We start from the raw sequence: 72,089 nt of genomic DNA on the forward strand, positions 1-72,089 counted from the left end.
TAAAGAGTAATCTTTAAAAACTAAATTATTTATCTCGCTTTCCTTTCTCTACTTGAGTTTAATTAATCTAAGCCTAATTAACCACCGGATTTGCATCTCGCTCCGCTCAAGTATTTGTTGAAAATTCCGTTTTCGGTTTTTGCAACGTCCTAGTAGTGATAACATAAAAGGAACTTGGGCCGCTTGCGACCATTCGTGAACGTCGAAAAAAAGCAACGACGGTCAAAAAAAATTGAGGGGGGGGGGGGGCGTAAGCTATAACCCCTTGACCGTACGAAAGACGAAGGAGAAGAGAGAAAATCTTCACAATAATAAAGTAGTTTCGCTGTCGAAATCTATGACGTTATTCGCGCTACCAATTATCTGATATCTGATTTACCATAATTATTTACTCAGGTCAGGTCAAGCTACAGTAACTGTTGTATGAAAACCAGATGGAAGCACAAGTGTAGTATCCGTTTCTGCTGATAGACGGGGTTAGTTACGAAATAAACCAAATAAATCTATAGATCGATTTAATATTTTTAAGGGGCAAAGACGACTTTAAAGGGGTAATATTCATCCTCGAGGAAACGTGGTGATGGCGTTATTTGTTAGTAGATGGCGCTCTGATAGCAGCATGACGCCATAATTTTGATTTTCAACGATTGGTTGAAAGTTTTAAGTTTTTAGTGGAGAACGGTTTTGTCGAGATTTAAAATACAAAATTATCTTCCCTGATTGGATAGTTTAAAATCGTATTATAGTGCCATCTATGGCGGAGAGTGTTAACTTCTGTTAAAATTAATTGTTAATTTTAATTACAAAAATTATATATTTTTCATAAGAATTTAAAGTACTATAATTTCATAATTAATTAAAACCTTTAAAAAAAGTTTATTTTTCATAAACTTTATAGTGTCGCCATCTACCTCAAACATTATTAAATAGTAAGGTACCTCGGCTGGATTTCGCTCCTTTTTGCATATTTCCCTGTAGGCAATATGTGAATGCGTCTATGGGAGTATCAAACCGCACGTGTTAATTCAGATAACCTGGAAATCACGCCAAATGTTTTTTTTTTTCATTTCGGACCATGGGCGACCGCAGTCATTTATATTATCAATAAAATTCGTTAAAAAATAGGTAAATGTGATAAATTTTATGAAATTCGATAAACCACAAAAAATTGGGTAGACGCAAAAACCTTCGTTAAAAATTGGGTAAATGTGATGAAATTTCGATAAAATTGGATAAAACTGATACAGATCGTAAATAATTGGGTAAATGTGAAAAAAATTGACGAAAAAAGGGAAATCGTTAATATTGAATGAATTTTAGTAAAAGAGACAAAAGCTTCATGTATTGAGTAAAAATGACCATTTGGCCACAGATGGCCGTGACTCACATTATTTTGGCGCAAATTTTAAATTTATAAATTGGCATATTATAGCCCCGTATTTACATTCTTAAGTTAACAAAACGGTACATTCTAGAACTTCTTTAATTATCGTCCAAATATCGGAAATATATTTAAAATATCGCAAAAAGCGTACTTTATAGTACGCGATTAAAATTATAGTTCGGAGAAAATCGAAAGGTTCATCGAACTGTACGATAATAATAACACAATTGGCAACGCTAAACGAAAGTGGAATTTCGCTCAAAGAATATGGCGCCCCAGGAATGGAAGGATTGATATTATTGGCCGCGTGTTTTGGTTGCGTTAGAAACTTCCGGCAAAGCAAATCAGAGTAACCGGAAACGGTTATCGCAACCCGGTCTCTCTTTAAAAATGAGAGGCGCAAAGGTTCCACTAGACGGAGCTACACCTTCCATTCATGGGGCTTTATATTCTTTGTTTCGCTCGACCAAAAAGGGGCTACAGAGAGCGATGCGATATGTCTTTGCAAGGAACTTTGGTCATTCCGAGCGGATTGCCGTCATTATAAAAGAGGGCGAGAAAGGCCAACTCAGCAAAGGAATTGCAAGCTTGGAAACATTTTTTAATATCTTATTACCCCCGACATCAATATAATTCTAAACTTCAACCCAAAATGAAATCGCGTCGGTCGTTTTTTCCTAGGGTTGTTAATTTTCCGGAAAAATAAAATGCGGAAAAATTTCCAGAAAATTTTCCGCAAATCGGAAAAATAAAAAAATTTAAACATAAATTACTTTTCAAGGGTTTTTAATGTTTTAAACTTTTTATCGATTTAAAATGACTAATATCAGTAAACATACTACAAAACATTAATAGTGTTACATTTCAACCAGTTTAAACTAGTCTATAGGTTTAGTTTTAATTTTAGATTAGAAAAAATGAGGTGAAAATGCCGCTTTATTTAAATTTGCAAACAATATATTAGACAAATCATGGAATGAAAACGTTTTTAATATTTTTCGGAAAAATACGGAAAAGTTTCTGGAAAAAAGACCTCGGTAATTTTCCGGAAAATTTTCCGAGCGGGAAATTTTCCGACTTACAACACTATTTTTTCCCAATGAACGAAATTGAATTAATTCCACTGAACCTGATTGTCCATTTCATCTGAGCGCTTGCTGTTGACGGATTGAATATTGTAAGAGTTTCCATTATTGCCAAGTTTTCAGGTAGACGTTCCTTTAGTTGTTGACATAAGCTTATTAGAAACAATTTACATCTTATTTTTATATCGTGTACTATGGAGTTACTAATATTATTAGCATTTTGGTTAAAATCATACCCCAAGTACACTCTGTTTAAAAAGTCTTCGACAGGTGAAATTTTTGCCCTCTTTTTAATTCTGCTAGAAAACTAATAGATAGATCGATGAAACCAATTGCAACTATTATTTATTTTCCAATATCTTTCGTTATTAATCGGTTTCGTCCACCCAAAATTAATAGTTTGGCGGGAACCGTCAAAACTAAATTTTGACAACTTTTTTAATATTGGTTTTACGGCACTGACTCTCGCGGTTTAGAATTAACAGTGGTCGGTTCATATTTAGAAAGTGGAAAAATTATCCCTCTACAACCAACGGTTGAGAAGTTATCACGTTTACAAACATTCGTCGAAACTAGGAAACACCTAAAATGCATCAAGTGATTATTAATAACGCAACTTCGACAGCGATCCAACAACATTGAAAATATATTTAATTAAAGGCTGGTTTATAAAACCAAATTCCTAGGACAACTTGGCAAGTGGTTTTAAGAATATCCTTTTATATACGCCAAAGCTTTTGAAAAGCTATTTGCGTTATAAATTGGTTATTATAATTGTTACCACAATTTTAAACCAGCCTTTAAGTAAATATATGTTGTTGGATCGCTATCGAAGTTGCGTTATTAATAATCGCTTGATGCATTTTAGGTGTTTCCTAGTTTTGACGAAAGTTTGTAAACGCGATAACTTCTCAACCGTTGGTTGTAGAGGGATACTTTTCCTACTTTTTAAAGATGAACCGACCACTGTGGATTCAAAAACGCGAGAGTCAGTGCCGTAGAACCAATATTAAAAAAGTTGTCAAAATTTAGTTTTGACGGTTCCCGCCAAACTATTAATTTTTGGCGGACGAAACCGATAAATAACGAAAGCTATTGGAAAATAAATAATAGTTGCAATTGGTTTCATCGATCTATCTATTATAGTTTTCTAGCAGAATTAAAAAGAGGGCAAAAATTTCACCTGTCGAAGACTTTCTAAACAGAGTGTACATGGCTGAATGAGGTAAAACGTGAGGATGGAAATCAAATTCAATAAGTAATCTTGTACGGGCTACTGAACTAAGTTTTTCTGCATCGGGCTATTATCAGATTTAACAGCCTGGAACGATATTAGATCTTCAAACAATTTGAAAGGGTCGACCTGATCACTTTGATAAATGATGTTAACGCGCTGAATGTCTTCTAAAATCATTTAAAAAAATTTAAATAAAGTGGGTTGGTTTTATCACTCATAAGTTTGTAAATTTCTTGAGAGGTAAAACATCGCTCATCATTTTGAGCCATTTGAAAATGGAGTTTTAGAGCAACCCATTGGTCTAATATTATACATATAGCATTATAACGCGAGAACCATCTAGTAGTTGCTAGTCTTACCAATTTTTTGGGAATTTTATTTTCAAAGGTTTTATAGAGTTCAATATATTTAATTTGCCGTTTTGTGCTATAGCTAAACCAATCATAACACTCTCGAATAATAAACTATAAATACCTAGGTAAAGTTGCGCAAGCTTTTCCGGCCGCTAGATGTAATGAATGGCCAATACATCGAACAGTTACCAAATGAGGAACTTCTTTTTTGAAATGAGTACTTACAAGTTATTTTTTTCCAAATTTAGCTAGATTTAGCCCATCTAAGGAATTTTTTACGCTCTCAAAAATGCTTTAAGTTCTATGATCCTGTAAAACGTTGTTGATACTTGATTACTTGTTTTGCTAAAATAGCGAATCATAAGGCACAATGCCTCGCTAGTTGAAACATCCGTGCTCTCATCTATTATTAGAGAGTAGAAACTATCCCCAACACCAGCTACTACCTCGTTTAGAAGCGACAGTGCAATGCCATTCCTTATAATGGCCGAACAGTTCGTTCTATGTAGTTTAATCGAGGGGCTGATCACTCCGCGTAATCGGAGTTCAGAGCCGTACCTTTGACTGTACTAATGGGATTACGTGTAATCTTTGAAGTCCCTGCCTTTGGCAGTGCTAATCTAAGCGTAATCCGGCGTAATCGATGTACAGACGTTCTAAGAGTAGTTAGCCCCTCGAGTTTAATGTTTTTAAATATCTTCGAGCTTCAGTCTAGTTTTGGTAAAAGCTCACCTAAATGGTCAACGGTCCGAATCGACGAATGCTCACCAATAAATGCAGATTCCTTTAATTCGGCGATTTTATTTTCTGTTGTTTCGAAGTCTTGAAAGGTAAACATTTTAGAACTGTGATCGGTAAGGTTTCTTAAATGAGCTTTCATAGTGCAATTGTAAACGTTACATTTGGCCAAATTAGCTTCCCCAGGAATTGCATGAATCCAATCTGAAACGCGTATTTAAGTTTAATAAGTTATAGAATAGATGTAATGAAATAGATTATTGTTATTGTTATTAGCGAACATTTCCATATTTTTCAAATCGGTCTCCATTTCCCAGGTTTGACGATAATTCTGCTCTACTTTTTCTTCTCTTTAGGCATGTTTATAGTTTAAGTTTGGTAATATTCTAAATATTCAAAATCGTGCGCGCACTACAAGTTAAGTGCACCGCGTTGAAAATAATTTTAATAAATGATTTTATCTAGTATAATTTTAATTACTGATTAATCCAGTAATCATAATAAAATTAAATAAATTTCAAAATACGATGGAAATATCGTTCCGATTAGATAACGGGTTTGTGTGCGCATAAATAGTGCTCAGAATTGTTTATTCATTATACAGAAATTTTCCGATTTATTTAAAAAAACGTAGGTAAAAAGAATATAATTTTAACTTATTTAATTATGTTTTTACGCAACCAAGCATTTATTTGAATAAAAGTGGCATTTATTTAAATAATAGGCTTATTCACTTTCGATTATTTAAATATTTTACATTTTTTATTCAACTATTGGTTATTTAAATAAATATTATTTAAATATCGCCGAGCTTATTTTATTCATGGATAAAAATTAATCGCAATCCGAGCACTATGCATAAATAGTTTTATCTGGTCTACAGAGTTTGATATAAAAGGACGGGTTACACAGTTATTTTACTCGTCAATAGAAGAGTCGGTTTGCGGCCAATTTCGCGCGTCGAAAACTTGTTGGCTGTACATAAAACCTAGTAATTTCAAGGTCATTTCGTTCGAGTTTAAAAATGGCTCCCACTAGAAAGGTGTCGAGTTTTCGAATAGCAAAAACAGAAGATTAATGAGCCGCACGAAGACCATTTTTATTCACAATGGTTAGTTTTTTGTTTTACTTTTGTAGAATCTTGTTTAGCCAACAAGTAACAATAGATGTATCTGCAAACGATAAATCCACATTTTGAAACTAAAAGTATAGAAAAGTATTTTAGAATGTAATGCTTAATTACATTTTAATTAGTACTTCCCATCTAAAGAAAATGTGGGTTTTGTCAAAATGGAAAACCCCTGCTTTTGGTACATGCTAACCTGCACACTTATTTATTACTTCTGGCCATACATGGATTGTGCAGACGACATATTGTTACTTCATCACACTTATTTTGGATAGTTGGATTATATCATGATTATATGTAATAAAAATTTTAATGTAATCCCCCTTCCCCCCATGCACTTATTTATTATTTCGTCTGCAGTGGCGGCGGAAGCTAATTTTTAGGGGGGGGGGGTACAAACAAGCAAAGGCGTCCAACTTGGTAACGTGGGGGGAGGACAAAAGACAGTTACGTAGATGGGCCTTCTGTAGAAATTGGTAGTATTACTGTACTGCAATTTGGGGCGGAATCCTGCGAGTGGGGGAACAGAGTTGCCAGATTAATTTTAAGGACCCCGCACACTCAAAAACACAAAAAATTGGGAAACTAGCCCAAAATCTCGCCGAAACAAAAATTGTTCTCTCTTCGATACTATACAGCCCAATTCCAGTAAGGAAATTGATGTTACGTGATGATTAAAGCAATGAACAACGAAGGCCCTTTAGCCTTTGGTAGTGGCATCAAGGATAATTCGAAAAAATAAAGAAACTTATAGTGCAGTAAGAATATAGCAGTAAGAATATTTATCGTCGTACATAATAGCGTATTATGAAACACGAATTTCACATAATTTTAAAAGGTCACTTATTCCGAGGTTGCAATAATGAAAGCGTCAGTTTTCTTGAGAATTTTCACGCTAAACTGGACCGCGAATAAAAATAGCTCTGTTGCATTCTCTAATCCAACTTCGTCGATGAGCAAGTCTTCGCATTTGTCTTGTAGCTGGTCTTGTGTTACATGCCGGCAATTCGAAACATGTAGCGAGTCGATTCCAGGCTCTGTGCGAAATCTGAAAGGAAAGATTCGATTAACATTCACGGGTTTATAATATTCGTCATTAACCGACCCAAAAAACCCTTGCCTAAAGTCGAATTTTGGATTCCACAAACACACAAAAATAATCGATAACAAATTATTTGCTTACTTATACAACTGCGCATTTTGACGCTTGGAAAGATTTTTATTTACAATTTAGGTGCTAGTTTGTATATGATAATATTTTGCTTCGCGTATAATGTTTATTTTCCTAAAAAATTTATATGTTTGTTTAATCTCCAAGGATAAAGTTCACATTATTAACGTTAATGCATTGTTGAATTAATAATGTATTCTAACACAGTGTAAGTACCCTTTGTACAAAGCTACCGTTAACCGATTGGCAGGCCTAAAACATAAAGGTTAAAAAGTTAACGATAATACATTTTGCTATTGATTAAATTAAGTAGAAGGAAAGTGATGGCGAGACGCCGATCCCGGGATCGGGATCGTCGGGATCGGGGTCCGGGATTTAAGGGGTGAAATGGGGGTAAAATCGTCAAAAAGTCAATGTATTTATGATATTTCTCGCGACGATTTGTTTTTTCGTATATCAACATATTGTGTCCAGGCCAACTTGTTCATTTATCTACGCTTATCTCGAAAGATACTTGAACGTATATCTTATCAAGTTTTATCGTACGGAATAAGTTGAAATGATGTAAAAATTGATAACCTAGGCGACGCGTGCGCAGATTACCCCGGGGGACGCGGTTAATTTGAATTTAAGAGTGTTTTGACGTCATGGAATATTCGTTGTTAAAGTAGAATGGAAATATTTTTAAACTTCATTTTAATATCATTGTAGTATGCTTGACACTTGAACCAATCTCACGAGTATTTCTTAAAACGAATATCTCGATCGCGTTTTATCGTACGAAATAAGTGGAAATTATGTAAGTTGTATGATACTTGATAACCTAGGCGGGAAGATAGCGCGCGCGTGCGCGGTTTACCTGGGAGGCGCGGATTGCCCGGGCGCGCGGTTAATTTGAATTTAAAACATGGATTCTTTCTCCGAAATAATTCATGTACCCAAAATTGGACCGCAAGTTTTTTTTTCTTTTTAGGGGAATCTCTATGGGAGTTTAACATTACAATAAAGCTAATAGGTCCAGTTTGGGGTACTTTTGGTCCGAAATGGGGTACATAGGGCCGAAAATGGTGACTTTGGTCGTTTTTAGGGTACTTTTGGTCTAATTTGGTCCATTTTTGGGTATATCAGAAAAGCAGTTGGAAAAACGAAGAGCCTTATTTTTTTCCACCCATCTCCAAACTCCAAAAATGTATTGCTTTAATTTATTTATCGCTTCCGTAGGTATAAAATAAGATAAAAACCACTTACCTATATTTTAATTACGGTAAATTAAAAATACTTAATTAGTGTACTTCAAAAGTCGCTTGGTGACTTAGGCCTAGGGTGGTGCCTTGGGTATTAGCCGAGCTGATTATTATTATTATTACTAAGTTAGGTTTAAAAGAACCTTTTGTAACAATTCCAATATGTAAATATAGGTAAAAGGATTGAAAAAATACTTAAAGTAAGTGGTTTTACTGATAAACTCTAAAGGAATTTAACTTTGAAGGGTATCTTAGATTATTGTTTTTAATTTTATTCAAGTTTAAACGTATTAAGAGTCCTTCAAAGTACTATAAAAGGATTTTATTTACGAAATAAATTCATATTTTCTTCAAACTTTCAATTCGCTTTTATTACTATTTAAATACGGTAAAATGTAATTCTTATACACAAATATAGTCAGAAAGATACTATAAAACCCTAAAATTAAAATTAAATTAAATTTGTGTGGATAAGATTTGTAAATATCATTTTGAAACTAAGAACTTTCACGTGAGCTCTGTTATTGAGATTGTTATTCCAATAAAGCAATTCTTTGAGTAGTGGGGAGGTTTTCCGGGAATTTTCCCGCATACGAGTGCGTTTACCGCGTATATTTCCGTATAAGGGCGTTTTCCACGTAGTTTTTCCGCGAATGAGCACGTTTTTCGACACACCAGCGCGTTTTCCGCGTAGTTTTCCGAATTTGGGATCTTGTTTCTTGGTATGTTGATGAAAACTGAGAATAATTTGGGATATACTGATAAAATATTACTCTTATTGACGGGAATTCTCGTCACTGCTTTAAGGAAAATAAATTTTTGAGACAAGGCTGCCATCTATAAAAGCGTTTTACAGTTCATTTAAAAATCTATTTTTTTTTAAATCATCATCTCGTTCGTAATTGCCTTTCTATCTCTTCAATTTTAAAAGTATCCTAATTAATTATATATTTTTAACATTAACCAATTTTCCCCAAATATACTAATTTTTAACAGAATTTCCTAAATTATTCTAATTTTACCATAAGCCAACTTAATTTCAAAACTATTGTCTATTTATGAAAATTGAGTTTTGTACGTATTTTGAATCGTTTCATTTTTATCCCTAAAATGGGTGATTTGTAGGAAATTTATATTATTTTTATTGGCTTTACGATATTTCAAGTTAATTTATAAAATTTATAAATGAGTTTAATTAAATTAATAATTAAGTTTCGTTCGTATATTGAATCGGTATTTATTTATAATAATTTTTTCACCTAGATTAATTTTTTATCCCCCACACTCTCGATCCAGCTCCCTACTATACGTGTCCATTTATAATATCAAAATTGAACCGTCATGAATAATCCATATAAACGTAAAAGACGCGGGCGTCTTGAAGTCCAAGTTTCGTTTCCACTGAAATAGAAACAACAAGAGGAAAGGGTCTTTCTGGTGACCTAACTTTTAACATTGCAGGACGTTTTATACTTATTGTGTTCTGTTACTATAGTCATATGGATTTCCATTCATTCGAGGAAGTTAGTGAAATAGTGGAAGAGTATAATAGGACGTGGTTAGACATGCAAGAAATAAAAGAGCATTTGGACGAAATAAAAAAGCATTTAAAAAAGTGGGAATTGAAGTTAGAAGAAGCTTGTCAAAGGGAAATTGTACTGATAAATAAAGTTAAAGATATAAAAACAAATACAATTGGATTGAAAATATTGCAAGATAGTTGGAAGGGAGCAGAGAAGTAAAGGGATAATATTGTATGTCATTGATTGGCTTAAGACCTGTTAAATAAAATATAAAGTAAAATATGAAATAAAGTAAAATATAAAATAAAATATGAAATAAAATAAAATATAAAATAAAATGAAATAAAATAAAATATAAAATAAAATGAAATAAAATAAAATATAAAATAAAATGAAATAAAATATAAAAAATATTAAAATATTAAAATTACTAATTTTTAACAGAATTTCCTAAATTATTCTAATTTTTACCATAAGCCAACTTAATTTTAAAACTATTGTCTTTTTATGAAAATTAAGTTTTGTAGATATTTTGAATCGTTTCATTTTTATCTTTAACATGGGCGATTTGTAATAAATTTATATTATTTTTATCGGCTTTACGATATTTCAAGTTAATTTAAAAAATTTATAAATGAGTTTAATTAAATTAATAATTATTTTATCTGCTTATCTTTATGTCAAGTGTTTTAAATAGCGACATGAAATACACTTTATTTTTTAACTACGTCAGGGAATATTTGACAAATGTCACGAGTGTTTTGATTACCAACGTTTTTTAAATAAATCGGAAAATTTGTGGATAATGAATAAACAATTCCGCAAAAATTTATTGCTATAATTTATTTATCGCTTCCGTAAGTATAAAATAAGATAAAAACCACTTACCTATATTTTAATTACGGTAAATGAAAAATACTTAATTAATGTACTAAGTTACGTTTAAAAGAACCTTTTGTAACAATTCCAATATGTAAATATAGGTAAAAGGATTGAATAAATACTTAAAGTAAGTGGTTTTACTGATAAACTCTAAAGGAATTTAACTTTAAAGGGTATCTTAGATTATTGTTTTTAATTTTATTCAAGTTGAAAACGTATTAAGAGTCCTTCAAAGTACTATAAAAGGATTTTATTTACGAACTAAATTCATATTTTCTTCAAACTTTCAATTCGCTTTTATTACTATTTAAATACGGTAAAATATAATTCTTATACACAAATATAGTCAGAAAGATACTATAAAACACTAAAATTAAAATTAAATTAAATTTGTGTGGATAAGATTTGTAAATATCATTTTGAAACTAATAACTTTCACGCTTTATTTAACTCAAATATTAATTAATTTGGAAATATATTCGATGCTTACTATTTTAAAAATGTTATTAGTTTCGTTTTAAACTTGGTTTACGTTTTAGTTTTACTTTGCTATTCTAGAAAATTCCATAACAAAGAACACGCGAATAATCTAGCTAATAGGCGTTAGAATAAACAGCTTCTGCCTTTCGCTAAGAAGTTTTAATACACACAGTACGAAAAATGGACGTGCAGGTTACTCTTAGGCCTAAAATAGGCGTAAATAGGACTAAAATAGATTAACGTACTTAAAATGAACTGGTAGAAAACAAGAAAGCATCGAATATATTTCCAAATTAATTAATATTTGAGTTAAATAAAGCGTGAAAGTTATTAGTTTCAAAATGATATTTACAAATCTTATCCACACAAATTTAATTTAATTTTAATTTTAGTGTTTTATAGTATCTTTCTGACTATATTTGTGTATAAGAATTATATTTTACCGTATTTAAATAGTAATAAAAGCGAATTGAAAGTTTGAAGAATATATGAATTTAGTTCGTAAATAAAATCCTTTTATAGTACTTTGAAGGACTCTTAATACGTTTTCAACTTGAATAAAATTAAAAACAATAATCTAAGATACCCTTTAAAGTTAAATTCCTTTAGAGTTTATCAGTAAAACCACTTACTTTAAGTATTTATTCAATCCTTTTACCTATATTTACATATTGGAATTGTTACAAAAGGTTCTTTTAAACGTAACTTAGTACATTAATTAAGTATTTTTCATTTACCGTAATTAAAATATAGGTAAGTGGTTTTTATCTTATTTTATACTTACGGAAGCGATAAATAAATTATAGCAATAAGTTTTTGCGGAATTGTTTATTCATTATCCACAAATTTTCCGATTTATTTAAAAAACGTTGGTAATCAAAACACTCGTGACATTTGTCAAATATTCCCTGACGTAGTTAAAAAATAAAGTGTATTTCATGTCGCTATTTAAAACACTTGACATAAAGATAAGAAGAGAAAATAATTATTAATTTAATTAAACTCATTTATAAATTTTATAAATTAACTTGAAATATCGTAAAGCCGATAAAAATAATATAAATTTATTACAAATCGCCCATTTTAGAGATAAAAATGAAACGATTCAAAATATCTACAAAACTTAATTTTCATAAATAGACAATAGTTTTAAAATTAAGTTGGCTTATAGTAAAAATTAGAATAATTTAGGAAATTCTGTTAAAAATTAGTAATTTTAATATTTTAATATTTTTTTTATATTTTATTGCATTTTATTGTATATTTTATTTTATTTTATTTTATATTTTATTTTATTTCATATTTTATTTTATATTTTATTTTATTTCATATTTTATTTTATATTTTATTTTATTTCATATTTTATTTTATATTTTATTTTATTTTATATTTTATTTTATATTTTATTTAACAGGTCTTAAGCCAATCAATGACATACAATATTATCCCTTTACTTCTCTGCTCCCTTCCAACTATCTTGCAATATTTTCAATCCAATTGTATTTGTTTTTATATCTTTAACTTTATTTATCAGTACAATTTCCCTTTGACAAGCTTCTTCTAACTTCAATTCCCACTTTTTTAAATGCTTTTTTATTTCGTCCAAATGCTCTTTTATTTCTTGCATATCTAACCACGTCCTATTATACTCTTCCACTATTTCACTAACTTCCTCGAATGAATGGAAATTCATATGACTATAAGTAACAGAACACAATAAGTATAAAACGTCCAGCAATGTTAAAAGTTAGGTCACCAGAAAGACCCTTTCCTCTTGTTGTTTATATTTCAGTGGAAACGAAACTTGGACTTCAAGACGCCCGCGTCTTTTACGTTTATATGGATTATTCATGACGGTTCAATTTTGATATTATAAATGGACACGTATAGTAGGGAGCTGGATCGAGAGTGTGGGGGATAAAAAATTAATCTAGGTGAAAAAATTATTATAAATAAATACCGATTCAATATACGAACGAAACTTAATTATTAATTTAATTAAACTCATTTATAAATTTTATAAATTAACTTGAAATATCGTAAAGCCAATAAAAATAATATAAATTTCCTACAAATCACCTATTTTAGGGATAAAAATCAAACGATTCAAAATGCGTACAAAACTCAATTTTCATAAATAGACAATAGTTTTGAAATTAAGTTGGCTTATGGTAAAATTAGAATAATTTAGGAAATTCTGTTAAAAATTAGTACAATTGGGGAAAATTGGTTAAAAGTTGGTATAATTTGGAGACTTGTTAATGTTAAAAATATAGAATTAATTAGGATACTTTTAAAATTGAAGAGATAGAAAGGCAATTACGAATGAGATGATGATTTAAAAAAAATAGATTTTTAAATGAACTGTAAAACGCTTCTATAGATGGCAGCCTTGTCTCAAAAAATTATTTTCCTTAAAGCAGTGACGAGAATTCCCGTCAATAAGAGTAATATTTTATCAGTATATCCCAAATTTTTCTCAGTTTTCATCAACATACCAAGAAACAAGATCCCCAATTCGGAAAACTACGCGGAAAACGCGCTGGTGTGTCGAAAAACGTGCTCATTTGCGGAAAAACTACGTGGAAAACGCCCTTATACGGAAATATACGCGGTAAACGCACTCGTATGCGGGAAAATTCCCGGAAAACCTCCCCACTACTCAAAGAATTGCTTTATTGGAATAACAATCTCAATAACAGAGCTCACGTGAAAGTTCTTAGTTTCAAAATGATATTTACAAATCTTATCCACACAAATTTAATTTAATTTTAATTTTAGTGTTTTATAGTATCTTTCTGACTATATTTGTGTATAAGAATTATATTTTACCGTATTTAAATAGTAATAAAAGCGAATTGAAAGTTTGAAGAAAATATGAATTTAGTTCGTAAATAAAATCCTTTTATAGTACTTTGAAGGACTCTTAATACGTTTTCAACTTGAATAAAATTAAAAACAATAATCTAAGATACCCTTCAAAGTTAAATTCCTTTAGAGTTTATCAGTAAAACCACTTACTTTAAGTATTTTTTCAATCCTTTTACCTATATTTACATATTGGAATTGTTACAAAAGGTTCTTTTAAACCTAACTTAGTAATAATAATAATAATCAGCTCGGCTAATACCCAAGGCACCACCCTAGGCCTAAGTCACCAAGCGACTTTTGAAGTACACTAATTAAGTATTTTTAATTTACCGTAATTAAAATATAGGTAAGTGGTTTTTATCTTATTTTATACCTACGGAAGCGATAAATAAATTAAAGCAATACATTTTTGGAGTTTGGAGATGGGTGGAAAAAAATAAGGCTCTTCGTTTTTCCAACTGCTTTTCTGATATACCCAAAAATGGACCAAATTAGACCAAAAGTACCCTAAAAACGACCAAAGTCACCATTTTCGGCCCTATGTACCCCATTTCGGACCAAAAGTACCCCAAACTTGACCTATTAGCTTTATTGTAATGTTAAACTCCCATAGAGATTCCCCTAAAAAGAAAAAAAAACTTGCGGTCCAATTTTGGGTACATGAATTATTTCGGAGAAAGAATCCATGTTTTAAATTCAAATTAACCGCGCGCCCTGGCAATCCACGCCTCCCAGGTAAACCGCGCACGCGCGCGCTATCTTCCCGCCTAGGTTATCAAGTATCATACAACTTACATAATTTCCACTTATTTCGTACGATAAAACGCGATCGAGATATTCGTTTTAAGAAATACTCGTGAGATTGGTTCAAGTGCCAAGCATATTTAAGTACCACTTACGTGATAATGTTATTAAAATGAAGTTTAAAAATATTTCCATTCTACTTTAACAACGAATATTCCATGACGTCAAAACACTCTTAAATTCAAATTAACCGCGTCCCCCGGGGTAATCTGCGCACGCGTCGCCTAGGTTATCAATTTTTACATCATTTCAACTTATTCCGTACGATAAAACTTGATAAGATATACGTTCAAGTATCTTTCGAGATAAGCGATGAACAAGTTGGCCTGGACACAATATACGAAAAAACAAATCGTCGCGAGAAATATCATAAATACATTGACTTTTTGACGATTTTACCCCCATTTCACCCCTTAAATCCCGGATCCCGCCGATCCCGGGATCGGGATCGGCGTCTCGCCATCACTTTCCTAAATTAATTTTGAAAAATAAAATAACTTTTACCCGTTTGCCGAACCCTATGAGGGTGTCAAACATGCTGTCAAAGAAATTGTTCCCCTTTTTTCCTATCCCAACTTCAAAAACATTCCGAAGCCGGGATGGTGTTGAAAATATTTCACCCTTTAAGGTCATAGTTCGAAAATATATTTTCTTTTACTTTACTTGAAATTGTAAAATTTGTGATTTACAAATTGTGTGCCTCTTGTGAATCACAATTTAAAACAAGTTGGCAAGCCAAAATATACCTCTCCTCGGAAGAATTGTCCCTAGTGGTATTAATTTCTCGAGACGACCCTTAAAGATATCTCCGCAATTCCGAGTTATTTACATAAAACGTAATCGCGGTTCAATCCCGCCCGATATAATTTTTTTATTATAATTAAAATAATTGAGACGAAACAACTGAGTTTAATTTATTCAGAATAATAAAAATTAAGTAGTTACAACAGTGAGTTAGACGTACTAAAACAATGCACAATTGAATTTAACCCAATTTAGAGTACAAGTTTATCAGTTAAATATAATACTAAGCAAATTTTAATGAAAGAAATATCTACAGTGGGTATTTGTATTTTTCTCGCTTACGAAATACTTGGTGCATCTTTAACGCTCATTTTATTTCAACACTCGCCCTTGATGAAACACTGTAGAATAGCTATATTCGATATCTGGTAGTGGACGACTCGTAGACTTCCTGTGGACGTTGTGACACATACCGCATGAAAAAGACCAATGCCGTCCAATTTCCAATATCACATAATGACATGCACACCCAGGAAATCAATGACTGCATTAGGAATCGTAGATGTCCAAATATCCACACCAATAAAAAATGTATTAACAAGAAGCGAAAAACTGACCATTCACAAAGCACAGAAAGCCACTTGACTAAGCGATAGCTGGTATATCAATACATGACCGTAGACGGAATAGTTAGGGGTTAGGGCTCTCTATAAATAAAAACCAACAAACCCAATTGATGAACTGCATTAAACATCTTAATCCGTCGAGAAAAAGTTTAAAATAAAGTACGAAGTAATGACGATCCAGTTAAAAACCAGACCAACATAAGTGTAAGAGCACGATGTATTCAACTCGATATTTTCTTCATAAATGAACGTTTGAAAACTAAATACGCTAAACACACAATAGATAAAGATAGACGACTGTAAAAACGAAATAGATTACAAAAAATATATATAATAATAACCCAATCAGACTTCAGAGCAAAAATAATTCATAGAAAAATTTATAATAATAACCCAATCAATCAGACTTCAGAGCAAAAATAACGAATATAAAAATATTTAATATTAACCCAATCGATCAGCCTTCAAAACAAAAATACTTAATAGAAAATATATAATATTAACTCCATCGATCAGGGTTCAAAGAAAAAATAACGGGAAGAAAAATATAACGCAATCAAGCAAGAAATTCCTTCAAGAATTTAGAAACCAAACAATAGAAAAAGAAGTGCGACACCTTACTATTAACAAACAGGAATTTTCGACGTTATTATACTGAAACCGGATAAGCTAAAGAACATGACGTACACACTGGACATTTTCGTGGGAAAAAAATAACATCAAAAAACAAAAGATAACCCAACAAACACAAACAGAACACACCCAACACCCACAACCGTCATAACACAAACTCAACATTCACATCCTACACATAAACATTACAATAACGAAATATCCAATCAAACTGAGTTATAACTGTCGCGACGATGAGCGTTAACGAAATTAATATCCAAACCAAACCCGACCACAAATTAATCCGCTAACGCTCACCATCGCACGGTTGTTTTGCCAACCCTTCGACTTCGTTCCCTAATTCCTAGCATCTGCGAACGCAGCGATTTCGAGAAACTGCGTACGCAATGATTAAGCTTTGCACAGACAGACAGACAGACACGGTGATTGTATAACCCCTCCTAGGAGACATAGTCCCCTCGGAGAGGTAAAAATATAAAATCAATATTCAATAGACGGTAAAATAAATTCCAACGGCTTCCCAGCCTCTGAAGGGTTTTTGAATTTGGGGGTACGAAAAAAGGGGAAACGTTTCGTGACAACATGGCTGCCAGCCTCTCCGCTTCGCGACTTTAATTGTCACTGAAATCATTTCAACCGTTTTTCACGTCATTACGATTGATCTCAGTTAATAATTTGTATTTTAATTTAAAGAATTCAAGTTATAGGTAAATTTACAGTTAAACAACCATTTTGTCTAGCTTTTATTCCCGAAATATAACGGTCAGTTTACTTAGATGGCGCCACGTGCTCTACGAAGAATCACGATTTAGATATTTGTTACTCGGCGAAAGTTAAAAATTGGCCTCTGCGCATGCTCCAATACCAACCAATCCGGTGTTCCCTCCCTGGCTAGTGTCCAGTTTTTAAGTGGCAATGACGGTTTAAAATTCCACCCCCATTTATTTTACCGTCTATTGGTCCCAAGAAAATAGTTTTTTACTGAGGAGGTTTTGAAGGAGGGGTGTGTTTTTCGGTGGTTTTGTGTTGATAACGGTGGCATTTTCGAGTCTCGAACTTAAAGGGCAACACAAGTGGTCATGCAGGGGGGGGGGGGGGAACTATGTTTTCTTCAACAAGCCGTAAGTAGGTTTTCCAAGGAAGATTTTATACAGCGCAATTTCGCTCTCATTCGCGAATTTTTCGAACCCAGGAATTTATTCCTAGCTTAATTTATTTATTATGGAGAAAAGAACTGGGTTAGTTTCCGAGAGTTGGACTTTGACATTTTCGATTTAACAATGTTTTGGAATAAAATTATTTGTGAATTGAATATTTTTAATAATGGAAGTTGAAACATTAGGCCTTGGACGCGGTAATTCTCTGCCGCTAGCCTCACATTATATTAAGAAAATTCAACACCACACACACTCCTATATCCCGTCTCTCTTAACAATTTCCATATCATTATACCCCGACAGAATATTTATCTTTTTTTATTACATTTATTTTGTAGAAGTTTAGGATCCGATTTGTCGGTAAGCACGGAGACTTCACTTTCCTCGGCCATTTTCGCGACTAAAGAATGCATGAATTTTGCGTAAAAACCGCGAGAGGCGCATTTATACAAAATAAATTCGGAAAATATGGTTCTGTTTTTTTACAGATGGAAAGGCTATGGCAGATAGCGCATGCGCAGTCGTTCTTTTTATCTATAAGATAATTTACCCCCTGCATGGTCACTTGCGTTGCCCTTTAAGAAAGGATGGTTATTATTATAACGGCAGTATCAAAACTAAGTCTTTCACTCGGGAAACAATATCATTCTTCTACGTCAATGGCGGCTTGCAGTGACTCGGATGATTCCGAATGGAACAATGTGCTGATTAGCAAAGAGTGCCACGAATTAAGGATTTCGATGACAATAGAACATTTTCTGAATCAGGTTTGCAATCCTGGAGAACAACTGTCGTGCCCGTTGATGCAGTGCTCGAAAAAATGCGGCACCAAATGGATTCTACAAGTCAAGCCTTTTGTTAAATCAGAAATGAATAAAAATGATATTGCATTGTACGTGACACTTGCCGAGAAAGTGGTAAACAACGAAATAGTCAAAGCTACGATGAAATTGTCAATAGTTGCAGAAAGTGCCAAAATAAAAACGTTGACACTCCATATTCCTCAAGATAAACTGACCACGGGGGCCGGGTATGGTTTTTCCTGTTTCATCAAGAGAAGCACCATTGAGAAAAATAAAGAGATTTACTTGCCAAATGGCCACTTGACCATACAGTGCGTGGGTCAAGCCTTCTATAACAAACCAACCGTGTCCTTAAAAATAGGGTATAGCCCTGAACAAGATGATACCATTGATATGACTGGGGTACTCCTTTTTCGGTCTTTGTATCAGGAAGGACTTTGCTCTGACATCCTCCTCAAGTCATCGGGTCAGGAGTTCAAATGCCACAAAGCTATACTAGCAGCGAGTTGCAGTTATTTCAAGGGCATGTTCGAAAGCGACATGGCCGAAAATCGAGAGAACGTCCTGGATTTGTCCAAAGAAATGAACGCGGAGGAACTGCGAGTGTTTCTGGAATATATATACTTGGGCAATTTGGATTTCTCGCTGAGTGTGGAATCAACTCGCAACATGTATCGAATCGCCGACATGTACCGCATGGACCAGCTACAAAAAATATGCGAAGAATTGCTCATCAACGAAGTGGAATTGGAGAATGCAACGGAGCTATTTTTATTCGCCGTCCAACATAGCGCGAAAAAGCTCAAGAAAGCAGCCGCTGCCATCATTGCAACCACGAAATAAGCGAACTTTATATAAAATCACGGTGACTTTTATGCGGTTTTGTGATATTTCATGCACTTAATAGCTTCCTCTAAGCAAAATTGGTAACTAAGTAAGATATTTGTGATTTTATTTATGACGTGTAGTTTATTATATTGATTATAAAAATCTAATTTCTTTGGTATTTAAGGTTTTAATTTTTAAGACAGTGTTCAATTTATTTCTTAATACTTGGTCACATACACATTATAATGTTGAAAGTAAGGCTCCTACGTAGTTCGCACTTGAACTTCGAGGTACTGATGACGCGGAGTTTTGTTCGTCGGTTAATTATAATTAGCGCTTGAGAAAGGCTTAGATAAAATTAAATGGTTGCCATAATGAAAACTGGAGCTTATGTCGGCGATATAATGACAAATTATTAAATCGGAAAATAAAATTGACCTACATTTTGTTTGATCAACATATATACCATTACAATTAAAAGGAATCAAATAAACAATTCCCGCTTCTTTTTTTGGTTTGTTTTTTAACATCATAGAATTAAAATTACCAAATTTATTATTGACTAACCCGATATTATGTTTTTCAACAGACGATTTTTTTTTCACTTATGTCTTTTACATATGGCAAGACCAAAATCTTTTTTTCTTTTTTATCATTATCTGTCAATTTTTATAAGGGTCATCTTTTACAATGTTAGAATAAAAAGTTTATCTTACCATTTTTTAGGTAATCACATTATACAAGATGTTTAAATATTCTTTCTTCATCTGGTATTGGATTGTCACTGATTTGTTCTATTTCAAATTTCAAACCTTTTATTAAACTAATTTTAATGCTACTTGGGTGCGCTGAGTTATAAATTACAAATATTTGGCCCTGTGTAGGTTTTTGGTAATAAGACATTAATCGTTTCTTCATTAACAATAAATCTTAAAATGGCAGGCAATTGTTTTCCCCTTCATACGTAAATATTACATTTTCATCAATTTTATTAATGGATCCCAAGATAAATTTCCTACTTAAATGTTTTTCTTTAAAAATAAGAATAGCATCCATATAACGGTTGTATAATATTAAATAAGTCAAAATTTTATAATTTTCATTTTCTATTGTTTCTAAGTAAATATTAGCCAATCGCTCCTGAGATACAACAACCCAAAGCAAGACCTTTTAACTGTTTATAAAAATTTCGTTGAAAAGGAAATATGTATTACTTAAACCCAAATCTGCAAACTTCTTAATAGTATCAATATTTAAATTAGTACGATCTTTCAAATTTGGATCTTCCGCGGGTCTTTTTTGTAACTCTTCTAAAGCTTTAGTAAGCGGAATGTTAGGGTACATGCTTACCACATCCAGGCTAGCTATCTCATCACCATTATCCACTTTTGTCAAATCTTATTATTAAGTCCAATCAACGGCTTTATAATTTTATATATCACTAGCTTTAATACCCGGCTTCACCCGGGGTCTTTTTGATTTGTATGTAATAAAAGTACGGCACCATAACAAAACCGTCTTCAGAAAACTTAATATTTTTTTTTTCCTTCTGACGATTCATCCTAATAACTTTTGGGAGAGCTAACTTTGAGTTTGTTCTTTAATTAGTCGACTGAAAAGCTAACTAAGATTTAAAAACCCAGCAAAACCCGCTAACTTTCCATACGCGAAAGAATACCGAAAAATAATACGGTAAATAATACTGAAAGAATACCAAAAAATAATACGGTAAAGAATACGGGTGAAAAGCAAAACTCGCTAACTTAAGAATACCGAAAAATAATACGGTAAAGAATACGGGCGAAAAGCAAAACTCGCTAACTTTCAATACGCGAAAGAATACCGAAAAATAATACGGTAAAGAATACGGGCGAAAAGCAAAACTCGCTAACTTTCAATACGCGAAAGAATACCGAAAAATAATACGGTAAAGAATACGGGCGAAAAGCAAAACTCGCTAACTTTCAATACGCGAAAGAATACCGAAAAATAATACGGTAAAGAATACGGGCGAAAAGCAAAACTCGCTAACTTTCAATACGCGAAAGAATACCGAAAAATAATACGGTAAAGAATACGGGCGAAAAGCAAAACTCGCTAACTTTCAATACGCGAAAGAATACCGAAAAATAATACGGCAAAGAATACGGGCGAAAAGCAAAACTCGCTAACTTTCAATACGCGAAAGAATACCGAAAAATAATACGGTAAATAATACTGAAAGAATACCAAAAAATAATACGGTAAAGAATACGGGTGAAAAGCAAAACTCGCTAACTTTCAATACGCGAAAGAATACCGAAAAATAATACGGTAAATAATACTGAAAGAATACCAAAAAATAATACGGTAAAGAATACGGGTGAAAAGCAAAACTCGCTAACTTAAGAATACCGAAAAATAATACGGTAAAGAATACGGGCGAAAAGCAAAACTCGCTAACTTTCAATACGCGAAAGAATAACGAAAAATAATACGGTAAAGAATACGGGCGAAAAGCAAAACTCGCTAACTTAAGAATACCGAAAAATAATACGGTAAAGAATACGGGCGAAAAGCAAAACTCGCTAACTTTCAATACGCGAAAGAATACCGAAAAATAATACGGTAAAGAATACGGGTGAAAAGCAAAACTCGCTAACTTAAGAATACCGAAAAATAATACGGTAAAGAATACGGGCGAAAAGCAAAACTCGCTAACTTTCAATACGCGAAAGAATACCGAAAAATAATACGGTAAATAATACTGAAAGAATACCAAAAAATAATACGGTAAAGAATACGGGTGAAAAGCAAAACTCGCTAACTTAAGAATACCGAAAAATAATACGGTAAAGAATACGGGCGAAAAGCAAAACTCGCTAACTTTCAATACGCGAAAGAATACCGAAAAATAATACGGTAAAGAATACGGGCGAAAAGCAAAACTCGCTAACTTAAGAATACCGAAAAATAATACGGTAAAGAATACGGGCGAAAAGCAAAACTCGCTAACTTTCAATACGCGAAAGAATACCGAAAAATAATACGGTAAAGAATACGGGTGAAAAGCAAAACTCGCTAACTTAAGAATACCGAAAAATAATACGGTAAAGAATACGGGCGAAAAGCAAAACTCGCTAACTTAAGAATACCGAAAAATAATACGGTAAAGAATACGGGCGAAAAGCAAAACTCGCTAACTTAAGAATACCGAAAAATAATACGGTAAAGAATACGGGCGAAAAGCAAAACTCGCTAACTTTCAATACGCGAAAGAATACCGAAAAATAATACGGTAAAGAATACGGGTGAAAAGCAAAACTCGCTAACTTAAGAATACCGAAAAATAATACGGTAAAGAATACGGGCGAAAAGCAAAACTCGCTAACTTAAGAATACCGAAAAATAATACGGTAAAGAATACGGGCGAAAAGCAAAACTCGCTAACTTAAGAATACCGAAAAATAATACGGTAAAGAATACGGGCGAAAAGCAAAACTCGCTAACTTTCAATACGCGAAAGAATACCGAAAAATAATACGGTAAATAATACTGAAAGAATACCAAAAAATAATACGGTAAAGAATACGGGTGAAAAGCAAAACTCGCTAACTTAAGAATACCGAAAAATAATACGGTAAAGAATACGGGCGAAAAGCAAAACTCGCTAACTTTCAATACGCGAAAGAATAACGAAAAATAATACGGTAAAGAATACGGGCGAAAAGCAAAACTCGCTAACTTAAGAATACCGAAAAATAATACGGTAAAGAATACGGGCGAAAAGCAAAACTCGCTAACTTTCAATACGCGAAAGAATACCGAAAAATAATACGGTAAAGAATACGGGTGAAAAGCAAAACTCGCTAACTTAAGAATACCGAAAAATAATACGGTAAAGAATACGGGCGAAAAGCAAAACTCGCTAACTTTCAATACGCGAAAGAATACCGAAAAATAATACGGTAAATAATACTGAAAGAATACCAAAAAATAATACGGTAAAGAATACGGGTGAAAAGCAAAACTCGCTAACTTAAGAATACCGAAAAATAATACGGTAAAGAATACGGGCGAAAAGCAAAACTCGCTAACTTTCAATACGCGAAAGAATACCGAAAAATAATACGGTAAAGAATACGGGCGAAAAGCAAAACTCGCTAACTTAAGAATACCGAAAAATAATACGGTAAAGAATACGGGCGAAAAGCAAAACTCGCTAACTTTCAATACGCGAAAGAATACCGAAAAATAATACGGTAAAGAATACGGGTGAAAAGCAAAACTCGCTAACTTAAGAATACCGAAAAATAATACGGTAAAGAATACGGGCGAAAAGCAAAACTCGCTAACTTAAGAATACCGAAAAATAATACGGTAAAGAATACGGGCGAAAAGCAAAACTCGCTAACTTAAGAATACCGAAAAATAATACGGTAAAGAATACGGGCGAAAAGCAAAACTCGCTAACTTTCAATACGCGAAAGAATACCGAAAAATAATACGGTAAAGAATACGGGTGAAAAGCAAAACTCGCTAACTTAAGAATACCGAAAAATAATACGGTAAAGAATACGGGCGAAAAGCAAAACTCGCTAACTTAAGAATACCGAAAAATAATACGGTAAAGAATACGGGCGAAAAGCAAAACTCGCTAACTTAAGAATACCGAAAAATAATACGGTAAAGAATACGGGTGAAAAGCAAAACTCGCTAACTTAAGAATACCGAAAAATAATACGGTAAAGAATACGGGCGAAAAGCAAAACTCGCTAACTTTCAATACGCGAAAGAATACCGAAAAATAATACGGTAAAGAATACGGGCGAAAAGCAAAACTCGCTAACTTTCAATACGCGAAAGAATACCGAAAAATAATACGGTAAAGAATACGGGCGAAAAGCAAAACTCGCTAACTTTCAATACGCGAAAGAATACCGAAAAATAATACGGTAAAGAATACGGGCGAAAAGCAAAACTCGCTAACTTTCAATACGCGAAAGAATACCGAAAAATAATACGGTAAAGAATACGGGCGAAAAGCAAAACTCGCTAACTTTCAATACGCGAAAGAATACCGAAAAATAATACGGTAAATAATACTGAAAGAATACCAAAAAATAATACGGTAAAGAATACGGGCGAAAAGCAAAACTCGCTAACTTTCAATACGCGAAAGAATACCGAAAAATAATACGGTAAATAATACTGAAAGAATACCAAAAAATAATACGGTAAAGAATACGGGTGAAAAGCAAAACTCGCTAACTTAAGAATACCGAAAAATAATACGGTAAAGAATACGGGCGAAAAGCAAAACTCGCTAACTTTCAATACGCGAAAGAATACCGAAAAATAATACGGTAAAGAATACGGGTGAAAAGCAAAACTCGCTAACTTTCAATACGCGAAAGAATACCGAAAAATAATACGGTAAAGAATACGGGCGAAAAGCAAAACTCGCTAACTTTCAATACGCGAAAGAATACCGAAAAATAATACGGTAAAGAATACGGGCGAAAAGCAAAACTCGCTAACTTAAGAATACCGAAAAATAATACGGTAAAGAATACGGGCGAAAAGCAAAACTCGCTAACTTTCAATACGCGAAAGAATACCGAAAAATAATACGGTAAAGAATACGGGTGAAAAGCAAAACTCGCTAACTTAAGAATACCGAAAAATAATACGGTAAAGAATACGGGCGAAAAGCAAAACTCGCTAACTTAAGAATACCGAAAAATAATACGGTAAAGAATACGGGCGAAAAGCAAAACTCGCTAACTTAAGAATACCGAAAAATAATACGGTAAAGAATACGGGCGAAAAGCAAAACTCGCTAACTTTCAATACGCGAAAGAATACCGAAAAATAATACGGTAAAGAATACGGGTGAAAAGCAAAACTCGCTAACTTAAGAATACCGAAAAATAATACGGTAAAGAATACGGGCGAAAAGCAAAACTCGCTAACTTAAGAATACCGAAAAATAATACGGTAAAGAATACGGGCGAAAAGCAAAACTCGCTAACTTAAGAATACCGAAAAATAATACGGTAAAGAATACGGGCGAAAAGCAAAACTCGCTAACTTTCAATACGCGAAAGAATACCGAAAAATAATACGGTAAAGAATACGGGTGAAAAGCAAAACTCGCTAACTTAAGAATACCGAAAAATAATACGGTAAAGAATACGGGCGAAAAGCAAAACTCGCTAACTTTCAATACGCGAAAGAATACCGAAAAATAATACGGTAAAGAATACGGGTGAAAAGCAAAACTCGCTAACTTAAGAATACCGAAAAATAATATGGTAAAGAATACGGGCGAAAAGCAAAACTCGCTAACTTTCAATACGCGAAAGAATACCGAAAAATAATACGGTAAAGAATACGGGTGAAAAGCAAAACTCGCTAACTTAAGAATACCGAAAAATAATACGGTAAAGAATACGGGCGAAAAGCAAAACTCGCTAACTTTCAATACGCGAAAGAATACCGAAAAATAATACGGTAAAGAATACGGGCGAAAAGCAAAACTCGCTAACTTTCAATACGCGAAAGAATACCGAAAAATAATACGGTAAAGAATACGGGTGAAAAGCAAAACTCGCTAACTTAAGAATACCGAAAAATAATACGGTAAAGAATACGGGCGAAAAGCAAAACTCGCTAACTTTCAATACGCGAAAGAATACCGAAAAATAATACGGTAAAGAATACGGGCGAAAAGCAAAACTCGCTAACTTTCAATACGCGAAAGAATACCGAAAAATAATACGGTAAAGAATACGGGCGAAAAGCAAAACTCGCTAACTTTCAATACGCGAAAGAATACCGAAAAATAATACGGTAAAGAATACGGGTGAAAAGCAAAACTCGCTAACTTAAGAATACCGAAAAATAATACGGTAAAGAATACGGGCGAAAAGCAAAACTCGCTAACTTTCAATACGCGAAAGAATACCGAAAAATAATACGGTAAAGAATACGGGTGAAAAGCAAAACTCGCTAACTTAAGAATACCGAAAAATAATACGGTAAAGAATACGGGCGAAAAGCAAAACTCGCTAACTTTCAATACGCGAAAGAATACCGAAAAATAATACGGTAAAGAATACGGGTGAAAAGCAAAACTCGCTAACTTAAGAATACCGAAAAATAATACGGTAAAGAATACGGGCGAAAAGCAAAACTCGCTAACTTTCAATACGCGAAAGAATACCGAAAAATAATACGGTAAAGAATACGGGTGAAAAGCAAAACTCGCTAACTTAAGAATACCGAAAAATAATACGGTAAAGAATACGGGCGAAAAGCAAAACTCGCTAACTTTCAATACGCGAAAGAATACCGAAAAATAATACGGTAAAGAATACGGGCGAAAAGCAAAACTCGCTAACTTTCAATACGCGAAAGAATACCGAAAAATAATACGGTAAAGAATACGGGCGAAAAGCAAAACTCGCTAACTTTCAATACGCGAAAGAATACCGAAAAATAATACGGTAAATAATACTGAAAGAATACCAAAAAATAATACGGTAAAGAATACGGGCGAAAAGCAAAACTCGCTAACTTTCAATACGCGAAAGAATACCGAAAAATAATACGGTAAATAATACTGAAAGAATACCAAAAAATAATACGGTAAAGAATACGGGTGAAAAGCAAAACTCGCTAACTTAAGAATACCGAAAAATAATACGGTAAAGAATACGGGCGAAAAGCAAAACTCGCTAACTTTCAATACGCGAAAGAATACCGAAAAATAATACGGTAAAGAATACGGGCGAAAAGCAAAACTCGCTAACTTTCAATACGCGAAAGAATACCGAAAAATAATACGGTAAAGAATACGGGCGAAAAGCAAAACTCGCTAACTTTCAATACGCGAAAGAATACCGAAAAATAATACGGTAAAGAATACGGGCGAAAAGCAAAACTCGCTAACTTTCAATACGCGAAAGAATACCGAAAAATAATACGGTAAAGAATACGGGCGAAAAGCAAAACTCGCTAACTTTCAATACGCGAAAGAATACCGAAAAATAATACGGTAAAGAATACGGGCGAAAAGCAAAACTCGCTAACTTTCAATACGCGAAAGAATACCGAAAAATAATACGGTAAAGAATACTGGTGAAAAGCAAAACTCGCTAACTTAAGAATACCGAAAAATAATACGGTAAAGAATACGGGCGAAAAGCAAAACTCGCTAACTTTCAATACGCGAAAGAATACCGAAAAATAATACGGTAAAGAATACGGGTGAAAAGCAAAACTCGCTAACTTAAGAATACCGAAAAATAATACGGTAAAGAATACGGGCGAAAAGCAAAACTCGCTAACTTTCAATACGCGAAAGAATACCGAAAAATAATACGGTAAAGAATACGGGCGAAAAGCAAAACTCGCTAACTTTCAATACGCGAAAGAATACCGAAAAATAATACGGTAAAGAATACGGGCGAAAAGCAAAACTCGCTAACTTTCAATACGCGAAAGAATACCGAAAAATAATACGGTAAAGAATACGGGCGAAAAGCAAAACTCGCTAACTTTCAATACGCGAAAGAATACCGAAAAATAATACGGTAAAGAATACGGGCGAAAAGCAAAACTCGCTAACTTTCAATACGCGAAAGAATACCGAAAAATAATACGGTAAATAATACTGAAAGAATACCAAAAAATAATACGGTAAAGAATACGGGCGAAAAGCAAAACTCGCTAACTTTCAATACGCGAAAGAATACCGAAAAATAATACGGTAAATAATACTGAAAGAATACCAAAAAATAATACGGTAAAGAATACGGGCGAAAAGCAAAACTCGCTAACTTTCAATACGCGAAAGAATACCGAAAAATAATACGGTAAAGAATACGGGTGAAAAGCAAAACTCGCTAACTTAAGAATACCGAAAAATAATACGGTAAAGAATACGGGCGAAAAGCAAAACTCGCTAACTTTCAATACGCGAAAGAATACCGAAAAATAATACGGTAAAGAATACGGGTGAAAAGCAAAACTCGCTAACTTAAGAATACCGAAAAATAATACGGTAAAGAATACGGGCGAAAAGCAAAACTCGCTAACTTTCAATACGCGAAAGAATACCGAAAAATAATATGGTAAAGAATACGGGCGAAAAGCAAAACTCGCTAACTTTCAATACGCGAAAGAATACCGAAAAATAATACGGTAAAGAATACGGGCGAAAAGCAAAACTCGCTAACTTTCAATACGCGAAAGAATACCGAAAAATAATACGGTAAAGAATACGGGTGAAAAGCAAAACTCGCTAACTTTCAATACGCGAAAGAATACCGAAAAATAATATGGTAAAGAATACGGGCGAAAAGCAAAACTCGCTAACTTTCAATACGCGAAAGAATACCGAAAAATAATACGGTAAAGAATACGGGCGAAAAGCAAAACTCGCTAACTTTCAATACGCGAAAGAATACCGAAAAATAATACGGTAAAGAATACGGGCGAAAAGCAAAACTCGCTAACTTTCAATACGCGAAAGAATACCGAAAAATAATACGGTAAAGAATACGGGCGAAAAGCAAAACTCGCTAACTTTCAATACGCGAAAGAATACCGAAAAATAATACGGTAAAGAATACGGGCGAAAAGCAAAACTCGCTAACTTTCAATACGCGAAAGAATACCGAAAAATAATACGGTAAAGAATACGGGCGAAAAGCAAAACTCGCTAACTTTCAATACGCGAAAGAATACCGAAAAATAATACGGTAAAGAATACGGGCGAAAAGCAAAACTCGCTAACTTTCAATACGCGAAAGAATACCGAAAAATAATACGGTAAAGAATACGGGTGAAAAGCAAAACTCGCTAACTTAAGAATACCGAAAAATAATACGGTAAAGAATACGGGCGAAAAGCAAAACTCGCTAACTTTCAATACGCGAAAGAATACCGAAAAATAATACGGTAAAGAATACGGGCGAAAAGCAAAACTCGCTAACTTTCAATACGCGAAAGAATACCGAAAAATAATACGGTAAAGAATACGGGTGAAAAGCAAAACTCGCTAACTTAAGAATACCGAAAAATAATACGGTAAAGAATACGGGCGAAAAGCAAAACTCGCTAACTTTCAATACGCGAAAGAATACCGAAAAATAATACGGTAAAGAATACGGGCGAAAAGCAAAACTCGCTAACTTTCAATACGCGAAAGAATACCGAAAAATAATACGGTAAAGAATACGGGCGAAAAGCAAAACTCGCTAACTTTCAATACGCGAAAGAATACCGAAAAATAATACGGTAAAGAATACGGGTGAAAAGCAAAACTCGCTAACTTAAGAATACCGAAAAATAATACGGTAAAGAATACGGGCGAAAAGCAAAACTCGCTAACTTTCAATACGCGAAAGAATACCGAAAAATAATACGGTAAAGAATACGGGTGAAAAGCAAAACTCGCTAACTTAAGAATACCGAAAAATAATACGGTAAAGAATACGGGCGAAAAGCAAAACTCGCTAACTTTCAATACGCGAAAGAATACCGAAAAATAATACGGTAAAGAATACGGGTGAAAAGCAAAACTCGCTAACTTAAGAATACCGAAAAATAATACGGTAAAGAATACGGGCGAAAAGCAAAACTCGCTAACTTTCAATACGCGAAAGAATACCGAAAAATAATACGGTAAAGAATACGGGTGAAAAGCAAAACTCGCTAACTTAAGAATACCGAAAAATAATACGGTAAAGAATACGGGCGAAAAGCAAAACTCGCTAACTTTCAATACGCGAAAGAATACCGAAAAATAATACGGTAAAGAATACGGGCGAAAAGCAAAACTCGCTAACTTTCAATACGCGAAAGAATACCGAAAAATAATACGGTAAAGAATACGGGCGAAAAGCAAAACTCGCTAACTTTCAATACGCGAAAGAATACCGAAAAATAATACGGTAAATAATACTGAAAGAATACCAAAAAATAATACGGTAAAGAATACGGGCGAAAAGCAAAACTCGCTAACTTTCAATACGCGAAAGAATACCGAAAAATAATACGGTAAATAATACTGAAAGAATACCAAAAAATAATACGGTAAAGAATACGGGTGAAAAGCAAAACTCGCTAACTTAAGAATACCGAAAAATAATACGGTAAAGAATACGGGCGAAAAGCAAAACTCGCTAACTTTCAATACGCGAAAGAATACCGAAAAATAATACGGTAAAGAATACGGGCGAAAAGCAAAACTCGCTAACTTTCAATACGCGAAAGAATACCGAAAAATAATACGGTAAAGAATACGGGCGAAAAGCAAAACTCGCTAACTTTCAATACGCGAAAGAATACCGAAAAATAATACGGTAAAGAATACGGGCGAAAAGCAAAACTCGCTAACTTTCAATACGCGAAAGAATACCGAAAAATAATACGGTAAAGAATACGGGTGAAAAGCAAAACTCGCTAACTTAAGAATACCGAAAAATAATACGGTAAAGAATACGGGCGAAAAGCAAAACTCGCTAACTTTCAATACGCGAAAGAATACCGAAAAATAATACGGTAAAGAATACGGGCGAAAAGCAAAACTCGCTAACTTTCAATACGCGAAAGAATACCGAAAAATAATACGGTAAAGAATACGGGCGAAAAGCAAAACTCGCTAACTTTCAATACGCGAAAGAATACCGAAAAATAATACGGTAAATAATACTGAAAGAATACCAAAAAATAATACGGTAAAGAATACGGGCGAAAAGCAAAACTCGCTAACTTTCAATACGCGAAAGAATACCGAAAAATAATACGGTAAATAATACTGAAAGAATACCAAAAAATAATACGGTAAAGAATACGGGTGAAAAGCAAAACTCGCTAACTTAAGAATACCGAAAAATAATACGGTAAAGAATACGGGCGAAAAGCAAAACTCGCTAACTTTCAATACGCGAAAGAATACCGAAAAATAATACGGTAAAGAATACGGGCGAAAAGCAAAACTCGCTAACTTTCAATACGCGAAAGAATACCGAAAAATAATACGGTAAAGAATACGGGCGAAAAGCAAAACTCGCTAACTTTCAATACGCGAAAGAATACCGAAAAATAATACGGTAAAGAATACGGGCGAAAAGCAAAACTCGCTAACTTTCAATACGCGAAAGAATACCGAAAAATGATACGGTAAAGAATACGGGCGAAAAGCAAAACTCGCTAACTTTCAATACGCGAAAGAATACCGAAAAATAATACGGTAAAGAATACGGGCGAAAAGCAAAACTCGCTAACTTTCAATACGCGAAAGAATACCGAAAAATAATACGGTAAAGAATACTGGTGAAAAGCAAAACTCGCTAACTTAAGAATACCGAAAAATAATACGGTAAAGAATACGGGCGAAAAGCAAAACTCGCTAACTTTCAATACGCGAAAGAATACCGAAAAATAATACGGTAAAGAATACGGGTGAAAAGCAAAACTCGCTAACTTAAGAATACCGAAAAATAATACGGTAAAGAATACGGGCGAAAAGCAAAACTCGCTAACTTTCAATACGCGAAAGAATACCGAAAAATAATACGGTAAAGAATACGGGCGAAAAGCAAAACTCGCTAACTTTCAATACGCGAAAGAATACCGAAAAATAATACGGTAAAGAATACGGGCGAAAAGCAAAACTCGCTAACTTTCAATACGCGAAAGAATACCGAAAAATAATACGGTAAAGAATACGGGCGAAAAGCAAAACTCGCTAACTTTCAATACGCGAAAGAATACCGAAAAATAATACGGTAAAGAATACGGGCGAAAAGCAAAACTCGCTAACTTTCAATACGCGAAAGAATACCGAAAAATAATACGGTAAATAATACTGAAAGAATACCAAAAAATAATACGGTAAAGAATACGGGCGAAAAGCAAAACTCGCTAACTTTCAATACGCGAAAGAATACCGAAAAATAATACGGTAAATAATACTGAAAGAATACCAAAAAATAATACGGTAAAGAATACGGGCGAAAAGCAAAACTCGCTAACTTTCAATACGCGAAAGAATACCGAAAAATAATACGGTAAAGAATACGGGTGAAAAGCAAAACTCGCTAACTTAAGAATACCGAAAAATAATACGGTAAAGAATACGGGCGAAAAGCAAAACTCGCTAACTTTCAATACGCGAAAGAATACCGAAAAATAATACGGTAAAGAATACGGGTGAAAAGCAAAACTCGCTAACTTAAGAATACCGAAAAATAATACGGTAAAGAATACGGGCGAAAAGCAAAACTCGCTAACTTTCAATACGCGAAAGAATACCGAAAAATAATACGGTAAAGAATACGGGCGAAAAGCAAAACTCGCTAACTTTCAATACGCGAAAGAATACCGAAAAATAATACGGTAAAGAATACGGGCGAAAAGCAAAACTCGCTAACTTTCAATACGCGAAAGAATACCGAAAAATAATACGGTAAAGAATACGGGTGAAAAGCAAAACTCGCTAACTTTCAATACGCGAAAGAATACCGAAAAATAATATGGTAAAGAATACGGGCGAAAAGCAAAACTCGCTAACTTTCAATACGCGAAAGAATACCGAAAAATAATACGGTAAAGAATACGGGCGAAAAGCAAAACTCGCTAACTTTCAATACGCGAAAGAATACCGAAAAATAATACGGTAAAGAATACGGGCGAAAAGCAAAACTCGCTAACTTTCAATACGCGAAAGAATACCGAAAAATAATACGGTAAAGAATACGGGCGAAAAGCAAAACTCGCTAACTTTCAATACGCGAAAGAATACCGAAAAATAATACGGTAAAGAATACGGGCGAAAAGCAAAACTCGCTAACTTTCAATACGCGAAAGAATACCGAAAAATAATACGGTAAAGAATACGGGCGAAAAGCAAAACTCGCTAACTTTCAATACGCGAAAGAATACCGAAAAATAATACGGTAAAGAATACGGGTGAAAAGCAAAACTCGCTAACTTAAGAATACCGAAAAATAATACGGTAAAGAATACGGACGAAAAGCAAAACTCGCTAACTTTCAATACGCGAAAGAATACCGAAAAATAATACGGTAAAGAATACGGGTGAAAAGCAAAACTCGCTAACTTAAGAATACCGAAAAATAATACGGTAAAGAATACGGGCGAAAAGCAAAACTCGCTAACTTTCAATACGCGAAAGAATACCGAAAAATAATACGGTAAAGAATACGGGCGAAAAGCAAAACTCGCTAACTTTCAATACGCGAAAGAATACCGAAAAATAATACGGTAAAGAATACGGGCGAAAAGCAAAACTCGCTAACTTTCAATACGCGAAAGAATACCGAAAAATAATACGGTAAAGAATACGGGTGAAAAGCAAAACTCGCTAACTTAAGAATACCGAAAAATAATACGGTAAAGAATACGGGCGAAAAGCAAAACTCGCTAACTTTCAATACGCGAAAGAATACCGAAAAATAATACGGTAAAAATACGGGTGAAAAGCAAAACTCGCTAACTTAAGAATACCGAAAAATAATACGGTAAAGAATACGGGCGAAAAGCAAAACTCGCTAACTTTCAATACGCGAAAGAATACCGAAAAATAATACGGTAAAGAATACGGGTGAAAAGCAAAACTCGCTAACTTTCAATACGCGAAAGAATACCGAAAAATAATACGGTAAAGAATACGGGCGAAAAGCAAAACTCGCTAACTTTCAATACGCGAAAGAATACCGAAAAATAATACGGTAAAGAATACGGGCGAAAAGCAAAACTCGCTAACTTTCAATACGCGAAAGAATACCGAAAAATAATACGGTAAAGAATACGGGCGAAAAGCAAAACTCGCTAACTTTCAATACGCGAAAGAATACCGAAAAATAATACGGTAAATAATACTGAAAGAATACCAAAAAATAATACGGTAAAGAATACGGGCGAAAAGCAAAACTCGCTAACTTTCAATACGCGAAAGAATACCGAAAAATAATACGGTAAATAATACTGAAAGAATACCAAAAAATAATACGGTAAAGAATACGGGTGAAAAGCAAAACTCGCTAACTTAAGAATACCGAAAAATAATACGGTAAAGAATACGGGCGAAAAGCAAAACTCGCTAACTTTCAATACGCGAAAGAATACCGAAAAATAATACGGTAAAGAATACGGGTGAAAAGCAAAACTCGCTAACTTTCAATACGCGAAAGAATACCGAAAAATAATACGGTAAAGAATACGGGCGAAAAGCAAAACTCGCTAACTTTCAATACGCGAAAGAATACCGAAAAATAATACGGTAAAGAATACGGGCGAAAAGCAAAACTCGCTAACTTAAGAATACCGAAAAATAATACGGTAAAGAATACGGGCGAAAAGCAAAACTCGCTAACTTTCAATACGCGAAAGAATACCGAAAAATAATACGGTAAAGAATACGGGTGAAAAGCAAAACTCGCTAACTTAAGAATACCGAAAAATAATACGGTAAAGAATACGGGCGAAAAGCAAAACTCGCTAACTTAAGAATACCGAAAAATAATACGGTAAAGAATACGGGCGAAAAGCAAAACTCGCTAACTTAAGAATACCGAAAAATAATACGGTAAAGAATACGGGCGAAAAGCAAAACTCGCTAACTTTCAATACGCGAAAGAATACCGAAAAATAATACGGTAAAGAATACGGGTGAAAAGCAAAACTCGCTAACTTAAGAATACCGAAAAATAATACGGTAAAGAATACGGGCGAAAAGCAAAACTCGCTAACTTAAGAATACCGAAAAATAATACGGTAAAGAATACGGGCGAAAAGCAAAACTCGCTAACTTAAGAATACCGAAAAATAATACGGTAAAGAATACGGGCGAAAAGCAAAACTCGCTAACTTTCAATACGCGAAAGAATACCGAAAAATAATACGGTAAAGAATACGGGTGAAAAGCAAAACTCGCTAACTTAAGAATACCGAAAAATAATACGGTAAAGAATACGGGCGAAAAGCAAAACTCGCTAACTTTCAATACGCGAAAGAATACCGAAAAATAATACGGTAAAGAATACGGGTGAAAAGCAAAACTCGCTTACTTAAGAATACCGAAAAATAATACGGTAAAGAATACGGGCGAAAAGCAAAACTCGCTAACTTTCAATACGCGAAAGAATACCGAAAAATAATACGGTAAAGAATACGGGTGAAAAGCAAAACTCGCTAACTTAAGAATACCGAAAAATAATACGGTAAAGAATACGGGCGAAAAGCAAAACTCGCTAACTTTCAATACGCGAAAGAATACCGAAAAATAATACGGTAAAGAATACGGGCGAAAAGCAAAACTCGCTAACTTTCAATACGCGAAAGAATACCGAAAAATAATACGGTAAAGAATACGGGCGAAAAGCAAAACTCGCTAACTTTCAATACGCGAAAGAATACCGAAAAATAATACGGTAAATAATACTGAAAGAATACCAAAAAATAATACGGTAAAGAATACGGGCGAAAAGCAAAACTCGCTAACTTTCAATACGCGAAAGAATACCGAAAAATAATACGGTAAATAATACTGAAAGAATACCAAAAAATAATACGGTAAAGAATACGGGTGAAAAGCAAAACTCGCTAACTTAAGAATACCGAAAAATAATACGGTAAAGAATACGGGCGAAAAGCAAAACTCGCTAACTTTCAATACGCGAAAGAATACCGAAAAATAATACGGTAAAGAATACGGGCGAAAAGCAAAACTCGCTAACTTTCAATACGCGAAAGAATACCGAAAAATAATACGGTAAAGAATACGGGCGAAAAGCAAAACTCGCTAACTTTCAATACGCGAAAGAATACCGAAAAATAATACGGTAAAGAATACGGGCGAAAAGCAAAACTCGCTAACTTTCAATACGCGAAAGAATACCGAAAAATAATACGGTAAAGAATACGGGCGAAAAGCAAAACTCGCTAACTTTCAATACGCGAAAGAATACCGAAAAATAATACGGTAAAGAATACGGGCGAAAAGCAAAACTCGCTAACTTTCAATACGCGAAAGAATACCGAAAAATAATACGGTAAAGAATACGGGCGAAAAGCAAAACTCGCTAACTTTCAATACGCGAAAGAATACCGAAAAATAATACGGTAAAGAATACGGGCGAAAAGCAAAACTCGCTAACTTTCAATACGCGAAAGAATACCGAAAAATAATACGGTAAAGAATACGGGCGAAAAGCAAAACTCGCTAACTTTCAATACGCGAAAGAATACCGAAAAATAATACGGTAAAGAATACGGGTGAAAAGCAAAACTCGCTAACTTAAGAATACCGAAAAAATAATACGGTAAAGAATACGGGCGAAAAGCAAATTTCGCTAACTTTCAATACACGAAAGAATACCGAAAAATAATACTGCTAACTTTTTAAACTTTATAATTGTTGGCCCGGGAATAATTAGCGGCTGCGGGAGGGCGAAAACGAAGTGGACAACCGGAACGGGTTCAAGAGAGAGCGAGAGACCGAGAGCGAGAGGGGAGAAAAGTTAGGGGTCGGTCGTCGATCGGTCCACGGAAGCCACAAACACACAAACAAACATTGAGGATTATATATAAGATTTTGTCTGTTTGATTCTTAGGGGTTTATCTTTATGGAATTTAGTGACAAATCGTCAGTTGAAAGGATAAAATATCGGGTTAATCAATAATAAATTTGGTAATTTTAGTTCTATAATGTTAAAAAAAAAAACAAACAAAAAGTTGACGCGAAAAAAGAAGCGGGAATTGTCTATTCGATTCCTTTTAATTGTAATAATATGTATGTTGGACAAACAAAACGTAGGTTTAAAAAACGCAAAGCGGAACATAAAGAAGATATAAATAATTTAAACCTGTTAAATGGCTTAGCTAATCATTTAAATAAAAACAATAACCATACGATCGAATGGGACAGAGCTAAAATATTAAAAAGGTTATCTAATTGGCATAAAAGAAATTTTGGGGAATCTGTATTTATTAAAAAATTAGGTAAACTCAATCAAGATAACGGTTCGATAGCCAAGAAACGTGACATTATGTTGGAATTCCTAGTCTATTATTATCATTGTAAATATTGTAATTAAACAATTTTAATCATAGTCATGAAGTATCAGTGTCTCTTTTAATTAATTATAAATACGTTAGTGTTTGGTTACACAAAAATTAAGCATGGGTGTTCTTCATAGCGTGGAAGCGGTTACAGATGACGATGGTCCGGATAACAAACGAGAAGAACTATTCAATCAAATATATTAATAACTTCCATTTAAACTAAATACAATCCTCAAAATCTGTTCCTTAAAATTTTAGTTTGAAAGGAATATTGATAAAATAATTATTATTTTACAGACCGCTTAAAATTTCTATTCCGTTCCTGCGTCAGAAAATATCTTTAAGATAACTCTAAACTCATATTACTTCACAGCGATCTGGATAACTTTCCTTCCGGATGAGACCAAAAAATCATCTGCCTTAGGGAGTGGGTGCAGGTACATTGATTTCGAGTAAAGTTTCAAATAATTAAATTATTTTGAATAGATAATTTTTACTCCTGTAATAATCAATACTGTTTTATTTTAAAATTGGTGGTTTCCAACGACCCGATACTTAAGCGATGCAAGCTTTATAAATCTGGGTAGTATTTAGGTCCACTCTTGTGTTATCAGGAAATGGTATATATGCACACTAGGAATACCTTGAATATTCTCATTGAAACGGGCGTATCAATGATTTTGAAAATGCCAGGTCTTAGCTTAAGCCCCGCCTATTTCGTAGCACGATTCCAATGGATCCTTAGCCTTTCCAAGTGCATGCAAATAGAGTTTCTTAGTTTTATCCAAGTTAATAAATAACTGTCAAGAAATCACTGCCTTCAGCGTACCCACTTCCTACCGGAAAGCTGTTTAAACTAGCTCTGTGGTTTTCGATTTACTGCCATCATAGGTTTTTGCGGATATTATGACATTAAAGGGAGTATAACCAGAAATTTTGGGCAATACATGATTCCCTCCCCTCATTTTTCTAGCCACGTGTTATACGTAGTGTAAAATAGAGTTATTTTTGAGGAATTATCCCACTAAAAGTATCCCCGCTTTTGTAGTGCTTTAATTTCTCATATCTACTAGAACGCCTTTCGTGAATCTAAAACCACGAACCTCATTATTAAGAAATTATATTTGAATAAATATCCAAACTATACACTCTTTTTCGCGCCTTTATTTCACCCCTCTAACTTGCCACCCGCTCGTCGGCCATTGCATCTGCCCTCAGCGGGGAGTCGAGTCTAGCATCCACTCTTTGGGTATCCGTAATGGAAGATGGGGTTGAAAGGGGGAAAACCAAACATGGATGAGCCCTGGAAAATACCGCGAAAAAGATTGTATATTAAAATAATTAATTTATAGCTCGGAAATCTATCGAGTTTCGTTCGGTACTATATTTGGTTTTATGTCCAGGTAAAAACAGTGACATTTTTTATTTTTCTTTCTTGCTTATTTTAAATGTTATATACTAAAGAAAACACTTTCAACTACAGTTGTACAAATTTAAATACAGTCCTAAATATATGAATAATACTGATACGATATTAAGAGATGTAAATTAAACGACTGACGAAGAAATTCGCCAGAGCTGGTGTCGATACCATTTTACTTGATACACTAATTGTTTCGTCACTACTTTTTTATCTGCAGAACATTTTCGAAAAATCAACCAATCGGCTTTATGCGAACCAATGGAACTATGGAATTTCCGAAAATTGGCCAACAATATTTTAAAACGTAATTTCTGTTTTCGATACCGACCTCCAACGGCATTTTTTAAGAAAGCAAAACTTCGTATATAAAGTTTTATTAATTCGCTTTAAATTAAACAATAATATTGCACGTTTGTGTTTTTAAACATAGAGAATCTCCGCACTACCCATTCTGTAACTACCCTGGACTAGTGAAAGGGAATTTGGCGAGGTACAAATAATTTTCGTGGTTCGTAAAAAATTGTTTGTAAAGAAGCGAATGTCAATTTTATCATCTGATTTAATAAATTTGGCATACAATTTTATGCCGCCGTAAGCGCCAGTTTTCTTTATGAAATCATTTAATTTTCACTAAGCCTTGGTCTCAAGCATCAATTATAGTTAACCGGCGAATAAAATTCCGCGTCATCACTACCTCTAAATACAAGTGCTAACTACGTAGGAGCCTAACTCTCAACATTATCAATGAGTACCTTCTTTGGACTCAAGAATGAATAAAAAAATTTAATACGGTCTTAAAAATAAAACCATATAAACCAAAGAATAAAAAAAATTATATAAAATATTATACACTACACGACATAAATAAATCACATATATCTTAATTAGTTACCAATGTTGCTTAGAGAAAGTTATAAAGTGCAGGAAATATCACAAAACCGCATGAAATATACCGGATTTTATATAAAGGTCGCTTATTCCGAGATTGCAATAACGGAAGCCGCTGCTTTCTTGAGATTTTTGGCGCCATGCTGGACGGCGAATAAAAATAGCTCCGTCGCATTATCCAATTCCACTTCGTCGATGAGCAAGTTCTCGCATATTTCTTGTAGCTGGTCCATGTGGTACATGTCGGCGATTCGATACATGTTGCGAGTCGATTCCCAACTCATCGAGAAATCCGAATTCCCCAAGTATATATATTCCAGAAACACTCGCAACTCCTCGGCGTTCATTTCTTTGGACAAATCCAGGACGTTCTCTCGATTTTCGGCCATGTCGCTTTCGAACATGCCCTTGAAATAACTGCAGCTCGCTGCTAGTATAGCTTTGTGGCATTTGAACTCCTGACCCGATGACTTGAGGACGACGTCAGAGCAAAGTCCTTCCTGATACAAAGACCGCAAAAGGATTATCCCAGTCATATCAGTGGTATCATCTTTTGCTGGGATGGACCCTATTTTTAAGGATATGGTTGGCTTGCTATAGAAGATTTGACCAACGCACTTAATGGTCAAGTGACCCTTTGGCAAGTAGATCTCTTTCTGTTTCTCAATGGTGCTTCTCTCGATGAAACAGGGAAAACCATACCAAGTGGTCAGTTTATCTTGAGGAATGTGTAACTTCAAACTATGTATTTGGGTACTTTCAGCAAATATGGATAATTCCATCTTAGCTAAGATTACCTCGTTGTCTCCCGCTTGCTTGGAAAGAGCCACGTACAGTCCAATATTATTTTTTTCCGCTTCAGAGTCGCCGAAAGGCCTGACTTGTAGAATCCATTTGGTGCCGCACCGTTTCGTGCATTGCATCAACGGGCACGACAGTTTTTCGCCAGGATTGAAAACTAGATCCAGAAAGTTTTCTACCGTCATCGAAATTCTTAACTCGTGGCTCTCTTTGCTAATTAGCACATTGTTCCATTCGGAGTCACTGCAAGCCGCCATCAATGTAGATTAATGATATTGCTCAAATTCCCGAGTGAAAGTCTCAGAATTGATACTGCCGTTATAATAATAGCCCCTCCCACAAAACGTCCTCGTTAAAAAGCTATTTTCATTAGGCCAAATAAATATTGATTTTAGGTTTTTTAAATTATGATTCACATGAGGTAAACAATTTTTTAACCAAAAATTTTACAATTTCTAGAAGTATTTTAAATGAAAAAAATATATATTCGAACTATGAACTTAAAGGGTTAAATGTAAAAGGGAAACATTTTTTGACAGCATGATTCACACCCCCACCGCTTCGCAACTTCAGTAATCACAGATGTTATTTCGTCTATAACGATGATTTATCTCAATTAATAATTTGCATTTTAATTCAACAAGGTAAAGAGAGTGTCGGCTCGACGTCTAGGAGCTCTTTTTTAACAGATGTCACTATCGTCGTAATCATTAGCGGCGCTAAGGTTTTTTCACAGGTGGGCTAATTATTTTAGGGCCCCTTAGAATTTTCTGGCACTTAGCGGGAACCTTGGATTGACCATATTTCGCAAAAGTGGTGAAATCGAAAAACAAAACCCCAAAATATTCCAGGAAGCGAGAAGAGCAAGATGGTTTTATTGTTGCGGCTCTCGTCGCGTTTACTAGACCCCCTACTGACCTTGTATCCGACCTGGAGGTACACGTGCATGCCGGGGTATTTCACGAAATTACCTAGGCTTAAGCCCCTTCATTTCTTTCTATGGTCCTTTCAACTCTCTCTCAATTTCCGCTCCCTTCCTTCGGAAACTATCTTCTTGAGTAAAGCTTAGTTTTCACTGGCAAAAATTTTGCGGAAACCGCATTTCGAGAACGCAAAATTTCCGCAAAAATATCGCAACGTGGCGCTGTGACGTTTTCACTGCATCCTGAGCTGACCAGTAGACGTCACTAAAAACAGTCGTTGCTGATCTTCAGGCTGATCTTGTCGTGTATAGATGGTCTAGAATTTTTAAAGAGGAAATGGCTGTGCGAGATAATATTATTTCGGCGTATTTCCATTTAATTAATACGATTTTAGGAGTTGCTTTATGGCGCAAACGAAGGAAAACTAGATATGAAAGGCGTTTTTGATTAGAAATATTTACCGTAGAAGGGAGAGACAAGGATATTTTCAGAACTTAATTAAAGAAATGCGTGCATCTGATCCAGAAAAATATTTCAAGTAAGCATTTTGTAAATATGTAAGTTTTAATTATAAATATTTTTCTTTAAAAACCATGGCTAAGGTATATTAATAAAATTGTTTTAAAAGAACTGCTACTTAGTGATTAACCAATTTGTTTAAAAAATTATAATGGCATTGGGTAGAGATCACTGTCCGAAAGTTCCTGAGAAATTTTACCTAAATTAGGTCATCTTGAAGCAGCAGTTGGTTTAAAATTTTATCAACAGTGAATTTAACAATTTCATCTACTGATGAAAACATTTAAACATTTTCAAGATCGCTTTGACGTCACCAAGCCGAAGCTTGCGATTGGTCAACGCAAATTGACCAACGTTACGGTGCGGAAAATCTGCGGAAATATAGGAATGCGGTTTTATGCACATGCGGAAAAAACGCAGAAAATCCGCTAATTTTCCGCATGGAAAACCGCGCGGAAACACGTTTTTCGCCAGTGAAAACCAAGCTTAAGCGAATTGATTTTGAAAGATTTTATTTCTAGAAATACGTTTCTTGGCAATAAAACAATTTCTAGAGATAAAGAAAATTCATAAATTCATATATGTTGCCGCCTAATTATAAATATGTAACCCTTTTAATATAAATATATGGCCCCTCTTAGAAATGTAGGGGGGCTAAAGCCAACTACAACCCACCCTTAGCGCCGCTACTAGTCGTAATCAAAACAAAGATAGTTAAGTAACAATGGTACCCAAAAGGCGGGTACTTATAGGTACCCCTCGCGTTGATTGGATCGTTTGTAAATACGCCCATTAACTTAAATTACAGCAATTATAAACAATATTTTTACACGGGATATAGAATTGAGGTTAAAGTCCACTAAATAGAGTATAAGTTGTCTAACTATAATATTCTACAATGACTCTCTTACGAATATAATTTTAGCTTCCTTTGCCATAGATGGCACCACGCTCTCCAGTACAGTCGCGTTTTTCTTAATCTATCCAATGTAAAGGTCAAAATTGTCAAAAACGCAATAGGAAGCTAACTTGGCCGCTAGAGGTCGCATGAAAAAATATTTTGATTTCTCAAATCCCGGTATTCTAAAAAACCAAATATGTACAAATATTTATTATAGCCACTCTCTGGAATTTTGGCCAAAAAATCGTGCTTTTGGAACATTGTGAGTTGTTTTAAAGTTATAACTTTATTTCCGAAAAAAGCGGCTAGTTTACTTAGATGGAGCCACGTGCTCCATAAAGGATAATGATTTAGAAGCTCGCAAGATCCGACGATAAAGTACATCGTTTATCAGTCACTCGCACGCGTGTACACCGAAAAGGCTAATTGACCTTCAGTCAGTCCCTCAAAAACTCAGGAACGAGTAGAGTTTAATATTATTTAGAAAAAGAGGGACTTTTATTTTCAGGTTAACTTTTCTTAAACAAGGAAGATTTTAAAAATGTAAGGGGGGCGAAAAATCTAAACCCTATACCGTCGCCGTTAAAACAAAACCACGTAACTTGAGATACGTGGTTTTGTAAAAATTGACATATTTAGATTCTACACCCCAATTTACGTATATAACATTAAAAACATTAATAGGTTGCAATTGAATTTCTTTTTTTAAATCGAGAAAACAGTTAACGTATCTTTGATATACACAACGCATTTCACGCAAAAGCACGTAACTCTCAAGCTCCTATTTCACTTCATGACGTAAAACCACGTATCTCTAAAAATTCCCCTTTAGAAAAATATTTTTAAATTAAAATCTTCATAAATTCAATATTGAAACGAAATTATTTAACTATAAAATTAACTCGCGTGTAAAAACCTAACACGCGATTTCACAAGTCCCTGCAAAATTAAAAATCCATTTTTCTCAAAAAGGCCACCGAAAAGATACGTGGTTTTGTTTTAACGGCGACGATACTCGAAATCGTCTACTGCTACAGTAACTAGTGTGCCTTCCGAGCAATTATTTCGTGGGGCAATGGGCAAGCATAATTTTTGATTCCCTTCGCAACCGACTTAGAGGAGAAACAGCAGAAAAGCCAGTGGCGTAAATAACGCCCCGGCAGACTCCGCAATGCGGGGGGGGGCTTCCATCGAGGGGCCCCCAAATTGACTAAGGGGCTTGGTACAGTCCAACCGCGCGAGGCTTCGTCTAGTTTTTTCTCTTGTCAGCTCAAGTTAATGTTTTACTTGCTTCAAATATTTTTGATGAACTTTCTTGTTCCTCTAAAAATGGCTCTATTATTAATGCAGTATTGTCGACACACGGTTTAAAAATTCAAAACCATTCTCATTTTATTATTGGGGATTTGTGTATCTTAAATTCATAAACGACTCTAAAGACTAAAATACACTGCGTATGATAACTGTTGTTACTGTTAATGCCTTAATGACATTCGCGACCGATTATTCACTCTACATCGGGGGCTAAGCTCCTAGACACCCGTTTCGTTTCTCTTTGCCCCCTCCAACTGAAATGAGGAGCGGAAGGAAAGGCAATGTCTCCCCAAAACTTGAAAGTACATCATCCCCCCCCCCCCCCTCCATCTTGAAAGGATGAAACCGTGGGAATTTTCAAACAGAAGATTTCATTTTTACCCTACTTTATTGAATAAACAAATAACGCGCTTACATGAGTTCCCTACGAGAGAAAAGTAGCAATATTTTTTTTTATTATTTTACATTAAGGGGGAAGACTATAGTAAAAGCCTCTTTTTCGTTCAAGCTGAAAGTTTTTGTTTTAACAATTACACAATCGAAATATATTTTTATTAATAGGCTGAACCTTCCTCTAGTGCTTAAAATAATTTTGATAATTCTAATATTAATAGTTAACGAGATATAAGGCTATAAATAAAGGGTAGTTGGGGCGCTTGCCCAACTTGTTTAACTCCGGGGGTCCGAATTAAAACGTAATAATTAAATTACTTTGAAATTTAAAATTGTCAAAATTATTTTAGGCACTAAACAAGAGGCTGTTCTACACATCAATATTAATTTTATAAGTTAAAACACAAAAATAAAACAGTTCAGCTTGAAATAGCGCGAAACTAGACAATGGCCACTGTAGTCTTCCCCCTTAAGTCATCTAGATCGCGATTCTGGTCAGACTTGGGAGTCTGAACTCCAGACTTGCAAGATCTACCAGAACCTTTGTTTTTAATGCTCCAGACGCTAATTGCCGCCATTTATCTTAATCGTTTCACTTAGGGCTTAAGGCCATTTTCAAGCGTTTTATATATTTAACATGCAAGTACGTGTTAAAGCTAATTGTAGTAGGCGATACATGTTAACCCTAACACTCTAGATGGCGATAATCGCGACTCGGCCTTAATGATTATAACGGACCCCAAAAACAGTTTCGCGGGAGTACCCCGAACCCACTGAGAAAGCTACTATTTTTAAAATATAATTTATCAAAAACAAATTTTTTATTCTAAATAAATAAATGTGGTGGATTTTATTTCTGTTTAACTTCATTTGAATTGCTTGTGTATTTAACTTTAATTAATACTAAACACACTGGAACCGTATAGGAACCGATTAGGAACCGGAACCGATCGGTTCTAAATTTTGAGAACCGGAACCGAAACCGGAACCGATAAATTAAAATTTTAAGAACCGTAACCGTAACCGTAACCAATAAAGCAAAAATTTAGGAACCGGAACCGGATCCGGAACCGAGATAGTCCAAAAAAGTGGAACCGTTGCATCCCTACTATTCGACCACTAGCAAAGGCGGGGATTTTCCAACCTCCGCCAGAAACATGGTCCACTAGATACAAAAATCTATATTAAATATTATTAGTTTAGAGTTAGACTAACTTGTAAGTTTATTGTATGCCACTTATGTGAAGTAAGAGCTTGAAAGAACATGGAAAAAAATAGTATTTCAATTAAAATATTTATATAGGGTGATTCGTAACTCAGTACAATTATCTTGGGGAATACACCAATACGCATATAAGAAGGGATAAGACCCTTTTAGAGGGGTACCACCATTGTGTGTAAACTTTTAATAATCTACTTGTTACTAGATGGCGCCATCAGTTCACAGACAGAAATATCAAAAATGATAAAACCCGCGGAAGTTTAATTTAAATTGTGGTTATTTAAAAGCTAAAATTTTTAATAACTATATTTTCTAAAATATTTTATGGAAACTTTCAGCTTGAAATAGGACCTAAATTATAATAATTATATAATGAATATAATTTAATTTTTTTTTTCTTCAAATTTTGCGCCAAAATATCCACGCTGGCGTCATCTAGTGTAGAAATACGAAATTAAAATTTTATACTCCATGTTGGTTTTTAAATGTTTGTTTCCCTGTATGTTATATGCGAATTGGTCTATTGTAGCTGAGAAGTATGACTGTTTTTGTCGCGATTTTCTGCGTTGAGTTAAAAGAGCGTCAGAGAGCTTCAAGGTGTGACCTATTAGCCCCTGGAAGTAGACTTTAATAAGCACAAAACAAACCAGCAGGGAACTGTGTTTTCAGGGGTACGATAAAGTGGCGCATTCGTGGGAAATGAGTAAAATTAAACACTGAAGACCAAAGTAAGAAAATGTATTTTGGTTTTAACAACAAATGCCCGAACAACTCTGATACAGAGAGTCAGAGACGATAGAGTTGTTGGGCAGTAACAGCTTGTCTATCCGCCAGCTCTTGCAAAGTGTAATTCACGGTTGAAGTTTGAAAGTGGTGAGAAATGTAGGTCCATCGCGACTCTAAATACTTAAGTTTACATTTTTACCCCCTTATTGAGAGTGTGGCGCGCAGCTAGTTGCGCGTAACCGTCATATCTGACTGAAACCAAAGATAATATAACTACGTACCCTAGATTGGAAATCAAGCTCCTTGCACGTAACGCAGGCTCTTACTGAGTTCCCGGCGGAAGTCGGAAAAAACTGCCTCCATAGAGCCGCTACCGACATCTATAGTTAAAACGTTTTAGTGAAAATTGCGCCGTGGTTTTTGACTCGCGGTTTTCAAGGTATACCAGATATTTTTGCATTATATGGTTTTAAAACAATAACGGATTATGTCTGTAGCTCTAAAAATGTTTCTAAACGAAAGAAAACTAAAGGTGAGTAATATAAAAACTTGTCTAGGTTAACGGTAATAGTTAGTGTAGGGAGCTGTTGGCTCGATCTCGTGGCATGCAGGGCTTGCCACCACCCTCCTACGCATTGTAACCCAGCCACCTGAATTAAGGGCTTCAAAAGTCGCATGATGACTTAGGCTAAGGTGGTGCCTTGGGTATTAGCCTAGCTGATTATTATTATTATTATTATTATTTATTATAATCTTGGGTTATCTATTGAAATTCCTTATTTCTCACCCTGTTATGGAGCCCGATTTTTCCGACTTCCGGCGCGAACTCAGTAAAAGCCTCACGAGAAAACACGCTATCGAAGAATTGCCGTGATTTCGAATCTAGGGTACGTAGTTATATTATCTTTGCTGAAACCTAAGTGCTCCTAGAGCTAGGTAAACGGAAATCGTCCAGTCGACACCCGATGCGTGTAACCAAGCTAATCGTGATGCGTGTCGTACACACCGGGAATGAACAATTATGTCATTGCACTATTAGTTTTAGAACTTATATTATTCCAAGGCTGCAACTAACATTGTAAGTATCATGCAGTGGCGTCGCTAGGGTGTTTTAGGCGGCGCTTGAGCCACCCAAAATATTTCTGAAGCGCCACCTAAAATTTCCAAAAAGTGCCTCCTCTACGGGAAGAAGCCTTGATTTGGCCAACTCAATTGACTTTTCTTATTCACTTGACAAAAAAATGATTTTTTTCGAAAATCCTTCCAAAAAAAATGCCACCAAAAACTTCTTTTTCGCAAGTCGGCCTCGATTTTTCAACTTTAGAAAACATATTTTGGGGGTTTCCACCCCCATTTCACTACATATGACGCCCCTGACCAGGGCCTATGGTTTAAGCACTACGCCACTGACTCTTGCCCGTCCAAAAGGGGACTCTTGCCCGTCCAATGGGGGATTAAATAGAATTCAAATCTGAACCACTTTTTGTCCAAATCTGAGCCAATACCTCCCAAAATGCAAGACAAATCGTCTAATTTTGGTTAAATTGAAAGGCATAAACGGATTGATAACTCTTTCAATTTGGACAGCTAGATCCACATTTGGACTCTAATATATCCATCCAAATTTGGACCGAAATGTGTGCTCTCACAGAGTCAGTCATTTGGATCATGTTTCATCCAAATTTGGACAACATTTTTAAGAGTGTACTACACCGGTGGTCTCATCAGATTGCCCCACGCCAGCGTCCACAAGCCCGGACAGGTGACAAATCCAGCATGGGTAGTAGTACCCTACTACTGATGGTCTCACGCTCGACGCAAGTTACTCATCCCGACAAAAGGCGCAGCAAAGGGGCGACCAGTTTCCACTTCGCGCACAGCTGTGGGATAGAGAGTGGATGCTATAGCAACTCCAGCCGACACCTATACCTACGTAGGTAGAGAGCCACACCCTTCAGAAAGAGCTCCTAAAGGGGAACGATGGGCACACAGTGGTCCGAAGGCTGAGAAACAGAACCACTGCGCCTCATACGGAGACCCGCCGCCCCACAGTAGGCTACCAAACCGCCGAGGCGGCCAGTTTGCTTGGACACTCTCCGTTAGCCAGAGCCGAAACCCAGTTTCCAGCCCCTTCCTGACCGAAGTTGGAGGTGGAGATAGGACCATTTGATCGAAGCTAACATCTCCCAGTGCGCCACCGCCCTTATGATCCGGACCCAGACTCCCCGGTTAAGCTACCAGTTATTGCACACTCCGACCCATTAAGGGCCGGCGGCTCGCAGCTAGAGGATCCGGGTTCAATCCCAGCTTGCGGCACTGGTTGAAAACTCGGAACAACTCTTTCCGCATGGTTGTTAAAGGGGTTTTACACCGAGCTTTAGAAAAATTGAAAGGCAATCAAAGTCGCTCAATGACTTAGGCTTAGGGTCGTGCCAACGGTATTAGCCTAGCTGATTATTCATCAAGAGTGAGTTCAAAGAATATCAAAGGTGATGTTACTTCGACCAAAACACGCAATTCTGCTCATATATATTTATTTAAACGTAATTATTTGTTACTAAGAAAACTAATTATTAAATTGAAATTTCCACAATCGTAGAAGAAGCGATAATTTTATATTAATTTGGTCACATGATAATATCGCAGACTATAAGTAGAGAGACGGCATTCTGCAACTATATTATCTGTTTAGAAAGTGGTAACATTGGGTCTATTTTTCACTACAATGAATATAGAGCGTGCCAGCGGAATTTCTAAAAATGTCAAATAGATAAATACATGTGAAATGGAATTCTAAATGAGTCCTAGCAGAAATATATAATATATCTTACAAATTTGAAAATTATGTTCTATTGTAAAATATTTCAAATATTCAACACAATTAAAAAGTACTGCTACTTCATGGATTTAAAATTAAAAGTTTTTAATAAACTTCACAATTTTAAATCCATGAAGTAGCAGAACTATTTAATAGTGTTTAAAAATGTTACATAATAAATCTCTTACGCGCGTATTTTCTACACCAAAAACCACCACAAGATTATCTATCGGCAATTTTTATACCATTTTGGCGAAACCAAATATAGCTAGTTAGTACTGAAACAGACCATTAGTTGATAATTTTGTATAGCACAAAGCTACATGGGCATACTTATGTATGAGTTTAACATAGATAGAGCAACAGCGTTCGTTGCTAGCAATAATTTGCAGCTCACGGTACCATTATTTATTGTAAACCGGTACGGCCTACGAAAGTGCTATTGGAACCAAGCTTACTGATAAAAAAGAAAGCAATGTATAATTTATATTTCTAAATAACTTTTACAAATAAAATATTTTCGTATATTTCTTTGTTTTGGTTGTAAATAAAACGGTTAATTACCATATAAACATTTATTAAAATATATTTTTTCTAACACTAATTTTTTTAAACATAATAAAGTTATTATTGTATCTATCTTTAAATTTCGTTTTTTGAGCAACGACCAAATGCCGTATTTTTAATCGATTTACCTCATCACACAGTGTTCCAGAGACCCCAAAATTTTGAATAAATTCTACGAAAGGTAATGTGGAAATATTTTTACAATTTATGGCTCAGTGCACCTTACGGTCTATTATAATATGAGAACGGAAGCACTGCGACCTCTGGCGACGGAACTAGCTTCCGTGAAGGAATATGGGAATGGATAGTACATCATCAGATTAGGGAATAAATTATTTGTCCCCTATTTTAACTACTTTTACCTCCTAAAAATTACTTCTTAAGACACTTATTAAAATTTATCCACAAAAATTCTTTATTATAAGTCTATTTAAACTAGACCTGCCCCTAAAAAAACACTATTTTATAGGCCTAAATTTATTTTATTTCTCAAATATATTCAAATTCAATGAACCAAGAAGGCTTTCTTAGCCTTTGTGGGCCGTAGAACACCTTTTCAACATCTGATGCAATGTAGTTGCTTCTCATTTGCCAATCTTCTCTGAATTAACGTTTTTATTATTTTTATTAAAAATATTTTTAGGGGTAGGTCTAATTTATTTTTTGTGGGTAATATAAGTAAGTGTATTTAAAAGTGTTTTACGTTAAAAGTAAATAATTTTTGTGTAAGAAATGTAATAAATAGGGGCATGATAATAACAATTAAGCCTCAGATTAGTCAATTTCCAAAATTTCAGCTTCTAAGGTATATTCTGACTCTGCACAGGTTAAATAAAAGTACAAAAACTAGTTTTCAGCCATGTTCAGAAGGGTATTTCTCCAAAACGCCCAAGTTTTATTTTATCAACAATTTCAAAACACTGGCCCTAATTTTAATTCCATTTAATAAAATGTGTTCATCTACGCGCAAATTTAAAATTAACGTATTTAAACCAATTAAAGTCATTGTCAAAAATACTCGCAAAACGTTAAAATTTTGGCTAGAAAAAGTATAATCATACGACCTCATTTCGGTTGTACTAATTGGAATTTATTAAAAAATATCACAGTGTGGAAAAGTCTCATTTAGTCAGAAACATTTCGAAATATAGATAGTGACAAAAATGTTAATTTTAATAATGGATATTTTTTAAATTGTTCCTCGGTTCCATGTTGTTATGTTAAATCGAACGACCAATAATATTTTTTAATTATCTTTTAAAAATTTATCTTGTTTTTGTCCTTCAAGACATCAAAGAAAACATCAGAGTACACTATGAAAATATCTCAATATTAAATAATCTACGATTAAAAAATATGCTAGCTGATTACTATTATTACCTAAGAAACTGAAATTTTCCATATTCTTTTACGGAAGCTAATTCCGGCGCTACTGGTTGATGCTTTCCTTAATTCATTAAATGTATCCAATAATGAACCACAAAGCCCTACAAAAGCGCTTTCTCTTATTACCAAGATAGTTTTATTAATTCTTGTGTATAATGTGATGAAACAATGATACTGAACTCAATTCTGTTTTAGAAGAAACTCCCCGGAAAAAGAGAAACCGAAAAGTGGCAAGAAGGAACATCATCTCTCGGGAGATATATTTTTAATTTTTAATCAATAACTATCTACAGTAAACTAATACTATAAATTATTACAGCTGGGGATTTTCATGCAAATTTTTATGAATTATTTGTTGACGCTCAAAAGCAAATAGAAGAGACTTCTTTGGACTAATGATATGAAAAATTTGTAAATGGATCACGGAGCTCTTAAAGAAAATTCTGAATCTATCCTAATAAGTACTACGGAATCGAAAGTAGTTGAGAAAACGAATAATGCTATAAATAACCGGAATCAAACTTTAAAACTCTGTTAATATTTTCACTCTTCTGAAGTAAATTTTAATCAATTGTGTACGTAATTTGGTGGCAGAAATGCATAAATTGTCCTTATAGAATTTGTCAGACCAAAACGAAGTTTGTGGAATGCACATGCTAATGAGGAGAATTGTGGAAACGGCATGTGCAAAAACGAAAATTTCAAAAATAGACATCAGCAACGAAATTGAAGAATCTCCAGATACACTAATGTATGTTATTGGAGCTGTGATTCGTGCAATAAGTAGAAAATCTGACAACGGACTTGAAATATCAGAACGCATGCAGACCCAAAAACCAAATGTACCAGACCACCTTCGTAAATGGATAGAAGCCCAAGATAATGGAGGATTGATATATCCAAATGATAATGCGTACAATTTCTTACGCCGATACATGTTACGTTTCAAAGAAAATTATAAGCTCACCTTATGCGGAAGAGTATATTAATAGTTTTTAAAGTCTAAATTTTTAAGGTATGAAAATTTAAAGGCCAAATCTTGTTTTAGCGCAGTCAGCAGATAAGATGGTTAAAGAGTAGAACCCCGTGGGTGGTTCACCTAGTTGGTTTTTTATTTTTTATTTCATTTTTTCAGTCGTATATTTTTATCTATTGTGTGTTTAGCGTATTTAGTTTTCAAGCGTAATCGTTCATTTCGAGTTGTATACATCGTGTTCTTACACTTATGTTAGTCTGGTTTTTAACTGGGTCATCATTACTTCGTAATTTATTTTAAACGTTTTCTCGACGGATTGAGATGTTTAATGCAGTTCATCAATTGGGTTCGTTTGTTTTTATTTATAAAGTGCCCTAACTATTCCGTCTACGATCATCTATTGATATACGAGCTGTCGTTTAGTCAAGTGGCTTTCTGTGCTTTGTGAATAGTAAGTTTTTCGCTTCTTGTTAATACATTTTTTATTGGTGTGGATATTTGGACATCTACGATTCCTAATGCAGTCATTGATTTCCTGGGTGTGCGAGTCATTATATGATATTGGAAATTCAGTGGTATTGGTCTTTTTCATGCGGTATGTGTCACAACGTCAACAGGAAGTCTATGAGTCGTCCACTACCAGATGTCGAATATAGCTATTCTACGGTATCTTCATCAAAGGCGAGTGTTGAAATAAAATGAGCGTTAAAGATGCGGCAATTATTTCGTAAGCGAGAAAAATACAAATACCCTTTGTAGATATTTCTTTAATTAAAATTTGCTTCGTATTATATTTAACTGGTAAACGTGTTCTGTAAATAGTGTTAAATTCAATTGTGCATTGTTTTAGTACGTCTAACTCACTGTTGTAACTACTTCAAACAATGTACCCAAATCAACAAAATAGACTGAATTCTATCCTAACGTAACCTGACCTGACCTAATCTGATCTAACCCAATCCAACTTAACATAACCAGTAGCGGCGCTAAGGGTGGGCTGAAGTGGGCTTTAGCCCCCCTGCATTTCTGAGAGGGGCCACATATTTATATTAAAAGGGCCACATATTTATATTAAAAGGGCCACATATTTATATTAAAAGGGCCACATATTTATATTAAAAGGGCCACATATTTATATTAAAAGGGCCACTTATTTATATTTAAGAGGCCACATATTTGAAATTTCTTTATGTTTTTATTGCCAAGTAAAGTTTTTCGGGGGGAAAAATCTTTAAAAATCAATTCGTTTACTCAAAAAGATAGTAGACCATAAACAGATAGATTCGGGAGGCGAAGGGAGCGGAAATGGAGAGAAAGTTTAATGAACAATTGAAAGAAAAGAAAGGGGCTTGAGGGAATCTCGGGAAATACCCCAGCGGGCATGCACGTCAATGCTCGGAATCCGACGCTCGGATACAAACTCAGAAGGGGGTCCAGTAAACACGACGATAGCCACAACAATAAAACGAAATTGCTCTTCTCGCTTCCTGGAAAATTCTGCGGTTTTTCGATTTCACCACTTTTGCGAAATATGGTCAATGCCAGGCTCGACCGCTAAGCTGCTTTTTTTTTAAAACATTTCTTTCCATTTCGTCTTGAGCTCCAGAACGAGTCAGGTCTATTTTGAAAGTCTTCCTCGAATTTTAAGTCTTTAGTCTTTCTGTTCTATTATTTTGGCCAGAGCGGACTTCTACTTCCTCGAGGTTTAAAGAAGCCCTAATGCGCTTGTTTAAAATATAAACACTTAGCTAAATGACTAGTTGATAGTTTAATTTTATTTCAAATTATTTCAACAGCCTTTTAAAGGCTAATTAACTATTAATAATTAATTTTTCCAAACAGCCTTTTTCAAGGCTAGCTAACTATTAGTAGATATATATTTTGAAAGTCTTTCTCGAATTATAAGTAGTTTAGTCTTTTCTGTTCTAATATTTTAGCAAGAGCGGACTTCTACCTCCTCGAGGTTTAAAGAAGCCCTAATGTGCTTGTTTAAAATATAAACACTTAGCTAAATGACTAGTTGATAGTTTGATTTTATTTCAAATTATTTCAACAACCCTTTAAAGGCTAATTAACTATTAATAGTTAATTTTTCCAAAAAGCATTTTTCAGGGCTAGCTAACTATTAGTAGATATATATTTTCCAAACCGCCTTTGTCAAGGCAAATTACTGTTATTAGTTATTTTTCTAATATCTTAGAAACTTAGTCTTATTATTTACTAAGATAAATATTCCTCGAGAATTAGAAGGATTTTAGAGATACATTTTAGATAATTATATCCGGTAAATTTAACTATTTAAGTATTGACAAATTAAAAAAAAATTGTAGAAATGAGTGGGAGAAAATTTCCGTCCGGAAGCCAAAGTCGCAAAAAGCGAAAAGCCAGTCAAGAATTTTTAAATTCTCAAAAAGGGGCTCTAAATAAGTACTTCAAAACATCAATTTCAGTCTTAGAACAAACTCAATTAAATGCAATTGCGAACAAACTTGACTTACCAACCACTACTGAATCTTTAAAATATCAACTTTCCCACAACGAAAACAAATCGCTAGAATCCGAACCAAAACAAAATAGTACTGACAATAAAATAAGCTCATTGAAGGACGCTATAGGGGTTCATGTTGAAAGTAATCTTTCAACTAAAAAATCGAACGATGTTATAAATAAACATTCTATGTTGCAAACGAGTCAAAATGTTTTCGATAAAGTTGTAAAAGGCATTGAAGAATCAGTTATTGATAATATCTTAATAGGAGCTCCTAGTGAAAGTGAATCAAACAATTCAAATGACATTGCACTTTCATTTGTCGCTTTCAGGAATTTCCGAGAACTCCATGAGATTAGCAGTATCGTGCACCATTTAACTCCTGCTCTATCTGATTTAAATGCAACTCAAATTATTCCTGACATTAGTATCGACATGGATTCTTCACTCCCTCAACCAAGGCTCTTATCATTTCCCCAAACGATTATTAGGGGTCAAAAACGAAGTTTCAATAGTATTTATTATGTAAAATATCCCTTTTTGGAATATTCTGTAGAAAATGACATGGTATACTGTTTTTGCTGCCGTCATTTTCCAAGCAGTGGTAAAAAAAACATATTTCACAACTGGTTTTAAAAATTGGAAAAATATGAATGAGAAATTTCACGAACATTTTACTTCCGAGAAATCGACCCACCAATTAGCGGAAACGAAGTACATACATTTTTTACAGTCTAAGAAACGAGGAGCTATAGCTTCACAGATAAATAAGCAACACCGTTTAGATACTATTCGAAACAGAGAAGTTTTATCCGCCCATGTGCAAATTGTTTTAACATGCGCTCAACAGGATCAGCAAAATCGTGGAAATTTCATTGAAATCCTAGAATTGTTAAAGCGCACTTCACCTGACTTAAAGAAAAAAGTAGATAGCATGCCCAAAGTAGCAAAATATACCCACGGATCAATACAAAACGAGCTTATTAACACTAGTGGTGCACTTGTTCAAAGAATGATTATTCAGGATATTAATGATTCGGGTGGTTTTTACGCAATAATTGCTGACGAAACTAGGGACATAGGCGGTGTAGAACAACTAAGTGTTTGTGTTCGATTTACCACCACTAAGGGAGAGGTTCTTGAAAGGTTTTTGTCTTTTGTTGATTTACATAAATTTGACGCTGAATCTTTATCTTCCGCGATTATTAATATTCTTTTATCAAATGGGTTAAAAATATCAAACTGTGTAGCGCAAACATATGACGGAGCGAGTGTAATGAGTGGAAGTAAGTCGGGAGTGAACATTAGGATTAAGGATGCTGTGGGTGGGATGTGTCCATATGTGCACTGTTACGCCCATCGCCTAAATTTAATAATTTCAATAATTCGTGAAACACTTGGTTTGTTACAGGCAATTTATACATTTCAAAGTAATTCGTCACTTCGAAGTGAGTATTTTCAAGAGGCCCAAAAAGAGCTTGAATACGATGTAATATTAAAATTACCCCAGAGTTGTGACACTAGATGGTCCAGTAAAAAAAAATGTATACATTTTTTTAGAACTAGATATAATGCTGTTGTTTTAGCTTTAGTAAACTTAATTGAAAGTGGCAAATCTGAGGAAGCAGCCGAATGTAGAGGGTACCATTCCCAGCTTCAAAATTTCAGCATTTTATTAATGGTCGTAGCATTAGATGAGATTTTAGGCGTAACAAATGTGTTGTCTGAATATTTGCAAAATCCAAAAGTAGTTATAACTCAAGCCGTAGCAATTTGCGGTGCCACAATAAAAAAGTTAGAAACAGACCGAAATTCTGAAAGATTCGATCAAATTTGGGATGTTGCGAAACAATTAGCTCTCTCAGCCTCAATTCCAGTACCAGAAAAGAATAGTTCCGTCAAAGTACCCATGAAAAGAAAAATTATTCAAAACCAAAGGTTAAAAGGTACCATAATAACGGGTACTATAGGAAGTCGGGAAACGGAGTTCAAAACTATTGGCGACCAACTTAAAGCAACTTATTTTGAAATTTTAGATAGATTCGTATTAGAAATGAAAAAAGATTGTTAGAAAATTGTTCTATTTATGAAGAACTTTGCGCATCAGACCCAAATTCGAGCGAGTTTTTGAACGTTGAAAAAATTACTGCGTTTTGTCAAAACTACAAAAGATTTAATTTTGAAATGGAGTCTCTGAAAAATCAGGTCAACGTTGCTAAAATGTTATTTAGTACCAAAAGCGGTGAAAACATAAACACAGAAAGTTTGCAAACGCAGCTTGAAACCAATGAATATCTTAAACCTCAAAATTTGCAAAATGTTTCCGATTGCTATAAATATTTATTGACATACGAGCAGGCATTCCCAGATCTCGTAAAATATTTCCAAATTGTATTATGCATACCTGTTGCTAATACTATTTCAGAGCGTAGTTTTAGTACAATTAATAGACTCGAATCATTTTTAAGAACAACAATGTCTGAAAATCGATTAACAAATTTAGCCTTGCTCTCTATAAATAGAGATTTATCTAATAGGTTAAGAGACAATCCTTTGTTGGTTGTTGACGAGTTTAGTAAAAAAAGAGAAGAGTGCAATTTATACTTTGAGTTAAATTTTCAAATTTTTAAATATGTAGAAGCTATAAGAGACATATTGGAGGGCAAGCCACAGCTGCCAACAAATTATAAGGGGTAACTAAAATGGTAAGGGCCACAAAATTCTTAGGGGCCACAAAATATTTAGCCCACCCGTGAAAAAACCTTAGCGCCGCTACTGGTGATAATTGTTGCAAGTAGTCATAGTTAAAAAATTTGTGAAACAGCGGGAAAACGTATTTCTCATTGGAAATTATTTTATAATTTCTGAAGATGCGTACACTTACCCCTGCCCTTCAAAGAAATTTGGAATTGAGAAAGTGTCCAACGCCTCTAATCTAAAGGCATGGTCAAGCGATCTTGTTTTAAAAAAGTGTTATTTTTTACCAACCTCAAACTCTTGTGGAATAGCAGTGCCTTTACTTCACTGTAGTAAGATTTATGTCTTCTTTTTCAGAAGATGAAAGATGTAGTTCCCTTAACGGTCAGTACGTCCTTCAATATTATAATTTTTAATATTTCTCTAGGTTATCTTATTTTCATTCCAATTTTGTTTTCGGTAGGAAGTCAAAGTTTGGTTAATAGCATTAATTCACCCGTCCAAAGAATAGCAGCCTCTGAGGGTTTGGTATCCTTGTCCACTATTAACAATGGTACTATTTCATAACTTCAATATAAAAAAGGAGTAACAATTTTCTATTTACAGCTGTAATAATAATTTTGCGAGAACTGGAAAATTTGAAAGCCCAAGTATCAATTAAACCAAGAATGTTAAACAAAATTATGATGGAAAGGAATCCGCAAAATACGTGGACCACCTTATTCTACGAGTTGGTTCCGCTAGTAGATTAGCTGAAGTTGAAGAATATTTATCTGAAAAGGACAATCAAATGACCCTGGTACGTTCCTTACGAAGGTTGTTACAAGTTAACTAGGGGCATTGGATTGAGGGAAACAGTAGGCTATACTCCTCCTATATATTTCAGAGGGAGAGGGAAACTAATGTAATTGACCACTCCAATTTTTTTGCGAGTTTCTGATGTAAAACTTTATACGGAACTATAAATCTCAACCTTACTGATAAGTTGGTATTTTGCCCAAAGTTTTAAATATAGAAATGTTTTGTATCAAATTATGTTTGACATTCATCAAGGTTTATCTTAAATTTTTGTAAATTTTCACGTTAAACCAATGTAAACATTTTATACGCACAATGTTTTTAACTCTTTAAAAGTAAGAAGGGCACTGGGTTCTCACCCTCCTCCTCTGATCTCAGGTTTTCAGTTACTTTGCCCCCTTCAGCTTGTCCAAAGTTGTTAAACTCCTGGTTACAGCGAGTATTAACCTAATCAAATCTATATTTTTTTCAGGTTTCATTTCTAGGGTGATTGGGAGAAAAAAGCGTAGGAGATGCCACGAAAAGAATAATGTCTGAAATTTTTACCGATTCACTGGCGCAGACATTTAACTGTGGTCATAAGTACGTTTCAAGATGTGAAACTTACGCATTTATTTGTTGATTTCATGTATACAATTCTAATTTAATTTAGGTGCTTTCTTTAGTAAAGTGCCACAGTCAACGATTAAACAGTGCGTTAAAGAATGGCTGAAGCACGCTCCCACAAGAATTTCACATATTAAGAAGAAATGCGGAAAAATTCATTCCACAGATGGCCATACGACTTTAAACAACAAAGACGTTGAGAAAAATATACTGCTATTGTGAATGAAATGACCTAAATAATGAGTGTATATTTATATATTATTGATCAATAAAAATGTGTGCATAAATAGTTTTTTTTGTAATCACGTGAATAGTAAAATTATATTAATTTCAGCAGTCAAATTGGGTTATTGTAGATTAAACCGTTTTATTATCGTCTAATTGTACCTTATATTCAACGTTGCATCAGCAATAGAATATAACATCGTTATTACTGATTTTCAAGCGTAGTTTCAACGGTTGATAAAGGTTCCGATAGTAATCAAAATATAACGTCATATTAAAGAGACTATCAACGTCATATTATCCAAAATCAAACGTCTTCATTACCGTTTTACTCGTTATTCTTATGATATATTTGTGATTACGTTTACGAATTTTAAGTTTCAAACAACGTTTATACATATATAGGTTTAGTCGTTTTAAAAGCCCTTGTCCAGAATGATATGATGGTCCCTACAACCAAAACTAAACGTGTACCGTTGTATTAACGTTGAGAACAAACCTTAATTCCACTTATTTGTCTACTCTGATTAGCAGTTAAATAAAGTAAAACAGACGTCTGTTTTTGTTAAGTAACAGGTTTTGTCAACGTTTATTTGTAACTTATATTCAACGTTGCATACGCAATTGAATTTACCGTCTTTATCACTGATTTTCTAAAGTCATTTCATCGATTTTAACAAGTGCCAATAACGTCGATTAATAACCAAAATATAACGTCAAACTTAAACCGACTATCTACGTCATATTCTCCAAAATTATACGTTGACCGTACTGTAAAACAGAGTATTCGTACGATTTTTTATGATATGTATACTATTTGTTGCATAACGTTTACCACATTATTGAGGAAAAAATGCTTAAACATGTATATGTTTAGTGGTTTTCACAACCGTTGCCCAGGGTGACATGTTCAACGTCCCTACAACCGAAAAGTGTGACGTTGTATTTACGTTAAGAAATAACATTTTTTCAGCGTTTTTTCTATTCCGATAAGCAGTAGATTAAGTTAAAAAAACGTCGTGTTTTGTGAATTAACAAGTGTTTTCCCCTTTTTTGTTAACTTATATTCAACGTTACAGTATAACACAACGCCATTATCACTGTTCTTCTAACGTCATTTCAATAATTTAAAAGCATGCCGATAGCGTCAATTAGTTACCAAAATATAACGTCATATTCTCCAAAATTAAACGTTGCCCATACTGTATAACACGTTATTCTTAGGATTTTTTTGAATATATACACCGTTTTCTGCATACGGTTTACCACTTTTTCGGATAAAATAATGCTTAAACATGTTAAGGTTTAGTGGTTTTTAATAACCGTTGACCAGGGTGACATGTTCAACGTCGCTACAACCAAAATGTATGACGTTATATCAACTTTCAGAAAAACGTTAGTTCAACGTATTTTTGCTACCTGGGCCCAGGTAGCAAAATAACGTTGATATTTGGTTAATATTTGGTGTAAGCGTTCATAAAACGTTATTGGTATAATATAAACGTTATGTATGACGTTGTTACGGGGTTTCAAAATAACACAAAAAATAGATTTTTGAAACTCGTTAACACAACGTAAATAACAAGTCAGGTAATAACGTTTATTAAAATATATAACGTCAACGTTGTCATAACGTGTTATCATGGTTTCAAAACGTATATTGAAATATTAGTAAATGTACGGGTGGAACATAAGAGTGGTTCTAGTTTAATCGCGCAAAAAGTGTAGATATGTTAAATTTAAAAATAGTAGACGAGCTTAGATAAGATAAGCAGTGTTTGGTTGGCCGGATCTATTCGTTGTTATCACTGGTTATTTCTACAGGTGATGGTCTCTCTCCTAAGCCTAACGCATTTTTTTCGGGCCTTTTAACGATATTTTTGTTACATGACGATGGCGGTTTGTAGTGACGACGAATGGAACAATGTACTAATAAGCAAAGAGGCCCATGATTTAAGAATTTTAATGAGAATTGACAACTTTCTGGATCAAGTTTGCAGTCCTGGGAATTCTCTTCCGTGTCCGATGATGCAGTGTTCGAAACGATGCGGCGCAAAATGGACACTAACCGTCAAGCCTTTTGGTGATTCTGAGATGAATAAAAATAATATTGGACTGTTCGTGACTCTTGCCGAGAAAGTGGTAAACAACGAAATAGTCAAAGCTAAGATGGAATTGTCAATAGTTGCTGAAAGTACTAAAATATACACTTTGACACTCCATATTCCTCAAGATAAACTGACCACTGGTTATGGTTTTACCAGTTTTATTAAGAGAAGCACCATTGAAGATAATAAAGAGATCTACTTGCCAAAGGGCCACTTGACGATACAGTGCGAGGGTCAAGTCTTCTATAACAAACCAACCGTGGCCCTAAAAATAACGACCATCCCAAAACAATATGACCTGACTGGTATAAACCTTTTGCGGTCTTTGTATCAGGAAGGACATTGCTCTGACATCGTACTCAAGTCATCGGGTCGCGAGTTCAAATGTCACAAAGCTATACTAGCAGCGAGTTGCAGTTATTTCAAAGGCATGTTCGAAAGTGATATGGCCGAAAAAAGAGAGAACGTCCTGGATTTGTCCAAAGAAATGAACGCGGAGGAACTGCAAGTGTTTCTGGAATATATATACTTAGGAAATACGGATTTCTCGTTGAGCTTGGAATCGACTAGCAACATGTATCGAATCGCCGACATGTACCGGATGGATAATCTACAAGAAGTGTGTGAAGACCATCTCATCGGTCAAGTGAAATTGGCAAATTCAACGGATCTATTTTCATTCGCCGTCCAACATGGCGCGAAAAAGCTCAAGAAAGCAGCCGCCGCCATCATTGCAATTTCGGAATAGGCGATCCTTTTTAAAGACACGCATATTTCAACAGCCTTTTTTACGATATTTAAATTGCTTAACGACTTCTTTTTCTAAATAACATTGGTAACTAACCCACATATTTGCTATCTACTCATTTCTCAACCTGCTGGATTATGGTATTTAGTTGGAACTGTTGAAAATAGTTTAATATTCTTGTTTTGTATTTCATAATATTAAAGTCTGTATTCAATTTATTTATTTCATTAAATATTCTTTCAACTCAAGAAGGATCGTTTTCATTTGATTGATAATATTGAAAATAAGCTCTGTAGGTTTATTTCTAGCAAGGACGTATTTATTTAAAGTTAGGGAGAATAGCGGTGTTTTGACGAATGGACATCATGGTCTAAGGAATAACGCCCCCAGCATATACTTCAACCAAGTTTTAGGGAACCAATGGGATACATGGCATTTTCGTGTTTTAGTGGAAAGTAGCTTACTGATACAGCGTGAGGTTGATTGGGAGAAGCGCTACAAATCGTCTAAATGTTGTCATTCCCTTTTAGAAAAAAAATACATTCTTGGTACCGGTTTCTGGCACTAGATGGGGTTAGAAATCTATAGATAACACGCGGTGTTGATAAATTACTATGTGAAACCAGAAAATTCGTGTTAATTCGGAGGATCAGTAAATAACGGAAAACATTTAGTTCATTTCATACAAACTTGGTGTTGCTGCAGTCGTTTTGTAATAGTTGAACTGCATTCTTTGAGTCCCAGAATGAATTAATTTCAAAAACATATTTTAATTTGCCTGATTCATTGACTCTAATGAAATCTTTCGAACTTAATTAAGGTAATTTGGTTTTAATTAATTTGAGTGAAATTTTGCGGGCATTCATAAAAGACATACAATCAAGTTAATTTAAACGAAGTATACTGTTGGCCAGGTTAACAAAACTTGTTGAGGTTAACGGTAATAGTTAGTGTAGGGAGCTGTTGGCTCGAACGCGTGGCATGCAGGGCTTGTCACCACCCTCCTACGCATTGTAACCCGGCCACTTGAACTAATGGCTTCAAAAGTCGCATGATGACTTAGGCCTAAGGTGGTGCCTTGGGTATTAGCCTAGCTGATTATTATTACTATTATTATTAAGTTTTCAAAAACCGGTGCTAGGCGTTAAACCTCTAAATGACTAGGGCCTACCTGATTATTATTATCATCGACAGCTTTTCATTAAATTAAATTTAGGACTTCCCTCAGCTCAGATCAAAATTATATAAACATATTTTGAATCTTTGCAGCCCTATTTCTGAAAACTATACACTGTTAAAAACAGAGGTTTGATTGAAGACCAAATAGGGTTTTAAAATTTTGGTCCAAAATCGAAACCCTAATACGTTTTAAATCAGACCTTTGTCGGTAATGAAACGTTTAAATGCAAAACATTTGTAGAAAGGGACTAATTAAAGCCTCTTATAATGTTTAAAAATACACCATAAATAAAGCCACGAAAGACCATTAATGGCTCACTTCAAAATATAGAGGTTTCACTTAAAACCATTTCCCAGTCATTAAATGCCAGGATGGTTTATTACTAGACCAACGAAGTGTTGTTTTCAAACTAATTTATGAACATATTTTATAAATCAGTCTTTATTTAAACTATATCTATACATTTTTGTGTTTAGTTCGAGAGCCTTAAACGACTTGAATAAGACCATTGATGGTATAATAAATTTTTTCTTAATAAAGGTAAAAACCTGCGCATGCGTAAGGGTGAGCCAGTGCCCGACCTGAAATTGACTGAGGGGGCAAAATTTTAGGAAAGTACGGCTTCAAAAATGAAAAAGATGGGAAAAATCGCTTAATGAGAATTAAAAACCATTCTGGCAGACTGGTTATGTTGCTCGTTTTATATTTACTCTAGGCATCTCGATTACTTCGGTTGGATGAAAATGCCGTTAATTGTTTTTTCACATTCCTAAAACGTTAACGTATAGTATAGTAGTACGGGTAAAAAAATGTTAAATAATTGTTTACATAAATAATATTGCAAGAAACTCACACTTCACATCTGTAATTAATAAAACTAGTTACGTTAAATATAAAATAGTATTTACTTTTCAAAGTAAATCATGATAACACCATTTTAAGAAAAGGCAAATTGTTGTAGTATAGGGGGTGCCAGGATAAGGGGCTCAAAATCATATGGTTCTTCGTCCTGACTGAAAAGGCTGCGCCCGCCTCTTTTCCCTAAACGTTGTTAATGCAACTCCATCGAGTGAAGACTTCAGTAGAAGAATGCCAAAATCACTAATATGGCCGCTAATAAAGCTCACACAATTTAATATTAGGCTATCAAGAAGCGGTTATTATCTATAGTTTGAGGTATCATATACCCTTCTAACCGTAACGGTTGGAGAGTTATGCCACATTTTAGTAAAATTTGTCTTAGAATGTTTTATTACGCGTATCAAGTTAATGTACCGTCACGGATGATGTTTCACTTCAAAAAGCCCGGAACATAAGTGTAAATTCGACGAGGCACCCTGTTTTAAGTATAGGATGAACTGAACTTCTACGTATTTCGTGACGAATGAGCTACGTAAGAATCCGCAAACGTACATGTAGCTTATTTTATAGCTAGGCCTATTAAAAATGCAAAAAAAATTAAATTTGACGCGTTTTTTCTATTTAAAAAACCTTTTTTCCCAGCCCTACGGACATTTAAGTTCTGGCCCCTCCTGAACATTTGTGAAATGACGTCGTTGATGCGATTATTAAGTTAATGTGTATAGGGTGATTATAAAAAAAACATCGCACTTCTTCTATGAGATTTGGCTTTCAACATATTTTTTTCAAATTGAAACATTTTAAGCTTGATAAAAGGAGCAAAATTGTCCGTTGCCATTTTTCCCTGGCTCCTATAGTTGGTCCAGTATCAGCGGTCAAAAGTGGACAAAACTTAGTATAGTCTATTTGTCGCTAGTCCGGGCTCACTATCAATAGAGTTTTCTCGCGAAACTTTTTCACCTCTACTCGCAACTTATTATTCGTTGAATTATCGTATGTCGAATTAATTATTGTTCAATATTCTATGAGCAATAATACAATAAAACATAACATAAGATAAAATAAATATTTAAGAAATCAGAATATATATGATTAACCGTTTCGTTGAACACTCGCTGATAGGAAATAAACAGTCACACCACAACAGAACAAAGACTGATTTATCCATTTTAGTCACACAGTCGTCTAAAGTCACGATCACACGATAGTTAAAACTCAATTTTTAACTATTTATTTACTGAGTTAGTTCATCGCGCGATCAGAACGACGCCAAATGCGACGCTCTGTTTTGGGAAGCACCACGAATATTGGCAAGAAAACTCTATTGATAATGAGCCCGAACTAGCGACTGATGGACCGTTACTTCCTTTAACCAAAAGACTAGACTAAGTTTTGTTTACTTTTGACCACTGATACTGGACAAACTATAAGAGGTAGGGAAAAATGGCAATGGACAATTTTGGTCCTTTGATCAAGCTTAACAACATGTTTTAATTTGTAAGCAATCTGTCGAAAGCCAAATCCCATAGAAGAAGTGCGATTTACTTTATTAAATTAGTCTTCAATATGCCAGATGTACTAAACACATGTCCGTGATATCTTGTTTGAATATAGTTTCAATTATCCGTTTTGAAGCATAAAAACAGCAAGTAGTTTTATCAGGATATGCTCGGTAAGGTTAAATAGTATATAAAATGTCCTACAGCTCGAGCTACAGCTTTAGGTTTTAAGCGAATACCCCAATACTATCAAAATGACCACCATTACGTATGATACACCATTCTATAGGAAATTACTCATGTGTAAAAAATTTTGAGTTCTCGGACAAAATTACGTATAGATCATTTTAAAAGCCAGAGGCGGCATAATTTGGAAGCCATTATTAAATTTTCCCCCAGACTGAGAGCGCTCTCGATTTAAGCGGTGATATCTGCTGACGTCACAGTAACTTTCAGAGCGATTAAATGAGAGACTCGATAAGAAAGTCCCGTTTTCTTTTAATTTGGAACACTCTGGAAGTTGCTCTGACTTGTTTATTGTTACTTAGCTTTTTCCATTTTTATTGGCTACCATTCGTTTTCCCACGACTATTTAGTTTTGCCATGGACACTCTATCTCTAACCGGACGGGAACAGTTGTAGCTCCCACCATACAAAATCACCTGTCGCCGCCACCGTCTCCCTGTAAAGCGGGGGAGGTTCAAGAATTTTGAAAGTTTCGGGCTGTCAAGGCCATATAATTCGTCACGCGGTCGACAAAACGTTCCGTTTGAAATGGGGGTTTACATTCTTTCGAATGACCTTGACGGCCCTGCGAATCGAGTACGGCCGACTATTACCGCTAATACGAAGTAGGACGAAAACGGACAGTGAGGGGTACCTCTTTTATGCTGCTTTTCCCGTCCGGTTAGAGATACAGTGTCCATGGTTTTGCCAATACACGACAGGTGGCGCCATGGTTAGGGGTTTATTTTGAATTAAATTTCGACTAATAAATGGAGCTCAGATGTGTAATTTTTTGGATAATTTATATTGTTGATGATGAAAATAAGATCTTAAACGTTTTTAAAATAGTTTATCTTACATTTATTATAATATTTTATGATAAAGTTGATTTTTTGAAATTACTTTAATTAAATAACAACTATTAGCGAATAGAACTATAACAAATTAAACTTATTATAGTAAATCTTAACTCGTCTTTAGCCAAAGTTATTCAATTTGCCTGTCTTTACATAAAACATGATAAATCTCTATAAAACTGAAAAATTGTACATATCATATTTTTCACCCCACTTTTGGTTATAATAAGTACTTTGCTAGTTTGAAAATAAACCATTAAAATAATGGTTTATAAACGTTCTATATTGAGAATATAAAAGATCATTCGATTAAATGGAATAAATAAGTTAATGGTCTAATATATTACGAAACCATTTTCAAACTATTAAACATTTAAAAGTAAACCATTTGTAGTTTTCAAAAAAAATATAAACCAATTTTAAACGCATTGTAAACCACTATTTATATCAGTGTAGTGATAATCTAATGATTATGTGTCCATTTAAGGGATCCTAATGCTAGTCTTAAGTTAATAATGTTGTAGTATAAAAAGCATCTATAAAATATTTCCTTTTCTCCCTCGCCCCTGAAAAGCGAGGCGCCGCTGACGGTGCGGTCTGCGGATCGGACTGGGGAATTGCGGACAACCATATCCCGTTCTCTTTTCGTATCTATTAAGCCTTTTCGCCCGGCGGTTTTCTCCCTCGCCCCTGAAAAGCGAGGCGCCGCTGACGGTGCGGTCTGCGGATCAGACTCGGGATTTGCGGACAACCATATCCCGTTCGCTTTTCGTATCACATATCTAAAAAAGCGGCCCGCGAAACAGAGGGAAACCGAGACTGCGATAATTATCGCTTTACTGGGTGGGGTTTGGGATGAGTGTTTTAGAGTCATTTTGTTGGGGAAAAGGGTACCATAGTAATTCTCGTATGGGAAAAAGGGAAAGGGGTGCCTTAGTGGGGAAAAGGGGAAGGGGTGTCTTAGTGGGGAAAAGGGGAAGGGGTGTCTTAGTGGGGAAAAGGGTACCACGGTAATTCTCGCATGGAAAAAAGGGAAAGGGGTGCCTTAGTGGGAAAAAGGGGAAGGGGTGTCTTAGTGGGGAAAAGGGGAAGGGGTGTCTTAGTGGGGAAAAGGCGAAGAGGTGCGATAGTGGGAAAAGGGGGAAGGGGTGTCTTAGTGGGGAAAAGGGGAAGGGGTGTCTTAGTGGGGAAAAGGCGAAGAGGTGCGATAGTGGGAAAAAGGGTACCACGGTAATTCTCGCATGGGAAAAAGGGGGAAGTGGTGCCTAAGTGGGGAAAAGGGTACCACTGTAATTATTGAATGGGAAAAGGGGGAAGGGGTGCCTTAGTTGGGAAAAGAGGGAAGGAGTGTCTTAGTGGGGAAAAGGGTACTACGGTAATTATTGCATGGGAAAAGGGGGAAGGAGTGTCTTAGTGGGGAAAAGGGTACCATGGTAATTATTGCATGGGAAAAGGGGGAAGGGGTGCCTTAATTGGGAAAAGAGGGAAGGAGTTCTGAGTGGGGAAAAGGGTACCACGGTAATTCTCGCATGGGAAAAAGGGGGAAGTGGTGCCTAAGTGGGGAAAAGGGTACCACTGTAATTCTCGTATGGAAAAAAGGGAAGGGGTGCCTTAGTGGGGAAAAGGGTACTACGGTAATTATTGCATGGGAAAAGGGGGAAGGGGTGCCTTAGTTGGGAAAAGAGGGAAGGAGTGTCTTAGTGGGGAAAAGGGTACCACGGTAATTCTCACATGGAAAAAAGGGGAAGGGGTGCCTTAGTGGGGAAAAGGGTACCACTGTAATTATTGCATGGGAAAAGGAGAAAAGGGTGCCTTAATTGGGAAAAGAGGGAAGGAGTGTCTGAGTGCGGAAAAGGGTACCACTGTAATTCTCGCATGGAAAAAAGGGGAAGGGGTGCCTTAGTGGGGAAAAGGGTACTACGGTAATTATTGCATGGGAAAAGGGGGAAGGAGTGTCTTAGTGGGAAAAAGGGTACCATGGTAATTCTCACATGGAAAAAAGGGGAAGGGGTGCCTTAGTGCGGAAAAGGGTACCACTGTAATTATTGCATGGGAAAAGGGGGAAGGGGTGCCTTAATTGGGAAAAGAGGGAAGGAGTGTCTGAGTGGGGAAAAGGGTACCACTGTAATTCTCGCATGGAAAAAAGGGGAAGGGGTGCCTTAGGGGGGAAAAGGGTACCACTGTAATTCTCGTATGGAAAAAAGGGAAGGGGTGCCTTAGTGGGGAAAAGGGTACTACGGTAATTATTGCATGGGAAAAGGGGGAAGGGGTGCCTTAATTGGGAAAAGAGGGAAGGAGTGTCTGAGTGGGGAAAAGGGTACCACTGTAATTCTCGCATGGAAAAAAGGGGAAGGGGTGCCTTAGTGGGGAAAAGGGTACCACTGTAATTCTCGTATGGAAAAAAGGGAAGGGGTGCCTTAGTGGGGGAAAGGGTACTACGGTAATTATTGCATGGGAAAAGGGGGAAGGGGTGCCTTTGTTGGGAAAAGAGGGAAGGAGTGTCTTAGTGGGGAAAAGGGTACCACGGTAATTCTCACATGGAAAAAAGGGGAAGGGGTGCCTTAGTGGGGAAAAGGGTACTACGGTAATTATTGCATGGGAAAAGGGGGAAGGGGTGCCTTAGTTTGGAAAAGGGGGAAGGAGTGTCTTAGTGGGGAAAAGGGTACCACGGTAAATCTCACATGGGGAAAAGGGGAAGGGGTGTCTTAGTGGGGAAAAGGGCACCATGGTGATTCTAGTATGGGAAAAAGTCAGAAGGGGGTGGTAATGGGGTGGATTGACTATGGGGAAAAGGTACCATGGAAATTGTCGCATGGGAAAAGGGGGGGGCTGGCTGGGGTTGTTCTACTATAGATTTTTGGGACGAGAAAGATACGAGTTTTTCAATAACTTTATGTGATTAATTAATGCATCTCGAAATACACAACTTGATGAGGGCCTGCTCGTAGGGCGGGATTTTTGGCTAGTGAAAGTGATAAAATTCTTATAGATAAATCGTTCTTAAGTAATAAGTGGTCGACTGATTATTTACCTAGACTGAGATAACATGACCATGTAGCTTTAGTCAGTCCAATTCGAAATTACACAAATATCTATTGTTATTTCTGCCAAACGTTTTCTACAATTCAATATTTATGTTTTAATTAACAGATACCGTAATAAACCAGTATTTTTTGTATATTTCGAAGAATATATTTATTTCAACTTAGGGAGAATGACCAGCGTTGCCAAACATACCATACTATGGTACAATTCAATAACTCAAGCTAGGAATTTGGAACATACCATAATTTCATCTGTGAGCCATATAGTTAGCCTTTTTGCAATAATTTTAACAGACCGTACCATATTTTCCATAATTCTGATAGGACATAACATATAGTCAATAATTTTCGATCCCACTAGTTATCATTTTGCACTCATGTTCAGCCCAAAACGATTATTAGTTAAATTAATAAATCTCGACGTAGACAAAGGCCGTTTTTGGTCGTTTGACCTATAAAATTAACTTTTAATTTTTAAAACAAGCCTACATAATGCTAGTGAAATAATAATAATTTTTTAGTATACCATAATTTTAATTTTTACATCTGGCAACGCTGATAATGACTATTTTGAGACGAGGTTTAGCGTTGCTCGTTCTTAAAGGGAATATAACCTCAGGTATTTGGTGTGGAACACCAACGTTTGCAGCTCTGGCCGCTCTTGCCTTTGGCTTTAATAGGAATGTTTTGCGCCACTGTACAGGGATATTTTAAAAATTATAAAATAAAATTAATAATTAAAATAATAATAAAAATTGCTTTGCAGGTTAAATCCCCTTTAAATCAGCCTGTAAGGGAGCGTCCATTAATTACGTGGTGAGATGTGGTGAGATTTGGCTCGACCCCCTCCCTTCCCCAAATATCACATGAGACCCCCCCCCCCCCACTCGTGCTGGGTCGGGGTCGGGGGAGTGGCCCACAGATCGTTTCAACATAATTACTATACCCAAATACAAATAAATACATTCATGTTGTGAAACAATGAAAACCACGTAAAATGTTATTTCAAGGCTAAGGTATTTATTTTCTCCTACTCTCCAAACCATCGAATATTATGCCGGAATAATAATAATAATAATAAATACAAAATAGTACATATTAAAGTGTAAGAGGGACCAATATTAGCTGGGGTCAAAGTCAATGGTGACATTGGAGTCGATGATTGCTGTAGTCGGCGAAACCCAGGGTGGACTGGTACCACCAGTTAAGGGCCAACGCCGAGAAGATGTGCCACCATTGATGACTGTGTCCCACGATGTCCAAGGAGCCTGGCCACAGCCGCTCGGGCATCTTGGAGAGAAAAAACCCGAAGGCTATCGCTCCGAGGAAGTAGTAGCATGATAGGCGATACAGGAAGAGACCGAAATGCTCGGTCCAATTGAAATCATTCAGGTACAAGACGTGCACTTAATAGAGTAAAATATTGTGTTAGAAATCACTGGACTTCAAAGTCATAAATAATACCATATGTTAAAAAATAATTCATAAGTATTCCATATTTCCTTTAAAGGGCCACACCGGCGTTTGAAAAAATTCGGCCAGAATTTACCTCGTGGTAACAGGGATGACCAGTGAGACCGAATTTATAGCCTGGTGTACCTAGTAACAGAGACCATACCATATCATCATAGTGCACAAGCCCGGACAGGGGACAAATCCAGCATGGGTGGCAGAACCCCACTACTGATGGGCGCACCTTTGACGCAAGCCACTCAACCCAGCAGAAGGAGCAGCAATGGGTGGACCAATCTCCACTTCGCACACAGCAGTGGGAGTAAGAGTGGATGCTGTAGCAACTCCAGCCGACACCCTACCTACAGAGGCAGAGAGTCGAACCCTTTGGAAAGAGCTCTTAAAGGGGAACGGCGAGCACACAGCAGTCCAAGTAACCCGGCACAGCTGGCACCGGAGATCCCGGTGGGAGTCCAAAAGGCCAGGAAACAGGACCGCCGTGCCCTCATACGGAGGCCCGCAGCCCACAAGCAGGCTACCCAATCCACCGAGGTGGCCAGTTTGCACGGACCCTCTCCGTTAGTCTGGGCTGAAACCCAGTATCCAGCCCCTACCTGACCGAAGTCGGAGGTGGAGATAGGACCATTTGACCAGAGCTAACATCTCCCAGT

At 35.2% G+C, this 72,089-nt stretch overlaps 4 protein-coding genes across 4 annotated transcripts in view; 2 read left to right on the forward strand and 2 right to left on the reverse strand.

Annotated features, from left to right (window-relative positions):
• Positions 1 to 18,720: 18,720 nt before the first annotated feature.
• LOC149943821 (speckle-type POZ protein B-like) lies at positions 18,721 to 19,707 on the forward strand. Its single transcript, XM_090176219.1, has one exon. The coding sequence runs from the start codon at positions 18,721 to 18,723 to the stop codon at positions 19,705 to 19,707; it is 987 nt and encodes a 328-aa protein (XP_090032345.1).
• A 20,463-nt stretch (positions 19,708 to 40,170) lies between these two features.
• On the reverse strand, positions 40,171 to 41,142 carry LOC149943822 (TD and POZ domain-containing protein 2-like). The gene has a single exon (XM_090176220.1). The coding sequence runs from the start codon at positions 41,140 to 41,142 to the stop codon at positions 40,171 to 40,173; it is 972 nt and encodes a 323-aa protein (XP_090032346.1).
• A 20,195-nt stretch (positions 41,143 to 61,337) lies between these two features.
• LOC149943823 (TD and POZ domain-containing protein 2-like) lies at positions 61,338 to 62,300 on the forward strand. Its single transcript, XM_090176221.1, has one exon. The coding sequence runs from the start codon at positions 61,338 to 61,340 to the stop codon at positions 62,298 to 62,300; it is 963 nt and encodes a 320-aa protein (XP_090032347.1).
• Positions 62,301 to 70,980: 8,680 nt separating this feature from the next.
• The window catches only part of LOC149943824 (progestin and adipoQ receptor family member 3-like), a 3,691-nt gene continuing 2,582 nt past the window's right edge, over positions 70,981 to 72,089 (reverse strand). The window contains exon 2 of the mRNA XM_090175201.1: positions 70,981 to 71,372. Within this exon, the coding sequence (XP_090031327.1) occupies positions 71,104 to 71,372 (269 nt within the window). The 3' untranslated portion in view covers positions 70,981 to 71,103. The remainder of the gene's footprint in view (positions 71,373 to 72,089) is intronic.

This window comes from Leiobunum rupestre, chromosome 5 (assembly GCF_980474605.1).
Source record: "Leiobunum rupestre chromosome 5, qqLeiRupe1.1.hap1, whole genome shotgun sequence".
NCBI classification, from domain to species: Eukaryota; Metazoa; Arthropoda; class Arachnida; order Opiliones; family Sclerosomatidae; genus Leiobunum; species Leiobunum rupestre.

Coding starts and splice junctions, on each gene's coding strand:
- LOC149943821 (XM_090176219.1), top strand. CDS start 18,721: ATGGCGGCTTGCAGTGACTCGGATGATTCCGAATGGAACAATGTGCTG.
- LOC149943822 (XM_090176220.1), bottom strand. CDS start 41,142: ATGGCGGCTTGCAGTGACTCCGAATGGAACAATGTGCTAATTAGCAAA.
- LOC149943823 (XM_090176221.1), top strand. CDS start 61,338: ATGGCGGTTTGTAGTGACGACGAATGGAACAATGTACTAATAAGCAAA.